At 36.2% G+C, this 72,089-nt stretch overlaps 1 non-coding gene across 1 annotated transcript; it reads right to left on the minus strand.

The window, feature by feature from the left end:
* Window positions 1-17,956: 17,956 nt before the first annotated feature.
* On the minus strand, window positions 17,957-18,064 carry LOC131515670 (U6 spliceosomal RNA). The gene has a single exon (XR_009263706.1). It is a non-coding gene; the product is annotated as a U6 spliceosomal RNA (small nuclear RNA).
* Window positions 18,065-72,089: the final 54,025 nt, after the last annotated feature.

Consider the following 72,089-nt stretch of genomic DNA (forward strand, 5'->3'; position numbering starts at 1 on the left):
TACTGAGCCTTCTGAGATATGATATTTTTAAATGCAGTAATGTGAAGGGGAAAAATTTATTGGAAGTTAGATCAGTTTAATTCTAGTATGTATGGATACTGTGGAGAATAGATAAGCCCTTATCACTGTCATCTCTTCACTTCAGTATCTGAGAATCCTGACATCTGTTAGAAGTATCAAAGTGCAGAAATATTTTTCTTTCTTTTTATACATTATATATATATATATATATATATATATTTGTATATTTATACACACATACATATATACACGTATACACATATATATGTGTACATACACTCAACTGTGTAAGAAATGTCATATTAGTTTTCTAAAAACTGAGCAAGTGTTACCCTGAGTACCCACCACACCCAGGTGGTGGAGAATTTAGTCACATTCATTACTGGGGCTCCCTTCCTGAGTAGGTTGATAAGAGAGCCTAGAATTCTGTATATAACAACATGTTTAAGGAGAGCCCCTTAATTTTCAGTCCATGTTGTTTAACCTGATATCCTCATGGTTCTCAACATGATGGTTCTGCTCGTTCTAGGCCAAGCTTGGTTCTGGGTATCTTTGCTGAGCCTGGGAACCCTGAACCAGCTTTCCTTGGGGTGCCATGAAACTATTGCTTTCAGGTTCTAAGAACTTCCTGGGCACCTGGAGGAGAAGGACACAGATTCTACTATTTTTAGTTTCTTGCTTGATCTTGGAAAATCTTTGAGAAGGTCCTCTCTGGGATGAAGCTTTGAAACCAAAAGCCAAGGAATGGTCAAGGGATGTTTTTAGCTAGCTTATGCTCTCAGCTCTATAACACAAGATGCACAAAGGCATTCTGTGTCCAGGAAAAGGAAAAATGTAGTGAAAATGAAACACAAGATCTCAAAGATTGCTGTACAATACACATGCTTTTTTTTCAACAAGTCAACTAACTGGGTAATATAAGTGCATGTATGTTGCAATATATGTGTATATAATAATAATTAAGATAATGATTAAAACATTAGCAAGAAGAGAGCTCAGCAATTGCATGTGAACTATATGCTAGCTGCTATGAAGCTGAGAAATTCACAAGTATTTGCACTTCATTTTCTTTCCATAGTCCCATGAGGTAGGCACTATTGTCTCTACTCTAGATACAAGGAAACTGTACCTTAGAAAGGTTAAGTAATGTGCGTGAGGTCCCGTAGGTCCTACTTGAAATTGCTCTGGCTCCAAAGCCCGGCTTTTAACCCTATGCTCGGCTTTTGCCTCTATTTCATAGGAATTACTCTTCATTCTTTGTGAGCTGTGAGACTTTTCACTAAGATACAGTGCCCTCTGTCAGCTCCAGAGCCATGGGAAGAAAAGCTGAGGAGCATGCTGGTTCCTTTCCTCACCACCAAAGCACTTTGGGTGCAAATTTCCAGTGCATTGCTCATCAGATGAGTAGACATTAAAGGTGGTTAGAAGCTGAAATTGAGTTTAGAATAAACTATCTGATTTAAAGGATGTGATTATATTGCTGATATTTAATTAAACATGGGTTCTAAGCTGGATGCATTTCCCAATATGAAACCAAGTGTATTACTCTTATTTTATCTTCATGTTTCTACTTTTTTCCCCAGTGGGCAGGTTTCAGCTTTGAGCAGATTTATGGAAGGCATTTAAAGTCAGTTTTAAAATGAGATGATTCAGTTGCCAATTTGTTTTCTAGAGAAAAATTCTATGCATAATTTTGTCTAATGTTTCTCTTTAGGCTAATGATTGAAAGAATAAACTGTAGCCTGAATCTACCTATGTCAATGAAAGCTCATTTACCATCTTAGTGCTTTGCCACCTCAAATACTTTTCAAAGCTTTCAAATTATGCTGAATTTAATATACATACATATGAAAGTACATATGTGTATATCCATACACATACACATATATCAGTATATACATGTGTGTGTTCTCCTCAGTCAAAACATTTGGCATGTTTCAATATATTCATGATGTTTTGATGTTTCAATAATAATTTATTGAGCAGTTATGTTTATTTGTAACCTACATTGTTTTAATTTAATGGGTGCTCAGAACATTTTGATGAAATATATTTAACATCCTGAACATGGTCCTTTGTCCCTGTTGCGGGAGGGGACTTCTATGACAGTCTGGAATCTGCTTGGGATTTGGGCAGGCATTTCTATCTATGGGCCAGCAGAAATCCTGACTACCTACCAGAAGGGGATTTCCTGCCTCATTCTGGTGTGAGGAAACCAGAATACCTGCTGTCCTCAATGGTATTGAGATGTGGGGGCAAAAGGAATTCCAGTCCTTAAGGATGGAGTTTTTCTGTAGAGCTGCCCTCTATTGGCTTAGGCTTTTGAGGCAATTCTCTTTGCCTCACTAAACTGACTATGCTTTAATATAGAAGTTATTTCATATAGACCAAATCTCAAGTCTATACAGAGGAAGTGGCCGCAGTTTGGGAATCAGCTCTGAAGGGGAGTGGGATAGTTCAGTACCTCCATGTGAATATAGTTGTTCAGAATCAGCCCCAACACTTGAATGAATGTTATCTTCGGGTTGTTTAGGCCTGTGTGCTCAATCTGAGGGAAGACTGCCTTATCCTTGTCAAATGGCCCCTTTTAATAAGGCATCCACTATACCCCACATTGTGTGATGTTCTTCTAGCCTCATTTTGCAAACAATCCCTTTCAGTGCTGTTGCATCACAGCCCTTAACTGTCCTTGACATTTAAATATATTCATGTTGCCCTTCAACAGAATTTGTGGTTTGAAAATTTAAAGTATTTCTGCTGCCTCTGATAATACTTTATGCAAGTCTTGTCAGCAAAATGTCCATCCAGTTTGGCGATCCACGGGAGGAATTTGCTTGAAAATTATGTTCTCCCCTGTTTCTTTTCCTAATAATTTGTAACACAAGTTCTAACATGAAATTAAAATTCTTTTATAATTTCATTATCTAGAAAGTGATTTTGCAGTCTGCTGAGGATCCAATGTTGAAGTACAGCACAGTGTACAAAATAATTCTTGTTTTAATACATCGCTATGGCTCTCAGAGGACCCTCTGCTCAGCTCAGTTTATCATTAGCTTCTATATTACTCAGGTTTCCAAGTCTTTAATTCAAAATGAAAATTAAACAATATTCATTTTGTCAGGGCAGTTTGTGGAGAAATTGGTTTTAAAAACCCTATATTTTTCAATTAGAAAGACTCTTACCGTAGCCATGTCCAGTTTTCCTAATTGTTTAGAACCCAAACACTAGAAGGCAGAAAACCTTTAGAGAATGGACTCAGAGCCCCCGAGCCCCCATTGCAATACACACCATTACTACTGATGGGCACTAGTTAAAACCTTATGAAACCACTAAGCATATAGCAGGAAACCAAAATCAAATAATATCTACCCCTAGTGAGTTTTTCAGGGGATCCAACAAGCATTTTTAGTTTGTATATAAATTTAAAAATGAATGTTTTAACTAGGAGTAATTGCTGTATTTTTGGCTTATTTAGGTCAGACCACTTTCATATTCAATTATCATAAAGCTGCATGGCATGGTAGAAAGGCGTGAACTTTGCAGCTTCAAAAATGTTGGACTGAATTCAATTCTGTGCCTTCTTGGAGCGGGTTGGTGTAGCTACTTGAAGCCTCAGTTTACTCATTTGTAAATGGGAAACAATTACACTACTCCATAGGGTTGTTATGAGTGTGAGATAAAAAACACAGATGAAAGCACCTAGCATACAATTTGGCATAGAGTAGTCTCCTATTAAATTTTCCTTTCTTATACCTATCAATTATTTAAAAATGGAACTGGGTAGAAAAGCATAAAAGTAGAGCCTCCTGAATTGTGCTGCTGAAAGTCAGGCTCAGCTTCATGGATCAGGCTTTAAAAAAATCTCACCAAGCCCTCAGGATTGATATTTCTATAGCATTAACAAAAAAGAAAAATGAGATTTTTTTCCTTCCTCGGGCCTATTATTTTTTTATTCTTTTTTTGTTCACTCACTTAGAGTGTATTTAAGTGGAAATCACTTGAAGCCCTTGAACCACCCTCCGAAAGCTTTGCTAAATCCCACATTTTTGGTGTCACTCCAGATACAGTACTGTGTCCCCTACCTTTGAAGTCTTTGAAGTGTCCACATTGTAGGCTGAACCTGTGGTGAAGCCCAAACTGGTGGTTTTGACTGCACAAACCCATTTAAAGCTGGGACAGGTGGGATTGAAGCGCGATATGAGAAGGGGTGGTGTTCGCTTCCCTTTCTTGACCCCCACCTCTCTCCACTCTTAGTCTCTTCAAACGCTTCCTGCTATAGTCGCAGACATATCAAAGACTGCTCTACTATGGCTGCGGTGACACTGAGGCTGGAAGTGACTGCTTTACCCGACCACAGCTGTTCACTGCCTTAGGGAGTGAACTGGAGCGGGAAGTACATCATGAGGTCTTCAGTTGCAGCCAATGACCTCATGTTTCCTTACACGGGAGAGATTTGAATCGAGGGTAAAGGATAGAATAAAACATTGGGGATGCAGGATTTGTGGTATAAAATATTATTATCATAAATTATACTATATAAAGACGAGTTATGTTTTTGTAATTCTATGACGTATCTGTGCATCTTTGAACATTATAGGATATTTTGCTGTTTTTCAAATAAGTGTAAATGGTGTCATACTACACAATAAAAAAAAATCAGAAGTAGTGGAGTACTGAAGTTCAGAGCTAGACTGGATTTGCATACTCCTTTGTGACTAATGAGCTGTGTGGCCTTGGACAAGTCACTTCACCTTTGTATGTCTCAGTTCCCTCATCCATTACATGGGATTATAATAGTACCAATCTCTTAGGCTTGTGGTCAATATTAAATATTAATGTAAAGAAAATTAAATGTATAAATTACATAATACATGTAAGGCACTTAGAGCAACACGAGGTACTTTGTAAATACTGTGTGCAAATACTTTTATCGTTAACACATTTTGAAGTGTATATATTTGACAGATTATATTGAGTGCTGTGTCCTTGCTCATTTTAACTCCTATAACCTATGCTATTGTCTACATGCACCATAATGCATTTATTCTATTCTCTTGTTGATAGATAACTGCTTCTTCCAATGAGAAGTACAAACATTAAGAAGATGAACACTTTACACTCATTGCCCTGAATACAATACACAAAAATATCTCAGGATGAAAGCTCAGAAGAATTCCTGGCTTATAGGGTATTCACTCCAACAGACTGACTTGATACTGCCAAATTACTCTCCAAGCAGTTGGGCCAATTCATGCTCCTAATGTCAGTGTGTGAGAATTTCCTTTCCTCCATATCCTTGCCAACTCTAACATTTTTACCAATCTGGTGGGTGTGAAATGGGAGTGAATGGCATCTCATTGTTTATATTTTATTACCGATTGGGCTGAAGGCCTTTTTCATATGTTTATTGGCCATTTGTGATTCCTTTTCTGTTCTTATCCTTTGCATGTTTTCCTACTGTTTTCTTTTCCTTATTGACTTGAAAGAGTTCTTTAAATATTGTTAGGTAATATCTATTGGTTATATAGATTGCAAATATCTGTTCCAAGTCTGTAATTTATCTTTTAACTTTGATTATGTTGTCTTTGTGAAAAAAGTTTTGAATTTTATAATCAGTTCAGTATATTAGTTGTTTCCTTTACAGATTAAGCATTTTGACACCTTGTCTAGGAAATTCGGCTGTTATGCAATTTGGTAAAGGCATATGCCTATATTTTCTTTGAAAATTATCAAAGTGTTGATATCTATTTTAGTTCAGCTGGGATTTGTTATTGTTTATGGTGTAAAGTGTGTTTCTCTCCTTTCCCATATAGATAACCAATTATCTCAGCAAAATTTTTTGAGCAGTGTGTTTTAGTTTTTTCATAAATGCATAATGCCAGTTCTGTCGTATGACAAATAGCCATATACACAGGGCTTCTTTCTATTTTATTAATCACCATGAATGTATTTGCACCAATGTCATATTGCAAAATAGCTTCAAAATTCATCTTAATACCTGTTAGAAATAGTTTTCCTACTTTTGTTTCTTTAAAAAACTATCTTAGCTATTCTTGACATATTTCCCTTTACTATTTCAAGTTCCATGAAGAATTCTGTAGGCATATTAAATTGACTACATTGACTGTATAGATTAGTTTGGGGAGAACTGATATCTTCATAATATTGTCTTCTAATTCATTACCACGTGGGAGTGCTGTATTCACATTGAGTTTTATGTGCATCATTCATATTTTCCTCATATTTTTATAATTTTTTCCATAAAGTTCTTAAACCTCAGTTCCTAGGTTTATTATAGAGTAGCTAAAAGTTTTGGTTACTATTATAAATGGAAGGACTCTTTTCTCCACTTAAAAATTTAAATTTGTTTATATTGACTATAGGAATGATCTATTCTTTAAAACCTCTAGTAGTTTATTTGTAAGCCTTGAATTTTCTATGTAGGCAACTATTTTTGTTTTTCTTCCCAGGTTTTATGCTTTTATTGCTTGTCCTTGTCTTATTACATCATCAGTATATTTACTACGATGTCAAATAGAAACTGAAATAGAAGGCTTTCTTGTTTTTTGTGTGACCTCAATATTAATTTGGACACAGACAGCTGAGTGCTGCACATTTTTGATTGATGCCATTGATCAGGTTAAGGAAATTTCCTCCTACTAAAATAGCACTATATTTTTATAATAATTCCATCTTAAATCATGAATTTTGTGGAAAAATTTTTGTATTTGTTAAGCCAATCGTTTAGTGTTTTCTACCTTAATTTCTCAACATAGTATATTTCATTTATAGATTATTTTTTATAAGAACTATCTTTGCATTCTTGAAATAAACATAAAATGTTTATGGATGAAGAGAGGGAGAAAAAATATGTAAATGTCTTAGAGAAGAGGATGCCAGCAATAGGGACCAGCAAGTGCAAAGGTCAGCAGGGTGTTTGGTCTATTTGGAAGATGACAGAATAGCATGGTCTGATGAAAACACTACTTCATCTAGTACATTTCTGGCAACAGATTATCCAGGTGTTGTGTTGGTCTCAGCTTCTCAATAGTGATGCTATTGGCTAGGAATGCCTGAGCACTCACCTGGGTTTGATTTACTTGTGGCAAGCCCCACAGACATTTCCCCCACCAAACTCAAGTTGTGGCTAGACCGGCCATTGTGGTTCTTATGATTTCAGGATTCACCTCAGCAACAACCATCTGATTACTCCAAGCCCTGGAGGGTACACTGCATGCCCAAGTCACACAGCAAGGTCCAGATATAGAAAGAGGGAGGGAGCAAGACCTGGGGCTCTGTCTTTATTCGTGTCCAGGGGTAGGATGTCTTTTTCATGGGTTTGCTCTATCGGTTAATTTAAAACATAAAAGCAGGAATTAGGGACTGGGAAGGGAGAAGAAGGGTCATTCAAGTAGGCAGTTATCTAGGCTACACAGGACTTTCTAAAAAGGGGTCTTTATGGGTGGGGGCCACCTTGTTTCTTATCTAGTTGGTTTGCTAGAAGCTGTATCATGCACCTGGAAGTATGTTTATTCAAGATGGGTATTTTTGAAATTCATGCCTTGGCAACCAAAAGCTTGATGTCAGGCGCTTATACTACACAAGGGTAGGAGCTCAGTGCTTCCCAAGGCAGTGCATCTTTACACACCTCTCTGTATCTCCTACCCTAATTCTATCCATCCAGACCACCATATGCGACCCTCTTTCACCTCTTTGGAAGCAGAGCTAAACTGAATCCTCTTTCTAGTTCATAAATATACATCTTTGTGGGTTAACCTTCTCCTATGGTAAAGATGAATAATTTGCTTCTGGGACCTCTTGGCCAGCATTCAACCCTGATTTTTATCTGGGTATGAGCAAACAGGGTGTGTGCTTAAGTCACACTCTAATATTGCATGGGTCTGAATTGGTGAATACTACCTTTTATAAGTGATTGTGAAGAACACTGAAGAAGACCCAAAGTGTGCTAAATTGATCCTGACTATTGTCAGAAGCAAGAGGAGAAGATATCATTCTTTCCAGTGAGTCGAATAAAAGGAGATATTATATATAATTTTTATTTAGTTCAAGAGTGGGATGTCCTGGCAGTCCAAGGGCAGTAAACATACTCCTTATACATGGAGGGTCTAAGGTTGCTCTTTTAGTGCCAAAACTAGAAGGCAAAGAAATGGAAATACTGAGTGGGACACATGTAATACACTTGAAGAAGTCTAGAGGGAGGGGAGACACTAGAGTTCTGTCTCACCTATGTGTGGGGCCAAAGGCAGAACAATCTCTATTTGCCTTTTGGGACAGATAAACCCATCCATCAGGCTGCATCTGGTGCACAGACTGAGGCCTTGACACCCACGTGCTGAAGGATTTATTGGCCTTGTTCAGGGACTCATAAACTTCCTTCTTGGCTTCTTTTCTCTGGCTCATTGTCCATGCTGTTCTTTGGCTCACTAAGCCTATTGGTTCTGCTGGTCAGTGTTTCAATCCTCTCCTTTGTGAAGGAGACAGTGTTACACTTCGTGTGCCTTTGAGTATCTCCCAGGCTCAGACAGCTCCTTAGCAAAGAAATCCTCATACTTGCCAGCAGACGACACAATGGCAGGGCACCAGGACAAAACCAGGGGATTGTGTTTCCTTTCCTTACTTCTCTTTCTCTCCATTTTTACGTTTTGCAGAAGCACGTGGCTTTGGCTTACTAGCTGAATTGCAAATTTTTCTTTTCTTTTAGGCTCTTGTGTGGAATAGGTAGCTGGCTGCTTGCTTAATGATCATGGTCATGAGACACAGTCACTTCCATCTTGGCTCTGTGGCCTCAGGTAGCCAATAGCTCAGGATGTGTCTACCTTTGTCTTTTGAGATCACTTTAGTTTTCCTCTGCCCTAAGATTACTAAGCATATATTTACATGGGCGGTTGAGGTAAATTATTCCATTTCAAAAGAACTATTTTCTGAGAAAGCATTTATCTTGGGATTTCTTTAAATGTTAAACTCTCCAAATGCACTTCAAATTAATTCTATTTGTGAAAATTCTATTTAGATACTCAGTTGTGTGTTGTATGGATTATTACATGTGCCTGCTGCAAGTTACAAGGGACAACTAGACTTAAAACATATTTGAAATGAATGATCATTTTGAAACTGTTCAAATTGATGTAGTATTTTAAAATGATAAGCTGCCCTGAGCTGCATTGAAAATGCCTTGAAAGGTGTGTGGGGAATGTGCTATTAGAGACAGAAAGATGTCTGTTTTTAAAACAGTAACAGTAGGTACATATTTGAACTCTTATTTTTCCACCTATTTTCCTTATAATGTCTTTGCTAATTCTCATAGCAACCCTTTGAGGTATGCACTATTTTTACCCTCTAAAGAAGCAGGATAGTGTAGTGAATAAAAGCTCCAGACTGGGTTTAAATCTGGGATCTATGACTTACTACATGTGTGAACTTGGGCAAATTATTTAACCTCTCTGTGTCTCATAATTCTTACCTGTGAAATGGGTACTTACATGCTATGATGACTAAATAAATCAAAATATCTAAAGCTGTCAGAACAGTTTCTGACACATAATAAATACTTAATAAATGTTGCTTTGTTGATCTGCTGCAGATAGGTCAGCATTCTTACAGATGCATTGACTGACGTCCTGAGGCGTAGGGTGGTTAAGTAACTTACTTTAAGCTACCTAATAAATAGCTAGATGATAAACTGGAAAACTGACTTAAGTCTTTACCCTCGCCTTCATGCAAAGAACCATAATATTTTTTGTTTTGAGAGATGCTGCACAACGTATTTTATTGAAATATATTAATTCTATATATATGTAGGTGGTGCCACCTGTTACTATTTTCTAAAGGTACTAGAAATTGCAAAACTAAATTATGGTTAAAATTTAGCCTTAGGCACATTTTGCTTTAATTGTAAAAGCTGAATAATTTCAAGTAAACTGCTTTCTTTTCTTTAAAAATTTTTTAACGTTTATTCATTTTTTGATAGAGAGACAGAGTGTGAGTGGGGGAGGGGAGAGAGAGAGGGAGACACAGAATCCAAAGCAGGCTCCAGGCTCTGAACTGACAGCACAGAGCCTGACATGGGGCTCGAACTCAGGGACCATGAGGTCATGACTTGGGCCGAAGTCAGACACTCAACTGACTGAGCCACCCAAGCGCCCCTTTTCTTTTCTCCTTTCCTTTCCTTTTCTTTTCTCTTTTCTTTTCCTCTTTTCTTTTCTTTTCCTCTGCTCCTCTCCTCTCCTCCCCTCCACTCCTCTCCCCTCTCCTCCCTTTCCCTTCCTCTTTCTTTCCTTCCTTCCTTCCTTCCTTCCTTCCTTCCTTCCTTCCTTCCTTCCTTCCTTCCTTCCTTCCTTTTCCTTCCTTCCTTCCTTCCTTCCTTCCTTCCTTCCTTCCTTCCTTCCTTCCTTCCTTCCTTCCTTCCTCCCTTTTCCTTCCTTCCTTCCTTCCTTCCTTCCTTCCTTCCTTCCTTCCTTCCTTCCTTCCTTTCTCCCTTTTCCTTCCTTCCTTCCTTCCTTCCTTCCTTCCTTCCTTCCTTCGGAAGGAGAAGTCATTGTTTTTATAAGATCCAACAAATAATACATATGGATTTAAGAGCCCATGACAAGTACTCCAAAGACCAAATGTGTAACTTGGAATCCCTCCTTTCTACCAGCATTTCAAAACCTCTGTATACCTTTCTTTCTCTTTTTCAATATCTTTTGCCACTGAGACCTGTCCCTGAATTTTTCCTGTCTCAATATTTAATATAACACACCACACCACACTGTACCATCCCATCCCATCCCATCCCATCCCATCCCATCCCATCCCATCCCATCCCATCCCATCCCATCCCATCCCATCCTATCCCATCCCATCCCATCCCATTTTATACGTACTAAGAGGAAAACAAAGAGTGCTTGCTTATGAAATTTAGGATTACGAATAGCTGAATAGTGAATGTGTTGGCCTATAGAATTAAGAATTAAAGTGATATTGATATCATAGGAGATAAATATCTTAAACCAGTTTCATGAAATACATGGCTAGGTTTGACTTGATAGTAGTTTATATAAATGCCTGATGATGTTAGGTAATTATAAATCCAAAACAAATCAACAGGGACACTCTTGCTCTAAGAATTCATATACTTTGGACTATATTGTAGGTCCAGGAAAGTCAGATGCCAACTATGTCCACGCATGCTCAGTACATCCTGTGTTTCACTTTAGAAAGGACTTTGCTAAACTAAGGATTTTGGGTGTTGATAGGAGATCATAAGAGCTGTGACTGAAGCAGCTGCCGGATGATCATTTTAGGGAAGAAATGGTGTAATGTGCACTTCTGCTGGGGTGTTTTCACAATACCCCAGTCCACAGGATTGGAAGGAGGCCCCAGACTGTCTCAGCAAGCAGTGAGCTTGTCTGTTAGCATAGCACTTAGCTTTCTGCTGTTGTGTGCTGTCTGTTCAGTGGCTGTGAGCCCAAAGAATCAATCAAAATCAGGAGAAAAAAATGAGAGAACTGCTGGAGAACTTTGACTTAAAACAGAGCAGAAGAAATTTGGGATTACCAAGAAATATTTCTGCTGAATCACCATTTCTTCAAAGACGTTCTGAATTTCCTAACACAATAATAATTTTAATTAATTTAATTATAAGCACATTTCTGTATCACATCATTTTGGATGTTTTTCAAATTGTCTTATAATTAAATAAATGGCCAATTTCCTTCAAAGATACAGAGTCACTTTGGGAACTACTGAGAATATGGTTATGGAGTAGACACAATATAGTTGGGCCAGAAATAATTCTAGAAGAAACTCAGGGTGAATGTGTATATATGTGTATGTGTATGTGTGTATGTATATGGTAGGATTAGTTAATGCCATTTTCTAAAAACAAATCCAAATTGATACCATCATTTTAATAGTTGCATTAATTTTTTTATATAGATGGATTTTAATTTTTAAAAAGAAATTTCTAAATTGAGAAATTCAGGTTCTTCTCCTCTTTTTCCTATTATAAATAATATTCTTTTTGAGCACATATCTTTAACCACATGTACAATTACTTCCTTTGGACAAGATCTGAAAAGTGGGACTGCTGGTTTGATGGAGTGTGTAATTTAAGAAGTGTTTCTAGATTACCTGCTCTAAGTTTACTTCAACTCATATTCTAGTACTACCAGCATTCAATAAGAATATCTCTTCTCCCATTTGATAAGAATATAACCAGTCTTAAAATTTTCCTGTTGGATCAGCATGTTATTTCCTTATTTTTTAAATTATACTTATTTGAATACTCCTGAGGATCAACATATTTTGTTAGGCTCATTGATTATTTCCATTTGTTTTTGTGAGTTGCTTTTTTTTCCTGAGAATCTTTTCATTTTCGTTTTGCTTAAAGAACACTTTAGCAGAGGGGTGCCGGGGTGGCTCAGTCGGCTAAGCCTCCGACTTCAGCTCAAGTTATGATCTCATGGTTCGTGGGTTTGAGCCCTGAGTCAGACTCTATGCTGACAGCTCAGATCCTGGAGCCTGCTTCAGATTCTGTATCTCCCTCTCTCTGTTCCCCTCCCCTGCTTGCATTCTCTCTCTCTCAAAAATAAATAGACATTAAAAAAATTAAAAAAAAAGAACTTTAGTAGAAAACATTGGTGCCCCACCAGCATACCCGCAGTGTCTTTCCTATTTTTGTAGACCCTGGCTTTGAGTATGCTTTTAATCCCGACAACCAAAGCATGTCTGTCTTTGCCGATGGACTGTATCTGGGCTTCCAGAAATGGTTTTGCTTGTGTGTTAAGAAGACTGGGGATGTGTGAGGGAATAGGCTGAATATTCCCTATAATAGTGGGACTCTAATAGGGGACTCTGGACACAGAGCAGATCACAATTCAGAGTTGGCTCCCACAGGGATCAAGGAAGCTGCAGTATTTATGTCCACACACTTGCATTCAGCCATTGGTTTGAGCCTCGCATTGGGCTCTGTGCTGACAGCTCAGAGCCTGGAGTCTGCTTCAGATTCTGTGTCTCCCTTTCCCTCTGCCCCTCCCCTGCTCATGCTCTGTCTCTCTCTCTCTCTCTCTCTCTCTAAAATAAATAAACATTAAAAAAATATTTAAAAAACACTAGTGAAGACATTTCATTAAGGATATTTTCTCTCACAATGAGTAGAACTATTCTCTGCAATTTATTAATCTCATTGTTTTAGGGGGGATATTTTACCATGTAAACATTGTTGTATTATTTTGTAATATACTGAGGCAAATCTTATTTTTTTCCTTACTTATATGTGACTTTGAATATTTCTTAGTCCCTGTGTTATATAAATGTTCACCTTTCTTTGGTTTTCCATTTAAATCATTAGACTGACTTTGCTTGTGGCTTAAGATTCTCAGATGAATAGATTTAGAAATTTCATAAATTTGAGAATTTTTCAGCTATTATTTCTTCAAATATTATCTGCCTCCTGTGACTTCCATTTCAGATGTTAGACTGCTTGATGTTTGTCCCATAGGTCCCTGATACTGTGTTCAGTTTTTAAGTATTTTTTTTTCCTTTTTATAGCTTCATTTTGGAAGAGTTGCCATCACTATGCTTTCAAGTTCATTGATCTTTTCTACTGCAGTATCTGATCTTTCAGCAACTCTATCCAGTGTATTTTTCATGTCTGATACTGCATTTTACATCTTTAGAAATTTCACTTGTGTCTTTTAAAAATATCTTTTATTTCTCTCCTCATCATATTTATGTTTTATTCTATCTTCTCTAACATTTGGAGTGTACTTATAGCAGTAATTTGACATCAATGTCTGCTGGTTTTATCATATCTTTGATTTCTGTGTCTTTTTTATTGGTTGATTTCTGGTAATGGATCAGATCTTTCCTGCTTCTTTGCATGTATGGGAATATTCAAAGAGTACTGCTATTCTTTGGATGCCAGACAATGAGAATTTTGATTGGATGACATACGTTGTGAATTCTACACTATTGGCTGGTGGATTTTATTAATTCCTCTAAATAGTGATGGTGTTTGTTCTGGTGTGCAGATAATTTGCATGGACTCAGTTGGATCATTTTGAGGCTTCCCTTTAAGGTATTATAGGGCAGATCCTGAGCAGCCTTGGGTCTGGTGCTAATTTAGCTCCATTACTAAGGTAATACTTTTGAAGTGTTCTACCCAATACCCCATGTCTTATCACTCCGGCAGGTGAGAACAAAAACTATTCCTAACCTTGTGTAAGTTCTACATATTGGTGTATCCTTCCTGGCTTCAATACGTTTTCTCATACACATACAAAACAGTGTTCAACCAAAGTCTTAGAGTAACCCTTCTGCAGATTTGCAAAGCTTTGTCTTTGTCCAGCTTCCTCCTCCCTCTTACTTTGCCCGGCAATGCCCGCTGCCTTGGCTGTAATCTGTCTCTACAATTCATGTGACAGCTGAACCCTGTATCCCTCCACTCTGCGCTGTGGCCTGGACACTTTCTAGGTGGTAAGCTGGGGACATGGCAGGGCTCGCCTTATTGGTTTCATTTCTCTCAGGGATCACGGTCTTCCACTCCCTGTAGACTGCTGTGTGAAACCATTGTTTCACACATTTTGTCCTGTTTTCCCGTTGTTGAACAGGGTAATTGTGGTCCCTGTTACTCTATCTTTGCTGGAATCAGAAATCTTTGGTTGATGCCACTTGACATCCCTCTCTTCTTCAGCTCTTCATCATCATCTTGACTGCTGGAAGGACAGGTGAAAGAGAGGTCAGTATTTAGTGAGAGGTCAGGATGTGCTAACAGAAAAGGTAGTTACAAGTGTGATGAAAAGACGGTTTTAAACGGGCAGGAGAGGAATGTCCCTAAGTATATCTGTTCTTGTAATTATCTCTGTGCCTCTTTACACTTCTATGTCCCATTGCTCACCAGCTGTGCTTATTAAAGATCTCCAGGTAATAGTCATCAACCTTGCGAGAAGTAGGGACTGCCACATCCCTCGAGACTTCTTTAAGAGATATTTGAATCTCAGAAATAGCCACTTGTGTCATTCTCTCAACATTCAGCTAACGAGAATTTTCTGTTCTACTCCAAACACTTCATTTTCTGCCTCTCTTCACAGGTAAGAGAAGTTACACATTGAAGAACTGGCTAATGATTCGGTTCCACATCACTGAATTACCTCAGAGGAAACTTAAAATGCTGCAAAATCATGATTACTTATCCAAAGAGTATATGAGGTTTTACAAATACATTTTAATGCCTGGATGAATCTGTTGATACAATCATTACTTTAATCTCTTTTCTTGTCTCTGTAAGAAATCCACTGGCATGTTATAGATTACATAGACACCATCCCATATGGAAATTTTAAAGATAATAGAATAGCTTTTACGATTGACATGCTGGGGGGAAAAAAACAAATAAGCACAGAACAGTGTGCTTATTTTCCATATAAGTTTTAAAAACATTTTCTTGTGAAGTAAATATACAGACTAATGTGTGAACCATAGATTAATGGTTTAATAAATAATAGAACGTGAACATGCATGTTTCCATGGCCAAGGTCAAGAAATATAACACTACCAAGACCAAAAATATCCCCTATTCTTCATTATTATTAAGAACTATTTTTTTCCTGGGGTCCCTGGTTGAGCATCCAACTTTCGCTTAGGTCATGGTCTGGTGGTTGGTGAGTAGAGCCCCATGTCAGGTTCTGTGCTGACAGCTCAGAGCCTGGAGCCTGCTTCAGATTCTCTCTCTCTCTCTCTCTCTGCCCCTCTCTGCTCATTCTACCTCTCTCTCTGTCTCTCAAAAATAAATATTAAAAAAAAGGACTTTTTTTCCCTGAAGGTAATGACTACTCACTCTGAGTTATATGATAATTATTTCTGTGTTTTTCTTCATATTTTTATCACATATGTATGTATAAATGAAGCTAAGTGAAAGTATGTTCATGCTTTACTTAAAGTAGATATAGTTTGCTTTTATGTATTTTTAACTTTATTAGATTAAATAAGTGAATCTGAATCCTACTGTGTCTTCCTCTTTACTCAATTTTATATTTATGAGATCTATCCATGTTGTGTGTAGCCTTAGTTTTATTTATTTTTACTGCTTTCAGGTAGTTCCTAATACTGCATTCCAGTGTGCCATAATTATTTATCCATTCTATTGCTAGTGCATATATAGGTATTTTAAATTTGGTGTTCCTGAGAATAATGTTTTTATGAACATTTTTGAACATGAGCCAGAGTTTCTCTAGAGTAAATACCTAAGAATCTGTGGGCATATAGTATTAGTTCACTGTTGTTTTAGCTTGTGTTTCCCAGGCTACCAGTGAGGTCAAGTTCTTTTTTATGTTTATTAGCCATTTAGATCTCCTTTTTTTTTTAGTCTTTTGCCCATTTCAAAATTGTGTGTGTGAGTACTTAGAATATGACTCTTGACGTGAGTGTTTTCTTCCACTCTTTATTACCTATTCTCTCGCTTTGTGATATCTTCAGATGAACAGAAGTTCTTAGTTTAATGTAGTAACTTTGTCAGTCTTGTCTTTCATAGTAGTGCGTTTTGTGACTTGCTTAGGTAATTTTTCCGTACTGTGAAGATAAGTAGATAGTCTCCTCTATTATCATATAAAATCTTAGTAGTCTTTTATTTAATGTTTAGAACCCTAATCCACCTGGAATTAATTTGTGTGTTTGGCCTGACTTCATGGTCTAATTTAATTTTTTTCCCATACAGACATCACATTGTTTCATTGCTATTTGTTTAAAAGTTTCCTCTTCCACACTCCTTACCACTAATATTCCTCTTATGAAGCAAGTGTCCATACATGTGTTTCTGGGCTTCTTATCTTGTTTCATTTACCTGTTTTTCTCTATTTGCGTCAATGTTACACTATGTTTATAATGAATCTTGATATTTAGTTGGGTAAGTTTTCCAAATTTGTTTTTCTTATTCAATTGTTGTCTTGACTCCTCTTGACTCTTTTTGGAATATAAATTTAATAGTCATTTCTTCTTTTTTGGCAAAGAAAACTTTAAAAATGGCTGAAATTTCAATGATATTGTAATAGTGTTGTATGGTGACAGAGGGTAGGTACACACTTGTGGTGAGCATAGCATAATGCATAGAGAAGTGGAATCACTATGTTTTATACCTGAAACTAACGTAACATTCTGTGCCAACTATATTGAAATTAATTTTTTTTAAAATAGCTGAAATTTTAATTGCCATCACACTGAATCTAAAGATCAATGTGGGGACAATGCACATTTTTATAATACTGATTTTTTCCAACCCCTAAAGATGATTTATTTCCTGATATATTTAGATCTTCTTTAATATCTCTTGATAAAGTTATATCTATTTTTTTTTCTCAAAGACTGATTCCTAGTCACCATTTTTAAATATTTAGTTGCAAATGTTAAAAAATTTTTATTTTTCAGTTGTTTACTGCATCTATTGAGATGCATCTGTTAATGTGGTAAATTACTTTGATTGGTTTTCAAATGTTAAATCAAACTTAAATTCTTTGAATAAATCTGGCCCACTCACAATGCATTAATCTATTTTATCTGTGTTATATAGGCTGGGTTTTATTTGCTACTATTGTATTTAGTGTGTTTGGATTTATGTTCATGAGGGAGTTTGGCTTGTAAATATTTTTCTCCTATTCTGTGCAGTCTTTGTTATCAAGATTATACTAACCTAATGAGGTTGGCAAAGTGTTTCATTCTCCACCTCCTATTTTCTAGATGAATTTGGGCCGCATTGGAATTATTGCTGTTTGAATGTCTGATAGAAATTGCCAGAGAAGTAATCATAGCTTAAAATTTTCTTTGTGGAAAGATTTTTGAGTACTGATTCAATGTCTTTAATAATTATATAACTATTGATATTTTCTATTTTTTAAGTCTATTTTGCAAAATTATTTTTTCTGTATAATTATCCATTTCACCTTGATTTTTTTTCTTTCTTTTTTTTTTTGCGTGTCATCCTTGCGCAGGGGCCATGCGGATCTTCTCTGTATCGTTCCAATTTTAGTATATGTGCTGCCAAAGCGAGCACTTGATTTTCAAATCTATTGACTTACAACTGTTTACAATAGCTTCTTTTAAAAATAAATTTGCAATAAGGTATATTTAATTAAAAAATAAAATAAATAAAATGTGTAAGTCAAGAAAAAAAATAAAAGTAAGCACTGATCTGTCACAAAAAAAGAAAAAAAAAGAAATTTGCAGGATATAAAGTGGTGTCTCCTTTTTCTTTCCTGGTAATGGTTATTTGTGCTTTCTTTAATGTTTTCAAAGAACTAACTTAGATTTCTTTATCTTATCTATTACATGTTTGTTTGCCTATTCTATTAATTTTTATCTTATCTTTATTTCTTTATCTCCTTCATTCTACTTTTGGATTTCTTTTAACTTTTTGTATGGATGTTTACTATATTAATTTTGAGACATTTTAAAAATTAATAAACACATGTAATCAACATTTTTTTCTTCTAAATCCTCAAGTTTAAGTTGTAATACATTATCATTCAGCTTAGAATACTTCCTAAATTCTGTCATGATTTCTTCTTTGACTTATGGGACAGTTAGAAGTTTATTTATTTCCGTATATTTTCACATTTAAGGTCGTTGTCTTTTATTCTAGAGTAATTCCACTTTGACCAGAGAACATACTATGTGTTACTATAATCCTTTGAAAGCTGTTGGGACTTAACCCTATGACCCAGTTTTTGCTCAAGTTTTGTAAATGTTCCATGTGTGCTTAAAAAAGATGTGCATAATGCAGTTGTTAGGTGCAATGTTCTAAATATACCCATTAAAGGTTTTTCCCCTATTTTATCAGTCATTGATAAAAATGTTAAAATCAACCATCATGAATGTGTATTTGCCTTTTTTTATTTGAGATTTTTTCTTTAGCTTTATACATTTTGGTAAATATGGTATTAGGTGCCCACAAAGTAAAAATTATTGTATCTTCAAGATGAATACAATTCTTTTTACCTATATACATTGGGCCTTTCTATTTCTAACAGTCTTTTGCCTTAATGTCCATTTTAAAATATTTATATAGCTATACAAGTTTTCTTTTTGAATGGCGTTTGTGTTCTATATTTTTCATCTTTTTATTTTCACATTTTATAGATTTTACGTCTTAGATTTGTCTTTTATAAAGGGCATATAATTAGATTGCAGTATTTTTCCCCAGTGTGAAAATCAGCCTCTTAACTAGAACAGTTAATGCATTTGTATTTCATATAATTGCCTATATATAAGGTTGAAATCCAACATTTTATTTTGTGCTCTCCATTTATCATACTTATTGAATGTTTTGTCTGCTTTCTGGCTTTCTTTTGAAGTGATTCTTTATATTTCTACTTCTACCCATAATATTTCAAAATGTATGCACTTTTCTTTTTTGAGTGATTACTCTGGAAATTATGATATCCCTTCTTAACTTTCTAATGTCTAAATGCAATTGTGGATAAAACACAACAACTTAGACTACTTTAATTTTGTTTATTCCCTCCCAACTTCTATATAACTGTTGTGTATTTTAATTCTCTTTTATCCACAGAAGACATTTATTTAGTTATTTTTAAAGGTTTTCTAAATACTACAGCTTTTTGTTTTCTTTTCAGTCCTTGTTTCTCAGAACCCACATCTAAGCCAGATTTCCTTGTACTTGAAGTATACCCATTAGAATTCCTATTTATTTATTTATTTGTTTATTTAGGAGAGAGAGAGTGCTAGCAGGGGAGGGGAAGAGGGAGAGAGAGAATCCCAAGCAGGCTCCATGTCCTGTGTGAGCCCTATGCAGGGCTTGATCTCAGGAACTGTGAGATCATGACCTGAGCAGATATCAAGGGTCGGTCACTTAACTGACTTGAGCCATCTAGGCACCCCTAGAATTTCCTTTAGTTTAAATGTGCTAGTAGTTTTCTCTCTCAGGATTTTGTTTGTCTGCAAATGTCTTTAATTTTGCTTGCATTCTTGAAAGATATTTTCAATTGGTATAGAATTCTCGGTGGACAGATTACAGATATCATTCCGTTCTCTTATGGTTTACATTGTTGCTTCAGAACAAGTCAGCAGTTAAGCGATCACATTTTAGAAGATGTTTTTTTATTCTCTGGATGCTTTTGAGACTTTTTATTTCACTTCAGCCTTCTGTAGTCTTGCTGTGATATGTATAGATATGAATACCATTTTTATTTAGCTTGCTGGAATATCTTGGGCTTCTTGGATCTATGGTGTGGTCTCTTTTGTTAGTTTGGAATATTCTGGGTCATTACCTTTTAAAATATTGCCTCTAATATACTCTCTCTTTGCTTTTAAGGACTTCTAAAATGGTATGTGGGGGCTAAGGGAGAGGGTGCAGGGGAAAAATTATCCTGATTAGGAGATAAGTAACATAGTATTATTGATTAGTAGAAAGTTAATGTTTATTGAGGTCTGACTATACTCCACAAAAACGTTTTACATGTGTGTACTAGTTATCTAGTCAGCTACCCCAAAACCTGGCAGTTAAAAACAGTAAGTGTGTATTATTTCACACAAGAGGTGTAGGTGTCCTAGAGTGGCTTAGCTGGGTAGTTCTAGCTCAGGATCTCTCTTAAGATTTAACTTGTTGGTGGGGGTCAGGGAGCAGTCATCTGATGTGCTGACCATGGCTGAAGGATCTGCTTATAAGCTCATACAGTGGTTGCTAGCAGGATGCTTTAGTTCCTTGCTGGCTGTTGAGATATGAGATTCAGTTCATGTCCATTCTATACTTGTCTCCTATTCAGGACTCTTCAGACCAAAATAGGGCACATACTTAGTATTAGTTACCCTGAAAATAAGGCCAAAATCAGATGACTTTAAAGTAATTAAAAATTATAAAAGAGGCAAAGGTCATTTTTCACTTTCTTTAGTTTAGTGTTTGGTTTTTAATATCCATCTTTATTAATTTTATCCTGAATGTGCATATGAAATTCTAGGGATCAGAGAAAGATTTCTTATGAATTACTTCACAGTGAGTAATACGTGTGTCAGCCTGTCTTGCATCAGGTCTTATCCCTGGGGCACAATGATGAAAACCAAGTCACATGTCCTATGTGAGTGCCGTACCCTCCTTAAATGAAGATTGAAGGGTAAAGAGGCAGCTGTGACTTCTCCTCCTAGAATGAAGTCCTTGGACATGAAATGGGCCTGAGTCCTCACTCTAATATTTTGTTATGCTTATAAAAGCTCTCCAGGAGCCAGATAGCCCCACATTTCTACCACCCAAAGTTGTCAAGTTCTACTTTCATCTCTTTTGACACCCAAATACCTAGGAAGATAGTGCTCCAGTCCCCTTGTCATCTTCAGCTATAACCTAGAGCCCATCCTGGGATGTAACAATTCAGCTTTTGGGGAGACAAAAGATGTTTTATTATTCTTTGAATCAGTTGGATTAGGTAAACACATGGCTACAGACCTAATCTTTATGTATGTGAAAATGTTTCTGTGAGAAATGAAAGCAAAAATTCTATATTGTTATAGCTTATGTACACATGGCTCAAGAGGCTAGGGATTTTGATAGGAACACTAAGTCTCGGAAGTTTTATTTCTTCATAGTTGTACCCCACTGGCTTGAGGAATGTCTGTAGTGGCACCTTGGCCTAAAAAGTGGGTACTGATATTGATGTATCTACCTCTTCTGTATGGATTCTTGGGCTTATTCCTGAAGAGGAACTACTCTCCCCTGATGATTAAAGATTAAATAAAGTACTTTTTCTGGAATTCTTAGGAAAAATGAAAGTCTTCTAGGCACATCAATGGAAAACACTTTTTTGGGGGGTCAAATCTTTGGTTTCTTTAAGATCCAAGCTTATCACTGCCCACAGAGTGCTTCCTAGAAGGCCAATCGTTAATTACTTATAGAATGATCAAATCTTATTGTGTTAGTCAACTATTTCCGGGGTAATGCTGCATAACAAACAAAGCTACAAACCTTCATGGTTTACAAAACAAATAGTCACTTTTATTTTTTAACATACATACATACATACATACATACATATTTATTTATTTTACAGATTTTGTAGGGTTTGGCTGAAATCAGCTGGGCTTGGTTTTAGATTGTAGGTTGGATTCAGGTTTGTTCCACATAACTCCTTGTTCTGGAAAGAGTGACAACTTGTGGCATGTTCTCACCTGGGGTGGCAGGGAAACAAGGAGATGAACAGACAAATAAATTTTCTTAAGGCCTTATCATAGAACTGGCACCTATCACTTTCATCTTCATTCATTGGCCAAAGCAAATCATTTCACCATGCTGAACATCAATGGGTGGGGATGTTTTCTTTGCCTATAATGGGAAATAGTTCATACAGACTCATGACAATGGGCATGGATGTATGATTCTTTTAAGGTAGGAAGCAAAGTGTCAGGAAAATAGTATAGTCCACTAAACTCAAGTTTTGAAGTTTAGGACAGTCTTCCAACTTCAACTCACCAGTGGATGTTTGAAACTGGAACTTACTGTTTAGGAGGCATGTGGCAAAGATGGTGAACTGTCCACCAAAAAATGTATGATCTCCCTTCCAGTGAGTGGTGTTTTTGCTTGGAAGCATATACCCAACAGGGAATACATTTCCCATACTTTTGCATCCAGGTGCAGCCATGTTACCAGTTTTTAACAACGGAATGTGAGAAAGAATAGATGTCACTTGTACTTGAATACACTAGAATGTCTTGTCCACCTCATTTCCCCTTCCACTGGCTAGAAGCAGAGGATGCTGAGATCTCAGAGGAAGGTGAAACCATGAGATCCAAAGAAGCCTTGTTTCCTCAGTCACCCTGTGGAGAAAAGCCACTTGCTATCCAGATATGCCCACCCTAGACTAACATTAATGATGAATATGTTGAGCCTCAGGAATTTTGGAATTTATTTGGTACATCTTTGTAACATCTATACTATTCTAAGTAATTGAGGAAGACAATTGTTTAAAGTCACATGGCAGCTATGTGAGGTTAACATGAAAAGAATCACCACCTAGACTTAAAATTAGGTTTATCACTTCTAATTCTGTTCTGCTGATAAGGAATTGCTTGATGTTAAGGACATTTTTAAAAGCTTTGACTTTGGGTCTAGTTAATATTTAAGGTTTCTTTCAACTTTAAGATTTTATGATTCTGAAGGAGGACTTTCCATAGTCTTCAGAGTTTATGGAGCAGAAGCAACATTCTCCTTTAAAGTGTCTTATGGGACTCTCTGACAGACAAAAAATGGACAGGCACCCTTTTGTGAGAAAAAGAAGCAAAACTTGGTTTTCATCCTCCAACAATGAACGACAGTGATGCCAGCCCCAGCACCAGAAATGAATTAGAAATCTCTCGTGCAACTACTTTAAGTGGCCTTGAGTAAGTCATTTAAACTCTACGAGCCTTGGTTCCTATCCATAAAATAGAGGTAGAAGAGTGAGTTTACAGCATGATTTTGAAGATTAAATGAACAATTACATATAAATTTCATGGTGCAGAAATTAACACATAAGAATTATGCAATAAATGCCCAATATTATTATTGCTGTTATTCTTGTCTAGGTTAGGTTAGAGGTACAGCCTTCCCCTGGATATAGGCTATATATGTCATTGTGGAGACCTAGATTCATGATAATGAAACCCAAATAACATAGATCTATCACTGCAAATCCACTGGTCTTGGAAATGAAAGGAGAGGGTACTTACACTGTTAACATCTTAATAAATCACAGGACTTGAAATGAATTCTCTGACTTGTCCTAAGTGTACAAGGTAATGCTGAGATACCACATAGGCATATCACATATTTGAGCAATCACTGGGGACTTGTCTGCATTATTTTGCTTTTGATTGCTATCAGAGAAAGCAAAAAAGCCAATGGGACATTATAATTAAAAAAATTAATGGGATAAATATTAGAAAAAGTTTGAGGGGCACTTGGGTGGCTCAGTTGGTTAAGTGTCTAACTCTTGGTTTTCGCTCAGGTCATGATCCCATGGTTTTGTGAGTTCAAGCCTTGCATCAGGCTCTGTGCTGACAGTATGGAACTTGCTTGAGATCCTCTCTCTCTCTCTCTGCCCCTCTGCCACTCACACTGTCTCTGTCTCTCTCAAAATAAATAAATAAAGTTTGAGAGTAATAATTCTGATTCACTCTTTCTAATGACCATTAGATTCTGGCTAGCAGAAAGCATACTCTGCCTGCTTCTTCAGAAGAGCCTCATTGTGCAAAGACTCTGGGCCACATAGTGTGAGTTGCTTATTGAGGGCAGATGGGAGCCACAGGCCTCTTTGTGCCAGGGATGCTCTTAAACATGAGAAGGACTGAATTCTGCTTGGAGATCAATTAGGCAAAGTTAAAAATTCTCTTGAGAGAACATATGGGATCCCTGAACCATATCCAAATAGCCAAATCCTTTCCGGCATTTCCCATGTTAAGGATAATCAGTGCCATTTTCCCATCTTCTTTGTCTCAATTTAATCTTTTCTTATTAGTGTCAATTGTCACCTTAGGTTATAATTTCTGATATAATTTTTAATTTGTTTTGCATGCATAAGTTGCTTCCCTATATAGACTGCAAAGTCTTCTAGAAAAGATCTATTTCACGTAATTTTAGGGATTTCCAAATGTGACTAGCAAAGAGCTAAATATCAGGAGTTCATTAATAAAGACAAATTTGAAATGAGTTTCCAACCACCTGTGTAGAGGACATACTGCATTTTTCATTTGGTAAAATTGGGTCATTTTTGAGCTTTTAAGGCAATATTGAAGGTCTCTTAAGGATGCAAATTCTGAATTAGCATTTCTATTTTGTCCTAACTCAGCTGCACAAGATCCCTGAGTTGCCCACCAGGTATAATGAGAACTTTTGTGGAACTGTGGGAGTTGAGAAAAAGAAAAGTTAACTTGGAAAGTTCTTGACTCTCTGAGTTCAACTCTGAATGACAAATATCAGAGTCAATGTTTTCCAAACTGCCAGCAATAAGCATTTTCAAAAGCCTAATTAAAAAAAAAACTGTGCCAGTTTAAAAGATGTAATTTGAACATAAGGCACATGCGGTAGTGAAGTCTAGTAGATAACATTTTGTGTGTGAAATATTTTTGTAAAAGCAGGAGAGATGGTAGGAAGAGGAAAATGAGCTTTCCAATCAGGCGTGTTCAAAAGACTCTAATTCTACTGTCTTGGTGATTTATTTTCTCTAATGTACACATCCTTTGAAGAGGATACTTGGTTTAGAAGGAGAAGGAAAATTCATTTTATAGTGTGAGATTTCTCTGAAAACCTGTTTCCCTATTGACCCAGAATCCTTATTTCACTCCCCCCTTCAGTAGGCATAGTGTATTAAGAGTCACCTTGATTAAAGAAGAATGATTGGGTCAAATTTTGCCTCTAGGTTCCTGGGCATATTTTTAGGAACCGATTTGCTCCCAGATTTGTATCTTCTATTGACTCCTTGGGTGATACAATTTATTATGTCCATAAATGGAAGACTGGGGGCACTTCCAACTAGTTAACCAGTCCACAGTCATTTCATTGCATGACAGTCCTTGATCGAACAGTGAGGAAAGCAATTATGATCTACAAAGAAAACAGATAATTACCATGCTGATGACTAACAAGTCACAGTCTCCTTATAGGGTCAGGGGGTGCGTAGATGGCATGCTGGGATCTGCTTTCTCAGGTTAAGATGCACTCTTGTTTAGGTAAAACCTATCAACTCTGTGTGTTTTATGATTCTGTCTGAAGTTTGAAGAAAGAGATACTAACAGTGGAAAGGAAATTGAATTTGATGTTGAAAAGAGTCATTTGAAGGAAGTATCAGAGACAATAAGAAACAACTTGTATTGGTAAAATGAACATGTGGATAGAAAGCTAACTTTGTGCTTCCAAAAATCTCTAGCTATTGATTGGTGCAATAGCTGTAAATTTCTTGGCTGATTACAATCAGCAAGTTTTTTTTTTTCCCATAGGACAATAATAGTCTCAATTGAAAAGTCTATAAGCAAGTTAGTTTGGACATTTAAACATGGCTCTTAGCTATGCAAATAATGAATTTATGTCTTGCAAAAAACTAACTGAGTGAGGCATTGTCTTTTCTTTTGCTACCTTTCTCTCTCTCTCTCTCTCTCTCTCTCTGATGCCTAACCCCTACCAAACATTTAGCTTGAAGTTTGGTTATCTAATTCTTTTTGCTATCCATTTTACAAAACAAATTAATTTTATAGTTTCTTTCATTGCACTTTAGTCAAGCTTGTCTTAAAGTAAGGACAGTGTTATTTAAGATTTCCTTCTGTCATGTGGGACTAATTGGTATAATTCATTATGTAAAAAACTATATGGGCTATGAGACAAATGAGGTAATGTATTTTGAACACTAGTGTAATTGCTAATGAGATCTAATGTGAGTAAACTGCCTGTAACTTAAGTGTTTCAGCATGATGGATATGTTACACTTTACTAAGGAAAGAGCTGAAATAAGTTATGGCACCAGTTAGCAATGTGCTTATAGATAAAAACACAGAGCAAAGGATAATATAATTAAATTAAAATATTTTGCTTTAAGGTTAATTTTTTTGATGTGTGGTGTTTTTCTAACATGTTGGATTTGAATAAAATACTAGCTCATGACCAAATGCTACTTTTAGTGGCCTTTAGACCAATGTAGCAGCACGTTAATTTTGAGTATGGTGTTTCCAGAATGATTGCTATTATAACAGAGCTACGCTCCAGAGAAACTTATGGTGTTTACATCAGTCACAACTGGAAAGATTTCCATTCCATTGTGTGGTAATAAACCTGGGATGACAATTTACAAATAGTGCATAATCTATATCCTTGAAGGGATTGGGAGACAGGTGCAGGGGTTTCTGTCGCTATAGTTGTGTCCACAATTTTCTTCTTGATAACACAGACATGTATGAATTAACAACATAAACTAGGGTAGGGACAGGGTTGTTTGTCCCAATATGGGAAACAAAGGAAGATGTTCAACCAAATAGGCAAGGCATAGAATCCATGAGGACTTAACAGTCTCTAGGAATGGTCAGGAAAATAGTCAGCATTCACAACTCCTATATTGGTGGGTCCCAACTGGTGATTTATGTATAAAAATAGGGACCTGGTAATGTGACGTTCAAAGACTAGATGGGCCAAATATTGGTGGACACCCAGTCCCAAACTTTGGACCATTTGGAGTTAATAAAATGTCTCTGGGTTTTAACTCAGGAAACTGGCATGAGTTAGGTGGGATTCAAGTTGTAGGAAAGAATTGGAAAATAGATTTATTAGAGTACAACCTTAGAGTAGATATGAAAGCTAGGGGATTATCCTATGAAGTATGGGTCTTGGTTGGGAGCTCAAACATATAGGTCCTGTTATCAAAATGAGTTCCTGTGCTCAAGTGGAAAAATTTCAGCTGACATTTGGGAATCAATGTGGGAAGGCAAGGGTTAGCACTTCAGGTTTAGGCTACAGTAAAGATAATTCAGAAAGCAAAACCATAAAATGGAAATTCTATCAGTGAAGACACCTTCCCTGTCTTCTCATTGCTGCCTTTCTTGTGCCTAGAATAGAGCTTGGTGTATAGCAGGTGCTCATTGTATCTTTTTAAAGGAATAAATAGGGGGTACAGAGTTTTAAGTACATATAAAATTATTTAAGTAGTGCAACTTAGGTACGGCTTACCTTAGTCAAGACTGAATCAGGATGTGAGAAAGTCCTTCTTTATCTGACAGGGAAACCAATGGGTTCACAGGGAACTTGCAGAAGGCAAGTATAGGATGGGGAAGAGAGAGAGTGGCTGGCCCAGCCAGTGGTAGAGCTTCCTCCTTCAGCATCTCCTTATCTCAATCACCAGGGTCATTGTCATTCCTTGATAACTAACATAGGGAGCCATTTAAATTTTCTTAGTATTTTAATATTAAATTAGATTAAATTCCTACCTAAGCACTATGTGAGACCACTCTCATATCCCAGGAATAATTATGTATAACTCAAACAAAATTGGTTGTAAACTGGCTCTATTCCTTCATCTCACCTGTGTTGCCTCTTGCTGGAGCCAGTCCTTAGGGTGCTGAGGTGGGAGGGACACTTGTTGGCTATATACCATTTTGAACCTCTTCAACTAAATCAAATGACTTAGGGGGAGATCTATTTTTCAAGGAATATGCCACAGGTTCACAAAATGTGTACAAATATATAATATAAACCGGCTGCTTTATAAATGCTTGATAACAATTATAAAGAAAAAAATATTGTATAGATCATCCTGAGGCAATCTGTAAGTCATGTGTCTAAACACAAGAATTTTCAGGGAAATCCTTTCTTGACAGTTTAGAGCAATGGATTAACAGGAAATAGGTAATTTTACTTGGATCAATGGAAACTGACTAGAAAAAAAGTTACTAGAAATATACTAAAATGGAAAATATAATAAAAATCATCCCAGAAAAGAAACTCATATGGTGAAAACTCTCAAATATGAAAGCAGAAGAACTTATAATATGGTATCTGATAATGCAATTATTTAAATCCTTTGCTGTCTGATCTCTCCCTATGTAAAGCTTAGTAACCAATAGATTTAGCTTTTTTAACATCCCTCTCTATCTGAAACCAATACCTAAGCACTAGTAATGTATACTCAGGAACTGACTATTTTCACACAGACAGGGGGTATTTGTATATATGTACAGTTATGACAATTTTAGTTGATATCAGTGATATTCCCCAGAACATTCTCTTCAGTCTGGAGGGCACAGAAATTAACAAAAATAATAACCACAGTTAGTCTCTGGCTTAACATCCATGTCTTGAGTGCTTAGAAACACAGCTCTGCTGAGTTCTACTCTTGGGTTTGGGGATTCCTTCCAATATATGATTAGGCCTTTGCTCCCAGTTCACTGTGGGTTACAGATCATCCCAGCAATAGCTCAGTGATCCACTTAACCTGCACGTGGTGGTCATTACTTACTAGTGTTCTCTGTAGTCATACCTCTTTCACAGATTTTCTTTCCTAATTTGTGTCAGAAACTGATAATGCCCTCCAATATCTATTTGATCCTAGCAAAAATCCACCTAGCAAGAAATTACATTTCTTAGCCTCTTGCACCTTGATGTTTATCATGTGACTACTTTTTGGATGAGATGGGATTGAGAGAGATTTGCTCTATTTCTGTTTTTCTGGTTGCTTTCCATTCCTTTTTTTCCCCCTCACTTCTTTTTGCCTGGGAAGTAGTGATAACCAGAACTGTCACCTCACACTCAAAGATGGAAGGCATATGTTCAGGACGGTAGAATTCCTCCATTTTTTTTTTTTTTTTTTTTATGAAATGTTCACCTCTGGGCTGTTGTTGAGAAAGATTCTAATTTAATCCATTGTAATAGGGGATTCTTTCTTATAGAAGCTTGGCCTGAACCACAGAAGCAGTTTCTCCCAGGGAGTTATGTGTCTTTTAACCAAGTATCAGACTATAGCAACACTTGCTAGACTTGAAGTTTTGAGTCATTTTAATGTTTTAGTAGTTTTGATTTCTTCTATCCCCGGTGAGCCTGTGGACCAGTGCATCTCTTTCTTTCTCTTGGGAGTTCATGATGCCAACCCAGCTTCTCCATGAAACCAGTTTTATTTTCACTTCTGAATAGACTGATTTCTCTGAACTTGGTGACAAGCTTGCCTGCATGCCTTCAGCCTTCTCTGTGGGGGATTTGCTATGCAGAGCTCATCAGCTGTCTCCCCCTTTAGGACCTTGCACTTGTGCTCGGTGTCTGTAATGCTTTTTCTCCAGGTATTTGCACACTACAGTTTCTCTTCCATTACCCTGTCATATTTCCTTATAGCATTTTCCATTATCTAGATTTATTTAGTTGTTTACATGTTTATTCTACTTAGAATAAACAGTTTGAGCACAGACGATTCATTTATCTTGGTCACTGGTATATATCCCTACTTCCTAGAACTGTGTCTCATAGAAAGTAAGTGTTTAACAAATATTAGTTGAATAACTGCATCTCTTAAAGGACATTAAGGTTATAAAATTATGGCATCCTCAAGCAGGTGGAAAGAAGTCTCAAGCTAGTACACAAAATAATAGTCTAGAGTCAAATTCTAACTGGATCTGCGAAGTTTCCAAAGTTTTCTTTTATGAATAGCAGCTTATACTTATCAATTTGTGGAACCTGAAGATACCACACAGAGAGATTTAGGAATGCAAAGTTTTAGAAACGAAACAAATAATAATATCTGGGAAAACAGTGGGTGTATGTCTATGTAATAATGAAACAAATTATAATTTTAATATCAATTTTCTTATTTGCATAAAGGAATAGACGAAGCTATGCCAGAGAAATTTGAGAAAAAAATCCTCTTTTTCCTAATATGTGCACTTGTTCAGTTTGAACTGGTTATGGTATCTTTCCCTTCAGTCTTTTGTCTCTGCATCATTTCATCAGGATTTAAGTCATCCTGGTTCCAGTGGTCTATTTAATGTACTGCACCTACCTCTATTCCTAGCCCTAGCTCTAGCTCTAACTCTAGCTCTACTTAGATTTCTACTCCTACTTCTACTTACAGAAGGGGTTTGATATGGAAGTCCTGGTGTTTACCTATTTTGGTGATGCTAATTTGCTGACTTGAAATTGTTAATAGTGTCTCTATTGGTACTTTTAGCTTCTTTGATTGGCCTTGTCTTTACTTTCTGGTAAGCAGCAGTTGTGGGTTGAATAGTGTCCCCCTAAAATGTGCGTTCATCCAGAATCTCAGAAGTAGATCTTTGCAGATATAATTAAGGTAAAGATTGAGATGAGATCATAGTGGATTAGAGTAGACCCGAAATTCAATGGCAGTGTCCTTGTAAGAGGCAGAAAAAGAACACGGAGAAGATTATGTGGAAGGGGAGCAGAGATTGGAGTGATGTGTCTAGCAGCCACAGAACACCAGAGATTGCTGCCAGCCACCAGAAGCTGGAGGTGAGGCATGGAATGGTGAGGCATAGAAGCTAGAGGTGAGGCTCATGGAGCCTCCAGAGGGAAGCAACCCTGCTGACGTCTCGATTTCAGACTTCTGGCCTCCAGAACTGAAATGAAATACCTTTTTATTGTGTTCGGCCATCCAGCTTGTGGCAATTTGTTATATAACAGCTTTAGGACACTACCACAGTATCTTCCTGGCTCATCAGGCAACAGCCTGAGCTGTGCCTTTGGTAGAGCAAGCCATTGCTGTTACTTAGACTCTGTTGATTCTAATTTCCCTTCCCCAAGGCTGTTCAAAATACAAACTACATACTAGCTACTTTTGGAAACAGCCACATTCTTTTAAGCTGTGATAGACAGTAGAATCAATTATAGTATAAATTCAGACTTCTCTTATCTAATTCCTTGATTCATGATTTTGTGAAAATATATCAGATATACTTAACCCTTCATTATTTCTGGTAATGGGTAGGTATGAGAGAATTAAAACATAAATTCAAAACTCGATTTTTAACCTATGACTTTCTTAAAGTGATTTTTGAAATTACAAGGCCAGCTGTGTCCAGTGTAGCACCAGAAATCCTAACGCAGCACTTAAAAGAACATGGGCTCCATAACTTGTCATTTTCTCTATTTAATTTCTGCTGAAGAATTTTACTGTATCCTTTGGGTATCTCTATTTCATTCATTAATGAGTCCTGGGGATATGAAATGAATGATGGGACTAAACTGTCAGGCAGGAGAGAAATACTGTGGATTTTTTTCCCTGTGTGATATTGCTGTTTTCATCTTAACTCTCTTGCTTCAGGTCCCTGTCATGTTAGCCCTATATTTTCAAAAAAGGACTAAATAGAAGCTTACTGTTAATTTATTTTGGTTTCCTACTTAGTGTTAACTCATTCCCACTTTCATTGTTAGATTTTAGGCTCTTATTCTAAATTTGTTGGCAGGTTATAATGAACTGCTTTAAATTATAATGATTTGGGTTTTTAGGCCTTTTGGGTGAATTATTAATATGAACGATAGAGGAAAAGAAAGCCTATTATTTAGTTTTATTTTTGATAACTCTCTATGAAGCATTTCTTAAGTAAATGTTAGGATGCAATAGAAAAGGCAAAGTAATTTGCATTTAATAGTCCATGTTCTAGCTTTTGGAAATGTCTGCATATATTTTGTTGCTTTTTTTATAGACATAGATTGCTGTTTCACTTTAGAGTAGCCCCATAATTCACTTAAATGAAAGGTTTGCATTCTGTTTTACTTGGAGCAGAGAGAGAAGCCAACTTTCACATTGGTATGTTGACTATGTGTTTCAGATCTCTGCGATACACTTGTTCATTCATGCAACATATGTTTTTATTGGTTAATTTTAAGTGCCAGAGCTTCAACTATAACCACACTTAACTTAAACCTACCTTACTTCTTTTTCCCCAATCCATCCATCAGTTTTGTGTACCTTATTAATAAGACTGGTGGTATTGTTACACACAAGATTGTTGAAAATAGAAACCTTCAGCTAATCCTCAGTTTGCCTTTTGCCTTGCATTTTTACATCTGTTTGGTCACCAATTCCTGTTGATTCCACCTTCTAAGTATCAGATTTTGCCTTTCTCCTTAGCTCTGCTGTGCATGTCTTAGTTTGGGCCCATCATCTCTGTTGCTTTATTAACAAATCCCATCTAAGGCTACCATTCCCTTCCCAGCTAGATACTTCCTAGTATCTTCCTGTAATTAGGAGAGTATTTATGAGCTCTTAAATCACTGGACTTTTTCATTTGAAAAAGAGACTTCTTTTGTTTGAAACTTGGCTTTGTTGAGAGATGAGAGGGTTTTCTAGATTCAGAAATCTCTCTTTAAGAAATTTTTTTTAAATGTTTATTTTATTTTTGAGACAGAGAAAGGCAGAATGTGAGTGGGGGAGGGGCAGAGAGAGAGGGAGACACAGAATCTGAAGCAGCCTCCAGGCTCCAAGCCATCAGCACAGAGCCTAATGCAGGGCTTGAACTCACAAACTGTGAGGTCATGACCTGAGCTGAAGTTGGACGCTCAACCAACTGAGCCACCTAGGTGCCCTGATTCAGAAATATCTCTTAATGATTTGGCCTTTACACACTTTTTTAAAAAAAAGTTTATGTATTTATTTAGAGATAGAGAGGTGGGGAGGGGCAGACAGAGAGGGAAGGAGAGAGAGAGAGAGAGAGAGAGAGAGAGAGAGAGAGAGAGAATGAATCTCAATCAGGATCTGTGCTGTCAGCATAGAGCCTGATGTGGGTCTCGAATCCATGAACCATGAAATCATGACCTAAACTGAAATCAAGAGTCAGATGCTTAACGGACTGAGCCACTCAGGTGCCCTAGCCTTTACACACTTTTTGTCCAGCCAGACCAAATAGCATCATAAAATTTTACCTTCTTATAGGCATCAATTGCTGTTTTACTTACTGTTAGTTGAACCTCATAATTCACTTAAATGAATGACTATCCAGTCTGTTTTACTGAGAAAAAGAAGATAAGTCAACTTCTGACACTGGCATATTGACTCTACATTTCATACCACACTGCTGGGAAAACCACCTGGAGAGAAGAGAGGGGCAGGAACTGAGATATGAATGTCCAAGTTCCTACCTTATGGTTGCAACTAATGTGATGTGAAAATTCTAGGACAACTCACATAGATTTTGAGGAATGATGGAAAGCTGGAACTAGTGCCCTTCCTTCCTGAGTATGCTTGGAGAGACTGCAAGTCTCATGAAGAATCCCCCTGTCAAACATTGGGCTGGGATGCTGGAGGAAAGTATTGAGACCAATAGACTGGTAGAGTCTTCCCAGTTACCCATGGTCAGAATGTGGTTGCAAGAGACCAAGAAGTTCCCATCTGTCCCAGTGGGGGTATGTGAAAGTTTAGAGGGCACAGGTAAAAATAGGTGTAGTGCAGGTTGGGATGAGATAGTCAGTGGCATGGTACCCCAAAAGACCAGAAGCTTCCACACTTCAGTTCACATCAGTACAATAATCTCATGGAGGTTGGCAAGGACTCAGAAGAAAGCATGCTAACGAGAGACCTGTCTTCCTGCCTTCTTGAAAAGCTCCAGGGTCTTGCTCCCAGGGGCAAACCCAGAACTGAGGAGGCAGAGAAGAGACTTCTAAAGATGAGAATCAGCTCTTATAGGGAGTTTAAACTTTGAATTGGTTCAAAAGTGTGGCATTTTTAAGCCAGAAGAAACCAAATTATTCTTAACTGGCACGTTTTTATTCTTTTGTCATCAGCTAGAATGAAGATTCATAGGGAATGAAAAAGCTGTTTTCTTGTCCTTCCCTCCACCACAGATCTGAGCAAATCTGAATAAATTTAGACCCAACTACAATTTACCATATGCACACCTCCACAGGATCCCTCTTACCCGTAAGTATAAAAGTCATACTCCTTTGTGGGCCCTACACAAGTCCTCTATTCTCATCTCCCAACACTGCCATTCTTAATCCCTGCATTCCAGATGCTCTGAAATTCCCCCTAAATCTGGAACCCAAAGTTTCTTCACTCTTTTGTGGCCCCGTATATGCCCTTTGTAGACCTTGGGTGTCCATTCCTGCACTGCACATGGTAAATGCCAACTCATTTGTCAAGACTTAAAGAAAACAACATTGTCTTCTTTGCACTTCCATTACTGCATTTATATTTTCTTCCAGCTCTGGTTTTACATACTTACCTGCTACCACATGAGGCCAGCCCACTTTTGAGTGTTAGGTGTCGCGGCCGGCGCGACAAACACCGAGGTCAGGGTCCTGAGGGTAGGGGAATGCAAGAAAAAAAGAGAGAAGAGAAAGTTTGGGAACAGGAGGGTCCCCTGGGCTTATGGCCCAAGTGATGGCTTTATTGTTGCTGTACACAATCTTTTATAATATAAGACTCTTATGGATCAGGTCATTCTAAGAATAAACAGGTTTCACATGATCACTGCCAGCCAAAACATTTAGTTCTGTATACCTTGTGAACTTTCTGAACAGACCACAAGACCTTGTTGGTAGATTGCTAGCAAAACACAGTTCCCATGTTTGTGTCTATCTGACTCGGGGTAGAAAAAGGGAGGTAGCATTACTGCCAACACCTGCAGACCACAGGCTTCAGGAATTAACTTTCTCAGCCTTGACAAGGCTTTCGTATGCCCTTGAAAGTGGAGGAATGGGAGGGGGAACCACCGGGTTGGCCTGAGTCAACGGGGAACATTGCTCGACACAGTCTCAGCCTGGCACCAGGGCCTGGCCCCCCACAGTTAGGTAGGCAGACAAAACACCACCAACAATGGTTTTTGAATGAATTAACAAATGGCACTCATAAAAGTTTGTAACAGAATTGTCTTGTGTTTACATTGCTTTTCCTCTTAAATGCCCCATTGAACTTCTCTTTATGCTTGTCAAATAATTAGTTTTAGCTCCAATCTCTTAGTCACAAAACCAGTAAAGCTATGGTTAGCAAAATTTTAACTCAGATAAAAGCATTTAAATGTGTGACACTAATGGCCATTAATATTCTCTCTGTAAAACACTTCTTGATTTAAAATAAGTATTTTCAAATTAATCATCATTTAATAAAATTCATATTACTTAAAGCTTTGTGCTTTGACCCTGACTAAAGATGAAAGGTTTAAATCTTATTTTGGGGTAGATGTATGCATGACCTCTCAGAATAAACTTCTATCCTTAAATGAAATAAACCAGATATAATTATAGAAGGAAGAAAGCAGAGTGAATAGTTTAACAAAATGCGATCCTTCAATATGTTCCACAGTATAGCCTCAGAGTAAAAAAGAAAAATCAGTCCCAGGAAACTTGGCATTAGGACTTATTTTTAAAATTCCTGGCTCTAAGAATAGTGAAAAAACAAACAAACAAACAAACAAAAGAAAAAACAACACTGGCTTACATAAACCAGATCATAACTGTGTTTCTGAAAAAGTATCTACAGAGACCACTTTCAATCACTGAGTTAATGTTATACATTTTGTATATATGTATATGTGCATTCTAAAAGAACTCAAATGATATGAGTAAACTTAATCCTATAGTATTCTTAAAAAATTTTTTTTAATGATTATTTATTTTTGAAAGAGAGAGACAGTGTGAGCAGGGAAGGGGCAGAGACAAGGAGACAGAATCCAAAGCAGGCTCCAGGCTCTGAGCTGTTAGCACAGAGCCCGAGGCGGGGCTCGAACCCAAGAACCACGAAATCATGACCTGAGCTGAAGATGGAGGCTTAACCAACTGAGCCACTCAGGAGCCCCAGTCCGGTAGTATTCTAAAGGACACAGTGTTTACAGCCAGAAAACCTGAGTCTTAATCCCATATTTACTATTAGTTACCTATATAACCTTAAGCAACTTAACTTCTCTAGGGAACGGAGTGTGACAGAGTTCACTTCATGAGTTGTAATTTGTTGGCATCTAAATCAAAACCTCAAACTAACAGACTAAAGAAGGCAACTAAGAGCAGAGACTGGAGAAATATAAAATGGAAAGAATAATGGGGCGCCTGGGTGGCTCAGTCGGTTAAGCGCCCGTCTTCGGCTCACGTCATGATCTCGTGGTCCGTGAGTTCGGGCCCCGCGTCAGGCTCTGTGCTGACTGCTCAGAGCCTGGAGCCTGTTTCCGATTCTGTGTCTCCCTCTCTCTCTGACCCTCCCCCGTTCATGCTCTGTCTCTCTCTGTCTCAAAAATAAATAAAGGTTAAAAAAAAATTTAAAAAAAATGGAAAGAATAAAATTAAAAGGGTAAATGGCATCGATTTCAAAACCCAGGCAGTAGGCAAGTAATCTGAATTTGTGAAAAAACAAACAAATAAACAAACAAAACCATACCTCATATTTTCAATAACGCTATACGCCATCTCAGTTTCTTCTCTTGAAACGTAAAAACATGTTTTCAGACAGGGCAATATTTTCAAATTTTTATTTGAAATAAAAATTTCAACCTGGCCTCATGTGTTAGCAGGTAAGTATGTAAATTTATTTTCAAATTAAAAATCTAGGTCAGTTCTAAAGTGTATATATATAATATTTTTATGTATGTTATATATGTATATATGTACTTCATGTATATATATGCTATATTCCAGTTATTATGAATTTTGTGTTGAATATTCTAAGGTCACAGTAACATATCCATTCTTTTATAATCTTACTTTCTCATTTTTTTTTTTTTTTTTATTTTTTTACTTTATAGTCTAAGCAGGGGAATGCAAAGTGGAGTATGTGTCCCCCTGTAGTGGGCCAGATAATGGATCCATTTGGGTGAAGGAAGAAAGCATTTTAACTTCTACTAATATTCATTTTTGTGTCATTTTTCTAATTTATGTTTAAAGTAAGTTTTACAATATTAATAATAATATTGGGTAGTCCACATATAACAACTTCAGTAAAGAATACACATAATTTGTGAGTACGTGATTGAAAGATTTGTACTGATAGTGCTATGTACAGGAGCTAAAATCTCTTCTGGGAGAGATGCCAGCCAGTAAAGATTTCTTTCCTTCTGAGATCGATCTATCAATGTATCTATCTAGATATACATCTAGTTTATATATTCATGTTTTATTGTAAACTTTAAATATAGTCAATAAAGGAAATTTGAAGACTACAAAAATACATAAGAAGACAGGTAAATGGCATAATATTCACGTTTCCCCATCCTTTTACTCATACACAGTGTTCTTTCAAATCATAATATCATAAAAAAACTAATATAATTGTACATGTCCAGGGTAAGTCACATAAAGTTGAAAAACTTCCCAAACTATCTATGATTATTTCTTTGGAGAATTGAATGAGTTGTTGTAACACTCTTTTAGTTTCTGTTAGAATGTACTTTTAGAAAGTGAAGGCTCCTGTTATTTGACTAGGTTAGCATCCTAGATTACAATACATCTCAGAAATATTACTTATGGGATGGTACATAAGCTTGCAATAGAAAGAAGCGATTTTCTTAGTCAATCCTAGAAAAATAATCAGAACCAGGCTGACCAGTAATTGAAGCAATTAACACTTATGTGCTCAATGTACCTAATTCCAACAGCAAGAACTAGAACTCTTGATCGTTATTTCTACATGCGGTATATAAGCCTGGTTCCCAGATGAGCAGGTCTTTCGCTCGTTTTTGCTCGTTGTGGTTTTGGTTGCTGTTGACATTAGGGCATCCTGCTTTTCAGACATAATAAAGATATTTTGGTGAGGAAGAGTAGTTTCTTTTGACTTTTACTTGTACTTTCCTCTCCTAGAAAAGGGAACTTGGCTCTCATTCTCCTTTATTCATGCATGTAGTTAATGCAATAAATATTTAAGTGATTCAAATGTACAAAGCACTATGCCAGATATAATCTGGATATCCTGGACAACCTTTTCTCTCTGCATTTTACTTTCAAAATGTCTTGACTTGCTATTTTCCATGGACTTTGCTATGTATCTTATTAGCATCCTATGAGCATGAAATTTACCTATCTGAGCTCTCTTGAGAATAAATGTATTTTAAAATTTGACTTGCTATAATATTTTGAAACTTTTTAGTTTGACACATATTCTAGAGTCTATTTATTTCTTCTGAGATACTTTGGCTACACTGAGGACAAAGTGAGCCATGAGGACTGGAGTGAAGTCCTCAGCTTGAATGACAAGGCCTAAGATTGAATGTGAGATAAAAAGCAATGGCTTTTGTAGTAAAGTGTCTTTTTAAATATAAAAGTTAAAGCTCTCTTTTCAAACAAAGTGCAAAACTTTCAAAATAAAAAAAATCATTAAATGTGATAACTACCTACCTGATGGCTTTCTTTGTAAACATGACCAATTATTGTTTAAATCAAAAATTCTTAACTTATGCACTATTATTCCACAGACTGGGCTATAGATGTTCTATTGGTTAGCTAAATGACAGTCATCTTTCTTATTTTTCTGAAAACATTAATCAATATAATTTTCTGAATTTATATTTCTCTTCTTTGTTTCCTCATCTATAAAATGAGGATAATACTAAGATCTATTTCCTAGACTTACTGAGAGGATTAAATAAGTTAATAGGTACAAGGTGCTAAGTGTATAAGTGCCGGGTATGTGTGCTCAAAACATGTACATCTTTTCTTAAACTTTGGATAACTACTTTCACTTATCTGATCATTTTAGGAAACGACAAAATTTACAAGCTAATCTCAAACGAACACAATGGTAATTATGAAATAGCCATGCATTTTAGTTCAACATTTTGTTTATTTCTATTGACAATTGTGCCTGTAATATTTATTCTATATTACTCACATATTAAAAATTTGGCAATAAAAGTGCCTTAATTGTTCATAATTAGATTAAATGGACGAATGATTTTTCTGCCATGAACAAGTACTCTAAAACCTGAACACATTCCACAAACATTGCTTATATCACTCCTTGAATTTCTTTCTATTTGAGGAATATTTATTTATTTTTAAATGTTTATTTGTTTTTGAGAGAGAGAGAGAGGGAGAACAGGGGAGGGGCAGAGAGAGAGAGAGACAGAGGGATCCAAATGGGCTCTGTGCTGGCAGCAATGAGCCCAGTGCAGGGCTCAAACTCATGAACCGTGAGATCATGACCTGAGCCAAGTCAGATGCTTAACTGGCTGAGCCACCTAGGTGCCCCAGGAGTCTTTATTTTTGAGCGCACACATCCCAGGGTCACTAGAAGCTTGTTCTAAACCTTAAATTTGTATGCCTTTTCTTATTCTTACTCCCTTAGCAGAGTATAGAGGGTCACCTTCCTTCCTCCTCTGCCTCAGTTTTCCTGTCTTTCTACCCATTGAAAAGGAAGAAAAGAGAGCTCTTGAAAGTAGAACTATCCTTCCCTAGCAGTGAGGCCAATGTTTTCCCTGTCCTTAATTAGAAAAGTTATTTTCCAAATTCCTCTTTTCATTTAATTTGGAGAATGTTTCACTTCAAATTCTTCATATTACATGTTGCTTCTTGGTCAACCAGCCCCAACACCTGGATTTGGCCCTTACAACCTCCTAAGCTATATGCTGTTAAAGGCAACAAATCTCTATCCATGAGACTAATATTTAGGAGATTTAAAATAAACAAGTTAAAATAATTCGACTGGTTTTAAAACTAAAATGTTCAGTGGTTTTTATTAGTTTATTTTTTGTTTTTGTTTAATTCTACTGGGGATAATTATATTGGGATCACATACCTCCTCTATATAGGCCATTCTGTTTTCTGGATCCCCACATTCAGAAATATTTTGATTATTATTGAATAGTCAGATTTTCTAGGCTCTAAGCTTAGATTTCAATGAAAATTACAGGATTTTTTTTTTTTTAAGAAACGACAAAGAATAACTAAGAGACTCTAAATAGTTTAAAATTAGGCTCTGAGCATATTGGTCAGTTTATTTTCATGGTTATGAGATCCTTGTCTTATTCAATGCAGTGAAAATTCAATACCTTAGGCAGTTGGCCCAAGTTTGATTTTTAGGCATTTTGATTTATAAATTGAATTCTATGTAACCTTTACAGGATTCCCAACTCCATTATCATGTTATTACTTTTGTAATGTGTTTTGAGCACTGCCAATGTGTTCAGAATTGAAAAGCATATTAAAGTGAGGCTATTCCCACAATGGTCTAAACATTTTAGCTGAACTTTTTATTTTTCCACCTCTGCACATTTTGAAAATGCTGCTGTATATTATTTTGCCCCAAATAGGCAGAAGTTCCTTTCAAAGTAAGTGTTATTTGAGAGTTCTCATTTGCTAGTGTTGCTAGACTCCAGAGGACATTCTTTGGGGGTCCTTAATGGTAGCCTAAGGTGACAGCCATCATCCCATCATCCCTCACATCTTTCAGGATGTTTGGGCCCTGTTATAAGAAATGAGCTTTGAAGTGTCCTTATTTTCTCCAGTATCTATGTATGGAAAATGGCCATTTTTACTTTCAAATCTCTAAATTTTCTTGTTGATCTAGGTCCATATTTTACTAATGAATGTGTCTACCTGAATATATCACAAATTTCTTAAGAGGCCAGGAACTCGGATAAATGTCTTTGTCTTTCAAGTGTTACTGTCTTTTAACTTTTCTAATCATTGTAGATGATGCTCCAGTTGTTCATTTCCCAGAGAAGCATCCAAAAGTCACTTTAAGGTGATTATCTTTTTATCTTCAGGCTCACTGAATCACTGAATCCTTGCTCTATTTCCAGGCCCACAAGACTATTATGCCTGAGATTTTGACTATATAATAATAGATTCAGGATATCCAGGGTTTAGTTATAATTTGCATGCCATTCACTTAACTAAAAGGCATGGAATTTTATACTGACTTTCAGTTTTCATTTTGTCATATTAGGCTTGTCAAATTTGGGAAAACTATTACTTAGGTTTCACCCGGAACCATTTAGGCTGATTTGAAAAATTGGTGTATTCAAACCGATTATGGCACATATTCATTCCTTATTTTTCACTCCGATGGCTCAGCCCTACATCCAGGTGCCAATAAATTTGGAAGCTGTTTATTAGTTTATTAAATCGCATAAGTGAGGATAAGATAAAAAAAAAATTTTTTTTGAGAGAAAGAGCACGAGCAGGGCAGAGGGTCAGAGGGAGAGAAAGAGAGAGAATCTTAAGCAGACTCCACACTCGGTGCAGAGCTGGACACGGGGTTCCATCCCACGACCCTGGGATCATGACTTGAAACAAAATCAAGAGTTAGATGCTCAATCAACTGAGCCACCCAGGTGCCCCAATAAAAACATAATGTTTCTAATCACTATTTGGTAACGTAAAAACTTGGTTGGTAGTGATGTTTAGTTTACTTATTCAAAGATCAAACAGCAAGAATCGCTCTATCATTGTTTTTACATTGAAATAATCAACCACTGAGCCATGCTTGACCTTTGTAAAGCCATTAGTTGAACTAAGCGGAAAGCACATTCCAATTCTGAATTGGATGTTTAGAATGAGTGTTAGAGTAATGCCTGTGATTAATGAGGATGATCTTGACAATTATGGCTCACTATTTGTTCACATTCCAATTTTAAAATAAAACTTAAAAGCTTAATACTGCCTTCACCGGTACTCTTTAACCATTTCTTCATCCTTGTGGTATATTTTTAAACTGAAGAAAGCTTTATGGTAGCTGCTGAAATTTAAAGGAGATGTATTTAGCCTGGCTAAATAGTTGAAGCTAAATAGTTGATTTGCTGAAAAATAAATCATAGTACATAACATTACTAAAAACTGATAAATTTGGGGAGGAGGGAAATTAGCTTAGTATTCAAAAATACTATTTATTTAGTTATTAGAAGTATTCATTTGTGACCAATTAGTTTCTGAATGTTTCATTTAATAACAAAAGCAAGTTATTTAAATTCTTTTTTAAAATAATTTTTTTAACGTTTATTTATTTTTGAGAGCAAGAGAGAGTGACCGAGCAGGGGAGGGGCAGAGAGAGAGGGAGCCACAGAATCTGAAGCAGTCTCCAGTCTCTGAGCTATCAGTACAGAGCCCCATGTGGGGCTCAAACCCACGAACTGCAAGATCATGACCTGAGCCAAAGTCAGACACTTAGCCACTGAGCCACCCAGAAACAAAAATTTAATATTATTAAAATGTTGCCAAATAATTTGAAATGGCATAAATGACAAAAAATTAGTCTAAAAATTGAAAGCCCAAATATAAATAACAAAAATTTAAAAAATCCATAAAGGCTATAAAACTATTCCCAGATTTTGCTGAAATTATCCAGTCTCCTCAGCCCATTTATACTATTAGTATGTTTTGATAAATGGACAAAAATGCTCAAAGGCATATAAAATTTTTCCCTTCATCATCCCCATCATGCACCAACATTATCCTCTCTTTCACTCCTCCTGAAACACACCCAAAGATCATAGGTAACTATAAACACTGAACTTAGGCTTCAAAGCATAAATGTCTAGGAATTTCTAAGAATTCTGAAATACCAGACTTTGGAGTTGGGTGGAAGTAGGTAAGGATGACAGGATCTTGTTCATAAGAGATATAAACAAACTGGCTTTCCCATATACTGAATAATAAAGGGGATGGGAGTCACCTAGTAGGTATAGACCCTACTACAGAGTAGGGAAGAGCTATCCTGTAGGGTGGTGAAAGTATAGCATGGCTGGGGTGGAATTTTAGTCTCCTTATGTATTCCTCTGCTAGGGCCACTGTGATAAAGTACTACAAACCGGGTAGTTCAGACAACAGATTTATTTTCTCACAGTTCTGGAGGCTAGAAGATGAAGATCAGGCTGTCGGTAAGGATGGTTCCTTCTGAAGGCTTCCAGGAAGCCTCTGTTCTATGCCTCAATCCTCTGGTGGTTTGCTAGCAATCGTGGGCATTCCCCGGCTTCTAGAAGCATTACCCTGGCGATGTGCATGGGTAGCACAGCTCGCAGCTGTGGACATGATATTCTACCGTATGGGTCTCTGTCAGTATTGCTTCTGAAATTTGGATGTGTCTCCATGACGCTCTACTATCCTTACAAGGACTGATTCTAGAATGCCCTTTTCTTCATTTCTCTCTCCTCTGAATCGTAGTCTTATGCATGTGCAGCTCATTATACCAGGGCCTAGGTCATACAGTTGAATCCAGCTAAAAAGGATGCTGAGAAAAATTTCTAACTTCTTACTTGGAAAGATGAGACTCAGATGGTGACAAATTCCTTCAAACATAAGAAGAATAAATTAAATGAGCTAAGATATTAGAAACCTTGTGAAAATGTTCATGTCATATTCCATCATAGGCAACTACCATAACTTTCTGATTTATTTCCTTTAATAATGATCTTCTTGGTTGACTCCAACTCCCTTTTACAGTAAATAACTTGGACAACCCAGTTCTTTAAGATATATTTGGGTTATAAGGTACTTATCATACATATCCCATTTTATGTGATACTGCTAAGCTTCTGAGAAGGTCGGCACCAGCAGTCAGTCAGGATACCAGTTTCTTCAAATGTTTGCCAAATATTTTTCATTATCTTATATAAAGTATTTTATGATTGCTTTGTTAATTGTATATCTAATTGTTAGTGAGGTTGAGCATCTCGTTATATACATTTTAGATACTCCCGTTTCTCCTACATGTTTTATCTTCCGTCTTTTCTATCTTTCTTTTGTTAATTTACAGGAGTTCCTTGTAAATTTTAGATATCAATCTTTTGTTTTTCTAGGAATTTAAAAACATTTTCAGTCAGTAATCACAGTTTGTAACTTTGTGTTCTTTTGCTAAAGAAAAATCTTTAATTTTGATGTTGTAAAATCATTTGATTTTTTTTACCTTATGCTTTGTAATTTGGGGGTCTTGGAAAAGAAGGTCACTGAACAAGTGTTCTACCTCTTTGCCTTTAGAAGTTTTACCTTTATTCCCTCTTCGAGTTTTACCTTTCACCTTTATTTATTTATTTATTTAATCCATCAAGTGTTCCATTAGATATGGAGAGAGGAGTCCAGCCTAATTTTTCTCCATATTGAGTCAGTTTTTTTCACTGCTATCTACTAAATCACCTCCCCCTGATTTGTAGTGCTACCTTTTAGTTTCTGTACTTGCGTGGATCTGTTTTCAAACTTTCTAGTATGAAAGTTTATGAGAACTTGCTTTTTGTGTGAACATTGTTATTATTTTTAAAAGTATCCTAGGATTCTGTATAATTTCTTGATCCTTTGTTAGATGAGCTTTTAATCTTGTATTTATCAGAACTAACTAGCTATTCCTGGATCTTTATTTTTCCATATAAATTTTAATAATTTGTTGATTTTCTTAGACATTCCCTATGCAATTTAATTAGTATTATACTATAGGTTAATGGAATTTTCATTTCATTCATGAATGTAATATCTCTATTTTTCTTTGCATCTTTTAAGTTTTATAAGTTTCATTCTAAAAGTCATGGGCATTTTCATTAGGATAATGCCTAGATATTTAATAATTTTGTTTATATTGTGAATAATGTCTTATTTTTCTATTTGGTTATTGTTGAGGAATAATAGTGGAATTTTACTGAATTTTATCTGGCAACTACTACTTCTATAGCATTCTTCTAAGTAGATGAGCAGATTACCTGAAAATAATAATTTTGTCTCTTTAACCACACTTGATAATTGAAAAAATTGCTATTTAAAATATTTATCTTGCTTTAATGTAAAGGGAAAAATTAAAATTTCTCTATTTTATATGCTGTTTGCTGTAAATTTTGGTAGGTAGTTTTCTTTCAAGTTAAATAAGTTCTTTTCTAGTATACTATATTATAAATTCCTAGGATAACTATGTTTTGATATAGTTTGATACTTATTCTTAATTCTGTGACATCATCATGTAATTTTTTTCATCTTTTAGTTAATTAATGTGAGAAATTGTATTTTTATATTTGTTGATGTCAAACCATCCTTGAATTCTTAGAATAAGCCATACCTGATCATGAGGTATAATTTTAATACATATTTTTAAGTTAGTATTCAATTCAGAGTTTTTCTAAGTTCGTAAGATAAATAAGACTATTACTTTATTTTATTATTTACACAATCTTGAAATTAAGCTTATATTAATCTTTTTAAAGTTTTCTAACTGTTTTCTATCTGGAACAAATGGTATAACACAGAGATTATTAATAGTATGGAAGAGCTGTCTTCTAAGGCCATCTGAGCTGGGAGATTTTGAAGGTTTTTGATTAGCATTTTAATTATTTTGGAGGGGGAGACATTATTCTTATTGAAATAATAAGAAAATGTGCTATATTATATACTCATCCTTACCTCCTACGTCTCTTGCATTTATTTTATTTTTGGACCAAGTATTTCTATCAAAATTTTCAAAGACATGTTAAGGGCAAATGTTCAGAGACCTTATATGGCAGAAAATATCTTTAATTTTCAATTTTAAATAAAAGCTTAGCAAAACATTACATTTTAGGTTTAAAGTTCATTTCCTTTATTTATTTGTTTTCAAATGTTTATTTATTTACTTTGTGGGGGGAGGAGGGAGAGCACAGTGGGGTAGGAGCAGAGAGAGAGAGAGAGAGAGAGAGAGAGAGAATCTGAAGGAGGCTCCAGCCTCTGAGCTGTCAGCACTGGGCCCAACACAGGGCTGGAACCCATGAACTGTGAGATCATGACCTGAGCTTAAGTTGGATGCTTAAAGGACTGAGCCACCCAGGTGCCCCCAAACTGCTCTTCCTTTAATTTTGAAAACATTACTTGAATGTTTTTTGTGTTCAGTATTTCTGAAAGAAGCAAAAACATTTTTTTGATTCTTTTTCTTTCAAGGTCTTCTGCTCTTTCAGGAAGCTTTTTGTAATTTTTTCCTGTCTTTGAAATTATTAAATTTTACTGTACTGTGGTCAGAATATTTATTTACTTTTTCTATCTAGTTTTATTGCCACCCTGAGTCATTTCACTTGAGATCTTTCATTTTTCTTTAATTATGGAGATTTGCTAGTTATTTCTTCAAACACTTCCTTTCCATCACATATTTCTTTTCTTTAAAGCACTGCTGTTTTATGTGTGTTGATACTTTCTCCTCTGCCTTTTATACTTCTCAAAAGGTTTTTTTTTTAATTTATTTTTCATTTTGGCTTCATTTCTGATGGCTTCTGAGAATGTTCTTTCACCTGTCTTATAGCTAACAAACATTTCATTCTTTGCATGTGACTTATCTGCTTTTCAACCTACTTAGTAAGTTCTATCAGTTCTTGTGTTCAGTTCTAGTGTTTCATATTGGTGTTTCTTTATAATTGCTTTTCATTCTTCATGTAACTACTATTATCCCTTATAGTTTTGAAAACATCTCATTAATTTGACATTCCTTTTTACTTTAGATTATTAATTCAGCTTCATCTAATGCAGTTTGTCAGTTAAGTGTGTGTGTGTGTGTGTGTGTGTGTGTGTGTGTGTGTGATAGTGATTGGGCTTTCTCAGTGATTTTTATTGTCTGCAAAAGTTCGTTGTCTCTAGAGGTGAGTAGTGACTTTGTCTGACTATATGTATTTTCTTTTGAGGATAGGGGTGAGGAATGCTAAAGACCAAACCTTTGCATGCTCTTCTACTTGTGAGTTTAGGAACAGAGGGGTAGGTGGGATCTGCCTTAAACAAAGAGCCTCTGCCTTCACAGTAGGGCTAGATCACTCTCCGTTTACCACACACCAGTAGACCTCTCTGGGCCTCAGGGAATTTCCTTGAACCTTCCTATTGACACTGTTATTTACTTGAACGACCTAGAAGTCAGAATATGAAGTGGGTGGGGCGCCTGGGTGGCTCAGTCGGTTAAGCGTCTGACTTCAGCTCAGGTCATGATTTCACAGTCCGTGAGTTCGAGCCCAGCCTTGGGCTCTGTGCTGACAGCTCAGAGCCTGGAACCTGCTTCAGTCTGTGTTTCCCCCTCTCTCTGCCCCTCCCCTGCTTATGCTCTGTCTCTGTCTCAAAAATAAATAAATACATTAAAAAATTAAAAAAAAAAAAGAATATGAAGTGGGTGGAGAATGAGTGTCTGCTTGTAAATGTTACCTATCTCCTACCTTAGCCAGCTAGAGTCCCCACTGATATTGCCCTACCAGCTAGCCTAGGCGAGCCTGCTGACATTGCTGTGCACTTACTTTGCATGGGGGAATGGGTAGACACTGATCCACCCTACTAATCTGAAAAGAAAAAGAATTCAACTAAAAAGCTGCCCCTCATACCCATTTCCAAAGCCCTCTTATGCTCTTGTACTTCAAAATCTTGTCTTCCTAGAGTTTTCCTGCCATTTAAAAATGTTATATTCTCAGAACTACCAATATCCCCCTTGATTTGGTTTGGGTACAAGGGAGGATGCCAGCCGCTTACCTTTGTTCATTATCTTGTCAAGGACCCTTGATTTCATTTTCTTCATTTAATTTTGGAGGGATGGTGATGATTCTCATTGGATATTGACTATTTCTTTCAACCTGCTTGTCTATCCCTCAGTTTTTCTTTTGGCAATACCATTACTATTTATAACCATTTTCCTTACTACATATTTGTATTCTTGTGTTGTTTGTTACATATTCCCCCAAACTCCCCAAAGAAAATCCTTTCTCAGATTTTAGATTGATTTTGTATTTCATGACAATGATTTCAGGGTTCATAGACTGAATCATAATTTCAGCTATTTCAAACTCATAAATCAGTATTACTAAGGTGTATCTGAAGAACTAAAATACTTTTATTGCAAATCTGAGTGATAATATGGGCCTCAGGATTGCCCTGGAATATGGATGAGAACCGACCATTTAGGAACAAATATTCTGGCTGATAACAGACAGCCAGCCAAACGCAGCCCCTGATAAAGATAAATAACCTGTACTCAGGGAAATTTTTTGCATCATTAAACATGGTGAGCATATTAGCTAGCAGGGGGTGGAGCCGAGTCCCCAAAGAGATAAATCTAAATTATGTGCGCTGCAGTGATCATAACAGTAATGCACCATCTTGGCTAACTAGCTGACATCAATGGGGAAGGGAATTTCAGATTTAAATGAACCAAACTAAAAGCATTTCAGTGCACATACAGATTAATTGGAGCATATTCATGAACTTTTCAGCCCTATTATGCCTCTTTTCAGTTTTCTTTTTCTTTTTTTCTTTCTTTTTTTTTTTTGACTGGTGCCAAATACAAAGAGCTTAGAATTTTCCTGTCAAACCTTGCATCTTTGTTTCTTCTTTTCACTTTCTTATGCTGCTTGATTAATTACTCTCCAATTTGCTCTGCATTAATCTCCCTCCTACACAGTTGTATCAGTATTTGCCAAAATCTCTTTGTGTGTGTGTGTGTGTGTGTGTGTGTGTGTGTGTGCAACTAAGATGGATAATATAAGTTCAGTGACATTTCTCTTAGATGAGTCAATAAAGTAGTCATTTGTTAATACTGTACTTTTGAAACACAGAATATCCCAAATTCAAGGTGAAAAAGCACTGCTAATTGCTTCAGAAGACACATCTTGTTGATAATGCAACCAATTTGAAAAATCTGAGAAAGCTTTCTCATAACAAAATTTGATTTTGTTATTCATTGTTATTTGTGTTAGACAATCTCTTACTGGTAAGGTACCTACCTATACTGAAAAATCACAATATCCGATTTTCTTTCACTCATCTCCCTTTGTACCTCCAGGAATTTATAGTACTATACTGGTAAATGGAGAAGAAAAACATTACTGGGTTGTGGGAATAAGTTAGCCAATACTTAAAGATATGTTTTTTTTCCATACTTCAGATAAAAATAATTAAGTGAGCTCCTGCTAGACTGTAAGATATACATGGCCATGCCTGTCTTAATTCACAGTTGTCATGCCAATGCACAGCACACTTATGTAATAGGTGCCAGGTAAAGATTTGTGGAATGAATGATTAATTTTCAAAACTGTTTCTATGATAGGAAACAATTGATGTAAAGTTGGGGCTGGTGAGAGGAGTAGCAGTGAAAGTTGACTTACAGTTTTAACCAGAGAGGAAAGTACTTGGAATAGATACCACTAGGCCATTTTTTTATTTATTGATTTTTCACATGTTTGTGGATATGCCAGTCATTTTCCTTATGAAAGTTTATCTGTTAAAAGTGAACTCCCAAAATCATCTATCCTGGAAAGATACCTGGAGATACTGTAGGTTTCAATTACACTTCAACCACTTCCTGTAGAATAATCTGAGTCAATCCCTCAACCTCTTTCTTTCAACTTCTTCAGATGAGTGACAGGATACTTCTCACCAGGGGTTGTTGTGATGGTTAAATGAATAAAGCATGGCATGTGATGGTACCTAGCACAATATGCAGAAGGTGAGTGTGACACGTTGTCTACTTTCTTGCTGCTTCCCTGCTCTTCCGAGTGCAAGAACAACACTTTCTAAATCACAGTCCTTTTATTTACAACAGTCAGAGTTCTCATAGATAATAAATATGCTTTTATACTTAATTGTTCTTAATTTGAAAAGATGCCAGAAACATGACTTATATAGATACTAAAGCATAATCCAGAAGCCTATCATATTGAAAATAAATAAGATTTAAAACCTAACTTTTCTATCTAATCTTTTTTTCTGGAAATGACAACCTAATCTTATTTTCCCCTCATTACTGAGTAGACTGCTTCTTTCCAGTTCTCCTGGATTCTGTTACAAATCAATTCCTGATCCCAGAGGCTTGGCCTCTGGCAGTTTCTCTTTTGCGTTTCTAGTCCTAGTAATTTTTGTATCTTCCAACAACTGTGAGTGCATTTACTTTGCTGGCCTGTATTGTAAGGTGGAGTTTTGCTCTCCTGCCCCCTTGTGTATGTCTACAAAATGCGGAATACTGACAAAGCTGATGCCTTTTTTTCTTGACTTTCTTTTAATAAAGAAAATCCTATTGACTGCCCCCCTGCCCTTGACTCTGCTTTTTTTCAATGCAAACACACACTTATAATGAAGGAAATGTACCAAGTTGCCTGCTTTCATAGCAAGACTTCTACTCTTTCTAACCTGCCATTCCTCTACTAGATTTCCCTCTAGGGTAATCAAATGGAATATTTTTCAATGCATTTATGTCTGTTTAGGGTGTTGAATAGAAAGTTAAAAGATATGCAAATAGAAGGTTTTAGTTTGAGGAAAAAGGAATGAAAAGTTAACAAATGGAATTATTGTGACTCAAATATTGTGCTTAGTTACTTTGCTTTATTCAGATATAATCTGGATAAAACATCTAGTCTGGCTATTTATTTATCCAAAAAAAGTTTGTAAAGTAGTTAGATTTATTAGAATAATTTTTTTTGTTCCTTTAACTTTGGTATCAAGAGACTTAGCACGAGTGTAATAAGGCTTTAGGGATTCAGCGCAGGAAATGATTACTAGGGAGGCAAACTTCACAGGGGATGGGAATGGCATTTAGGTCATTCCCCTTAGTCTATCTTGGGGCAACCTACCTAATATCTAGCACAAAAGTCACATGAGCGAGATACCATCTTTCTCAGTTCAGAACCAAGTTCTTAGATTTGTTCATTGCATCTAATTATTACCACGTTGGAACATCTTTATTCCACACAGCTGTTCTTATCCTAGTCCCACCTTGAATGAAAGACTCCCCTTCAATGTCAATTGATGGCGATCTAGGTTCTTCTCCACTCCCTTGCCCACCCCTTAAGATCCCTGGGCATAAATATCTTCCTAGGGCTCAATTTGGGATTTATTTTAATTCTCTTGATTCAAGAATGAAAAGAATGTAGTGCCTGGATGACTCAGTTGGTTAAGTATCCTACTCTTAATTTTGGCTCAGGTTCACAGTTTGTAAGTTAGAGCCCCACATCAGGCTCTGTGCTGACAGCACAGAACCTGCTTGTGATTCTCTGTCTCCCTCTCTCTTTGCCCCTCCACGCACACGCACTCTCTCTCTCTCAAAAAATAAAAATAAAAGTAAAATAAAATAAAATAAACATTAAAAAAAGTGAATGAAAAGTAGACAGGTGATTCAGAAAGAGATTTGCTGTATCTCTATAGCAAGACTATGAGAAAGGCATGTAAAAATATCTTCTTTAGACAGAATGTCATTTATAGATTAGGAATTAGTGTGGTGTACTGGTGAGGTAGGGAGACATTTGGTCTCCTTATGCATATTGTTTAATATTCTAGTTTTAAGTGATAACTTACAGAATACATTTTTTGTAACTTTGTATGAAATCCTCTAATAGAACCAAAGAGTGCATTACATTCTATGAGGTAACATCTTACATATTAGAAATGATCTACTATTTTTGCTGTCATTACTTTGAATGTTCTTTGACAATTTTTTTGGTAATAATAGCAAGATTTATCAAGCTACTTTCATGTAGACAGAAATCTCTTTAATATAAAAATAATAATTATGAACGCAGCATTAGCAATTACTTTTTTATTTTTTAAAAAAAATTATATACAAATTAGTTAGCATACAGTGCAACAAGGATTTCAGGAGTAGATTCCTTAATGCCCTTTACCCACTTAGCCCATTCCCCATCCCACAACCCCTCCAGTAACCCTCTGTTTGTTCCCCATCTTTAAGAGTCTCTTATATTTTGTCCCCCTCCCTGTTTTTATATTATTTTTGCTTCCCTTCTCTTATATTCATCTGTTTTGTATCTTAAAGTCCTCATGAGTGAAGTCATATGGTATTTGTCTTCCTCTGACTAATTTCATGTAACATAATACCCTCTAGTTCCATCCATGTAGTTGCAAATAGCAAGATTCCACTCTTTTTGATTGCCAAGTAATGTGCCATTGTATGTATGTATATATACATACACACACACACACACACACACACACACACACACACCCCACATCTTCTTTATCCATTCGTCCATCAATGGACATCTGGTCTCTTTCCATACTTTGGCTATTGCTGATAGTATGGCTATAAACATTGGGGTGCATGTGTCCCTTTAGAACAGCATACCTGCATCCCTTGGATAAATACCTAGTAGTGCAATTGCTGGGTCGTAGGGTAGTTCTATTTTTAGGTTTTTTTTTTTTAGGAAACTCCATACTATTTTCCAGAGTGGCTGCACCAATTTGCATTCCCACCAGCAGTACAAAAGAGATCCTCTTTCTCCACATCCTCAGCAACATTTGTTGTTTCCTGAGTTGTTAATGTTAGCCATTCTGACAGGTGTGAGGTGATATCTCATTGTGGTTTTGAGTTGTATTTCCCTGATGATGAGTGATGTTGAGCATTTTTTCATGTGTCAGTTGGCCATCTAGATGTCTTCTTTGGAGAAGTATCTACTCATGTCTTTTGCCCATTTCTTCACCGGATTATTGTTTTTTGGGTGTTGAGTTTGATAAATTCTTCATAGATTTTGGATACTAACCCTTTATCTGATATGTCGTTTGCAAATATCTTCTCCCATTCCATCAGTTGCCTTTTAGTTTTGCTGATTGTTTCCTTTGATGTGCAGCAGATTTTTATTTTGATGAGGTCCCAATAGTTCATTTTTGCTTTAGTTTCCCTTGCCTCTGGAGACTTGTTGAGTAAGTAGTTGTGGAGGCCAAGGTCAAAGCGATTTTTTGTCCTCAAGAATTTTTTTGGCTTTCTGTCTTACATTTAGGTCTTTCATCCATTTTGAGTTTATTTTTGTGTATGGTGTAAGAAAATGGTCCATGTTCATTTTTCTGCGTGTTGCTATCCAGTTTTCCCAGGACCACTTGCTGAAGAGACTGTCTTTATTCCATTGGATATTCTTTCCTGATTTGTCAAAGATTAGTTGGCCATACGTTTGTGGGTCCATTTCTGGGTTTTCTATTCTGTTCCATTGATCTGAGTGTCTGTTTTTGTGCCAGTACCACCACACTTGTCTTGATGATTACAGCTTTGTAATACAACTTGAAGTCTGGGATTGTGATGCCTCCTGCTTTAGTTTTCTTTTTCAAGATTGCTTTGGCTATTTGGGGTCTTTTCTAGTTCCCTACAAATTTTAGGATTGTTTGTTCTAGCTCTGTGAAGAATGCTGGTGTTATTTTGATAGGGATTGCATTGAATATGTAGATTGCTTTGGGTAGTATTGGCATTTTAACAATATTTGTTCTTCTTATCCAGGAGCATGGAATCTTTTTCCATTTTTTTGTGTCTTCTTCAATTTCTTTCATAAGCTTTCTATAGTTTTCAGTGTATAGATGTTTCACCTCTTTGGTTAGATTTATTCCTGGGTATTTTATGGTTATTGGTGAAATTTTAAATGGCGTCAATTCTTTGATTTCTCATTCTGTTGCTTCATTATTGATGTATAGAGATGCAACCAATTTCTGTGCATTGATTTTATATCCTGCAATTTTGCTGAATTCATGGATGAATTCTAGAAGTTTTTTTGTGAAATCTTTAGGGTTTTTCATATAGAGTATCATGTCATCTGTGAAGAGTGAAAGTTTGACCTCCTCCTGGCCAATTTGGATGTGTTGTCTGATTGCTGAGGCTAAGATTTCCAATACTGTGTTGAATAACAGTGATGAGAGTGGACATCCCTGTCTTATTTCTGACCTTAGGGGGAAAGCTCTCAGTTTTTCCCCATTGAGGATCATATTAGCGTTGGGTTGTTCATATATGGCTTTTATGATCTTGACATATGATCCTTCTATCCCTGCTTTCTTGAGGGTTTTTAAGCAAGAAATGATGCTGTATTTTGTTGAATGCTTTCTCTGCATCTATTGAGAAGATCATGTGGTTCTTGTCCTTTCTTTTCTTGATGTAATGAATCACACTGATTGTTTTGCAGATATTGAACCAGCCCTGCATCCCAGGTATAAATCGCACTTGGTCGTGGTGAACAATTTTTTTTAATGTATTGTTGGATCCGGTTGGCTAGTATCTTGTTGAGGATTTTTGCATCCATGTTTGTCAGGGAAATTGGTCTATAGTTCTCCTTTTTAGTGGGTCTCTGTCTGGTTTTGGAATCAAGGTAATGCTGACTTCATAGAAAGGGTTTGGAAGTTTTCCTTCCGTTTCTATTTTTTGGAACAGCTTCAGGAGAATAGGTGATAATTCTTCCTTAAATGTTTGGTAGAATTCCCCTGGAAAACCATCTGGCCCTGGACTCTTGTTTTTTGGGAGATATTTGATTACTAATTCGATTTCCTTACTGGTTATGGGTCTGTTCAAATTTTCTATTTCTTCCTGTTTCAGTTTTGGTAGTGTATATGTGTCTAGGAATTTGTCCATTTCCTCCAGATTACCGATTTTATTGGCATATAATTTCTCATAATATTCTCTTATTATTGTTTTTATTTCTGTTGTGTTGGTTGTGATCTCTCCTCTTTCATTCTTGATTTTATTTATTTGGGTCCTTTCCTTTTTCTTTTTGATCAAACTGGCTAGAGGTTTATCAATTTTGTTAATTCTTTCAAAGAACTAGCTCTGGTTTCATTGATTTGTTCTACTGTTTGTTGTTGGTGGTTGTGGTGGTGGTGGTAGTTTTGATAGCATTAATATCTGCTCTAATCTTTATTATTTCCTGTCTTCTGCTGGTTTTGGGTTTTATTTGCTGTTCTTTTTCCAGCTCCTTAAGGCATATGGTTAGGTTGTGTATCTGAGATCTTTCTTCCTTCTTTAGGAAGGCCTGGATTGCTATGTACTTTCCTCTTATGACTGCCTTTGCTGCATCCCAGAAGTTTGGGGTTGTGGTGTTATCATTTTCATTGACTTCCATATACTTTTCAATTTCCTCTTTAACTTCTTGGTTAGCCCATTCATTCTTTAGTAGGATATTCTTCAGGCTCCAAGCATTTGTTACCTTTCCAATTTTTTTCTTGTGGTTGATTTCGAGTTTTATAACGTTGTGGTCTGAAAATATGCACGGTATGATCTTGATCTTTTTGTACTTACTTAGGGCTGATTTGTGTCCCAGTATGTGGTCTATTCTGGAGAACATTCCATGTGCACTGGAGAAGAATGCATATCTGTTAAGTCCATGTGGTCCAGTGTGTCATTCAAAGCCATTGTTTCCTTGTTGGTTTTTTGATTAGATGATCTGTCCATTGTTGTAAGTGGGGTGTTGAAGTTCCCTATTATTATGGTATTATTATCAATGAGTTTCTTTATGTTTGTGATTAATTGTTTTATATATTTGGGTGCTTTCACATTTGGAAAATAAATGTTTATAATTGTTAGGTCCTCTTGGTGGATAGACCCCCTTAATTATGATTTAGTGCCCTTCTTCATCTCTTGTTACAGTCTTTATTTTAAACTCTAGATTGTCTGTTATAAGTATGGCTACTCTGGCTTTCTTTTGTTGACCATTAGCATGATAGATGGCTCTCCATCCCCTTACTTTCAATCTGAAGGAGTATATGTCCCAAGTGTGTCTCTTGCAAACAGCATATAGATGGCTCTTGTTTTCTCATCCATTCTGTTACCCTATGTCTTTTGATTGAGCGTTTGGTCCATTGACATTTAGAATAAGTATGGAATGATATAAGTTTATTGCCATTATGTTGCTTGCAGAGTTGGAGTTTCTACTAGTGTTCTCTGGGCCTTTCAAGTCTTTGTTGCTTTTGGTCCTTTTTTTTCCCCCCTGTCTTTTCTCCCCTCAGAGAGTCCCCCTTAAAATTTTTTGCAGGGCTGGTTTAGTGGTCCCCAACTCCTTTAATTTTTGTTTGTCTGGGAAACCTTTTATCTGTCCTTCTATTTTGAATGACAGCTTTGATAGATAAAGAATTCTTAGGTGCATGTTTTTCCGATTCAGCACATTGAATATATCCTGCCACTCCTTTCTGGCCTGCCAAGTTTCTGTGGATAAGTCTGCTGCAAACATGATCTGTCTTCCCTTGTAGGTTAAGGACATTTTTTTCCTTGCTGCTTTCATGATTCTTTCCTTTCCTCAGTATTTTGTGGATTCGACTATGATATGCCTTGTTGAAGGTTGGTTTTTGTTGAATCTAATGATAGTCTTCTGTGCTTTATGGATATTGATGCCTGTATCTTTCCCCAGGTTAGGAATGTTTCTCACTATGATTTGCTCACATAACCGTTCTATGCCTTTTTCTCTCTCTTCCTCTTCTAGGACCCCTATAATTCTGATGTTATTTTTTAATGAGTCACTGATCTCTAATTCTTAAATTGTGCTCTTTTGCCTTAGTTTTCCTCTTTTTTTCTGCTTCATTATTCTCCATAAGTTTGTCCTCTGTATCACTGATTGGTTGCACTGCCTCATCTATCTTTGACACTGTGGCAGCCATTTGAGATTACAGCTCAGTTATAGCATTTTTTATTTCATCCTGACTAGCTTTTACTTCTTTTATATCCACAGAAGGGGTTCTAATCTATTTTTGACCCCAGCTAGTATTCTTACTATCGTGATTCTAAATTCTGGTTCAGACATCTTGCTTGCACCTGTGTTAAGTCCCTGGCTGTCATTTCTTCTTGCTCTTTCTTTTGGGGTGAAATCTTTGTTTTGTCATTTTGACGGAAGAAAAGGAATTAATTAAGTAAAAAAAGTTAAAATTAAAAACAACACACACACACACAAAATCAAATAAATGATGCTAGAGCCTAGGATCTCCCTTTTTTGTTCTGGTTGTTGAAAGGAGCTCGATAGATTAGAAGAAAGTTGGGGGAGGAAAACATTTGAAAATTTGAAAAAATGAATACAATCAAATAGAATAAAATGAAATGATGGAAAATAGAATTTGAAAAACTTACAAAAAAAGTAAAAAATATAGTAGAAAAAAATTAAAGAAAAATATTTTTAGTGAAAATTGAAAATAAAAACAAATTTTTTGTCTGTATTCAAGGAAAAGAAAAGAAATGAAAAAGAAAGAAAAAAGAAAATTGAATAGCTGGACCAGTGAACAGACTGAAATACAATTGAAATTACATCTTTTTCCTGTAGAAATAAAACTATGGAGCACTTTATAGTCCGTAAACTAAGCAGGCAGAGAGACTGTGGTGTTCCTGAAGAGTGAGGTTGGCCCAGTTGAGTGGGGCTTATTGTTCGGCTCCATTCTTCACTAGATGGCGCTGCTTATCTTACTGAGGTGGATTGTTGTGGTACTTATAGGTGTGTATGTGCATGTGCCAGAGGGGTGAAAATGGCGTCACCCAGCTTCCTAGTCTCTAGTATTGGAACTCTGCTCTCCCTGATCAGCAATCGTGCACCTGTCCTTTTTCTGCAGCTTCTGTCCACTTCCCCCTTATACACTGTGATCAAGCCATCAGGCTGCCAAGTTTCACCTCCCTCCTGAGTTATATCTCTGATATGGCTGTGTTTCCTGACCCCTCACTTCTGAGGGACTGTGGCTTTGACCCTCTCTGACCCTCTGCAGGAGGGTCTCACAGAGCAATGGCTGGGTTCTGGCCGCACCCAGGAACGTTTGAGGAATCGTGCTGCTGCCAATGCCCAGAGACTTCAGGTGAGTGCAAGCCTGCCCCAGAAAAAGTTCATGCGATCTTGTAGCAGCAGAGTTTCAGGGATTATGGAAAATCACAACACACATCTGGTGCCAGGATTCCCCTTTAACGTCCTTGTAACGGCACCAGTGAATGTGGTTTTTCTCTGGAGTCCACTGGGACTTTTGCCTGTGGGGAGGCCGCACAGCCTCTACCAAATGTCCTGTCAGCAGGGCAACTGCCTCTCCCTGTGTGGCCCAAGGTCCTCCCCAGACCCTAGTCTGCTCCTGGGGATTCACCCCTCCCACCAGATCACTACCAGGTACCGAGCTGTGGAGTTGCAGACTCTGCACTCTCCCTGTTTATAGAGTCTTAATGGAATTTAAACCCTCTCCTTTCTCCCTTTTTTGTTCAGTCCCTGTGGCTGCTTCCACTTTTCCACTTTCTGTCCAGCTGCTTTTGGGGAGGGTATGCTTTTCCCATACTCTTCCCCCCGTTTCTGTCATCTCTCTGCAAGCAAAAACAGCTCCCTGTCCTCCATGGCTTCTCTCTCCCCCAGTTCACCTCTCTGCACTGTGTACCTGCTGATTTCTGTGGTTTAGGTTGTGCAGATTGTTGTGTTAATCTTCAAATCAGTTTTCTAGGTGTGCAGGATGGTTTAGTGTTGGTCTGGCTTTATTTCATGGACGTGAGACACAAAAAACACTTCCGTATCCTTCTGCCATCTTGTCTCCTTTGACAATTTTTTATCATACTTTTTTTTAAATTTGTTTTGTTTTGTTTACATCATCCTTAATTGGGCTCTTTGTTATCATTATACTTTTTCCTCTTCTTTTCCAGTAAGAGCTACAAAAGAACTTTTATTTTTTATGTAATGGTTGAACACAATGTTATATTAGTTTCAGGTGTACAACATAGTGATTTGACAGCTCTATACCTTATGCTATGCTCACCATCATTGTAGCTACTATCTGTCACCATACAACACCATATATTTCCTATGCTTTCTCCCCCTGACTTACTCATTCTGTAACTGGAAGCCCGTATCTCTCAGTTCCCTTCACCCATTTTACCCATCCTCCCACCTTCTTCCTTCTGGTAACCATCACTTTGTTGTCTGTACTTATGGGTCTGTTTCTGCTTTTTTGTTTGTTCATTTGTTTTTTAGACTTCACATGTAGGTAAAATCATATGGTATTTGTCTTTCTGTCTTATTTCATTTATTATAATACACTCTAGGTCCATCCAGGTTGTCACAAATGGCAAAATCTCATTCTTTTTATGGCTGAGTAATATTCCATTGCTTGTGTGTGTGTGTGTGTGTGTGTGTGTGTATCTAGATGGACACTTTGTTTGTTTCCATACCTTTGTTATTGTAAATAATGCTGCAGTAAACATAGGGGTACATATATCTTTTTGAATTAATGTTTGTGAAGAACTTTTTTAAATGTTTATTTGTTTTTGAAAGAGAGAGAGTGTGAGCAGGAGAGGGGCAGATAGAGAGGGAGATACAGAATCTGAAGCAGGTTCCAGGCTCTGAGCTGTTAGCCCAGAGCCCGACACAGGGCTCAAACCCAAAAACCATGAGATCATGGCCTGAGTCAAAGTTGGACACTCAACTCACTGAGCCACCCAGGTGCTCTGTGAAGAACGTTTTAAAAATCAGATTACTTTAGGGGTGCCTGGGTGGCTCAGTCAGTTTAGCATATGACTCTTGGTCTCAGTTCAGGTCATAATCTCATGGTTTTTGAGATCGAACCCTGTGTTGGGCTCTGTGCTGACATCACAGAACCTGCTTGGGATTCGCTCTCGCCCTCTCTCTCTGCCACTCCCCAGCTTTCTCCCTCTCTCAAAATAAATAAAGAAAATTCAAAAATCAAATTACATAAAGAAAGTACAGAAAAATAGCAAACTTTTAGATGTTTACATGGTTTAAATATTGCATACCTCTGGTGCAAAATATGTATAGTTTGGTTTCAGTTTAAATCTTGCCACATAAAGAGATTAAATAATATGATAATGATAGTTGATTTGCTTGAATTAGGTACCAAACATTATCCACGCATTGCATTTGATTTTAGTTTTCTCCTAAAATTTTTTCAATTTATAATCTTTATAATCTGTAAGGGAATATAATCTATAAGGCAGTTCTGCCTTCCTCTTTTTAAAAAGTTATTTATAAAGGTTAAGTATGATTAGTATAATATCTATTACAGAGTTAAGCATTCAATATGGTGCCTATTATTATGATCGTTACTGTTATTATGACATCTCATAATATCAACTCTCCTTGTAATTTGTTATTGTTCATAAATCTGTGTCTTTTTGCTCATTATGGAAAAATTCCAGCCATTATCTCTTCAAATATTACTTTGCCTTCATTCTTGCTATTGTTTTCTTCTAAAATTTTGATGGATGTATGTTATACATTCTCATTTTATCTTTGATGAGTTTTAAACCCTGGTTCATGTTTGCCAACTCAATCTCTTTGTGCTGCATCGAGTATACTTTCATCTGGTCTAGCTTCCAATGCACTGGTTATTTCTGTGTAATCTTCTATCATCCTATCTAGTAAGTGTATAATTTCAATAAAATTTCTAATTTTTAGAAGTTTTGTTCTTCAATTATTCTTTCTGGTAATTTTTGATAATATTTTATAATTATATTTTCAATTCTCTCTTAGTTTTTAAAATGCATTGATATACTTATTATATGGTTTATATTTGTTACTGCTATATTTATATATCTTTTGTACTTGGTTTAATGGATTGTTGTTTCTACTACTGTCTTGTGTAATCATATATTTGGTTGTTTATTTTCTGAGAGCTTCTGTTTACTGGAACTTTATTTGTGGAAATTATTTGAAAGCTATTTTTTGTTACTTTTTGAGTGTGTTTTTACTTGTCAGTTGCTACTACCAAATTATGTCTGCTTTTAAGTAAAACATTAACTTGAATTTTATTTCTTTGGGAACTTATAAACAGAATAAATATGGATAAAGGTTGTTAATTTTCCTTGCTGTCTTTCTCTGCTGGTTAGAGTTTATGTTTCTTCCTCTTCTCCATGGCTTCCATGTTGATTGTGGGGAGATTTTCTTACCTTGCTCTTGCATGGCCCCTCAGTACTGATACTCTAGATCAGTAGTCCTCAGCCAGGGGTGATTTTTCACCCACAGGGGACATTTGGCAGTCTTGAGATGTTTTTGGTTATTAGAACTGGGGGAAGGTACCACTGGCATCTAGTGGGTAGAGGCCAGGGATGCTTCTAAAAATCCTACAGTGCACAGGACACTTCCAACAAAGAATTATCTTGCTCAAAATGTCACTAGTTCCTAATTGGAAGCTGAGAAACTATGTTCTAGGTCATACAAGACTGGTAGGTGCCACAGGGCAGCCAGACTCTTCTGTCTTGTTCCAACCTTGGAGATTACTCTCTGGAAAGTTCATCCATGTACTTAAAATGACTTCAAAACTATTTTAATAACTTTAAAAATATTTAGCATTTAGTTTTTCTTGTCTTTTACTTTGCTTGATCTGGTTCTCTCCTTCAATGGCTGCAGAATGTTTTGTTGTCTGCCTTGATGATGCTTTGATTAGTCTTTAGTTATAGACCTTAAGGCAGTTTTTAATCATTTGCTATTACAAACAATGCTCCAATTGGTATTTGTATATATGAGACTATATCTATAAAATACACACCTAAGAGTGTAAATGCTGTGTATGTGCATTTTAAACTGTAATAAGTTTAAACCTAGGATTTTTCAGTTTACCTTCTGTCTATATTTTATTGGAATAATTTTTTCTTACATAGGTTGAAATTCAAACTGGTAGATTAAAAAATGGATCTCATGATACACAGATATAGAAGGAATTCGGGTGACTGGGTGACTCAGTTAAGTGTCCGACTCTTGGTTTTGGCTCAGGTCATGATCTGACAGTACATGAGTTCGAGCCCTGCATCAGGTTCTGTGCTGACAGTGCAGAGCCTCCTTGTGATTCTCTGTCTCCCCCTCTCTCTGCCCCTCCAGTTTGTTCTCTCTCTCTCTCTCAAGATAAATAAAATAAAATTAAAAAAAAAGAAAGAATGAATATTCATGTGACAATCAAATTCTATAATTATCAGGATTTTGTCACATTTGTTTCAGTGATATTCCTGCTATTTTTTTGCTTTTTCTTTTTTATTTCAGATCTGTCTTTAAAAAAGATCCAGACATCATTTTCTTCCATCCTTATAATTCAACAGGCATCTCTAAAACATGTGGACATTTTATTACATAACTACAATGCCATAATCATAATGACAATGTATTGCTTCATATCATCTATAAAAAGTAATAAGGAAATTTCTCCAAATGTGAGAAAAGATTGTCCTTTTATTATTGGTCTGCTTTGATCAAGATCTACATAAGGTCCACTCATTTGTTTTTTATACCTGCTAACCTTCCTTCAAATGTGAACAGTATCCTTTCCTTCTGACCCACTGACATTGGTGTATTGATACCAGATCAGTTATGCTTTGCAGAGTCCTACATTTGCATTTGTGTGCTTGTTTCCTTGTCATGTGATTTAGCTTTCTCATCTATTCCCTGTAGAGAAAAATGGACATCTGACACTTGATTAGATTTGGACTCAACATGTTGGAAATACTACATATGTATTACAGTTTCATATTGCATCAAAACAGGTGGCATTCAGGGGCGCCTCAGTGACTCAGTCGGTTAAGTGTCAGACTTCAGCTCAGGTCATAATCTCATGGTTCATGAGTTCGAGCCCCGTGACAGGTTCTGTGCTGACAGCTCAGAGCCTGGAACCTGCCTCAGATTCTGTGTCTCCCTCTCTTTTTGCCCCTCCTCTGCTCTCTCTCTCTCAAAAATAAATAAACATTAAAAAAAAACCAGGAGATGCGGTGCCTGGGTGGCTCAGTTGGTTAAGTGGCTGACTTCAGCTGAGGTGGTGATCTCGCAGTTCGTGAGTTTGAGCCCTGCATTGGGCTCTGTGCTAATAGCTCAGAGGCTTTCTGGAGCCTGCTTCAGATTCTGTGTCTCCCTCTCTCTCTGCCCCTTTCCTGCTCACGCTCTGTCTCTTTCTCAAAAATAAATAAATATTAAAATTTTTTTTAAAAATACAAAAAAAAAAAACCCACAAAAAACCAGGAGGCATTCAATACCAGATTTTGCTACTGCTTTGCCATCAGATTGATGATCAGTAGATTCAGGTGGTCACAACCTGACCCCTCCATTTCAAAGTCCCACATTTACATTTTATCAAATGTCTTCATTAATGTGGTCATTACTTGCATCATTAATTTTATGAGGGATTGCAGAAAGATGATTTAAAAAAATTCTACCTCTTCTCTCACAAGTTTTAGTTGGAATTCTTCAATAAAGAAGAACTTTTCCCCACCAATTAGGGCTAATTAATTTCCCTCAAGTATACTTCATAGAAGAAAGGCAGAATGAATTATTTCCTTTTTAACTGCCTATTTTCGGAGTAAGAATTTAGGACTCTAGTTGTTTCCAGTGGTGTTCTATTAGTTTTGTTTAAATTTTAGGTTCTCTTTCTCTCCTTCTTTAATTGAAGGGGCTGTCAATAAGCTCTTGAATTTATATATTTTATGTGCTTCATTTATTTGCATTCATTGCACTCTTTCAAGTTCAAATTGTTACATGATAGTCAAAGGTAGTCCCTTCATATTTGCTTCTATGTCCCACTGACATGGCCCATTTAATCCTTGATGGTTATATTTCTTTTTGTCACAACCGGATATCCCAAGTACATCTTGTATATTTTCTGCCTTAGACTTAAAATCAGCTATTATTCATTGCAGTTTTTTTTTTTTTTTTTAATTTTTTTTTTCAACATTTTTTATTTTTGGGACAGAGAGACAGAGCATGAACGGGGGAGGGGCAGAGAGAGAGGGAGACACAGAATCGGAAACAGGCTCCAGGCTCCGAGCCATCAGCCCAGAGCCTGACGCGGGGCTCGAACTCACGGACCGCGAGATCGTGACCTGGCTGAAGTCGGACGCTTAACCGACTGCGCCACCCAGGCGCCCCGCATTGCAGTTTTTATTTCATTTTTCTTCATGAGAAGGATAGCACATTTTCAAAGATTTAAGAGTCATTTGTATTTTTTTTTTTCCTAAAGTGAATATTTGTCTATGTTTTCCCTTAAAGGGTTATTGGTCTTTTTAAAATTGATTAATAGGAGGAGATCCTGGGTGGCTCAGTCAGTTAAGCAGCTGACTAGGGCTCAGGTCATGGTCTCACAATTCATGGGTTCCAGCCCCCTGTCAGGCTCTGTCCTGACAGTCCCAGCCTGGAGCCTGCTTCAGATTCTGTTTCTCCCTCTCTCTGCCCCTCCCCCACTTGCACTCTGTTGCTCTTTCTCTCTCAAAATTAAACATTAAAAAATTTTTTAAAAGTTATTTATAGGAATTAATTTTTTAGTAGAAAATTAGTCTTTGTCTATGATATGGATTACAAGTATCAGCCATATTTGATGTTTGTCATTTGGAAAATTATGGTGTTTTTATACCTTGTATTTTTTAAATACGGTGAATTTTACCAATTTTTTGTTTTATGACGTCTGTTTTTCAGTCTTACTTAAAAAATCCTTTCTCAGGGCATCTGGGTGGTTCAGATGGTTGAGTGACCCACTCTTGATTTCAGCTCAGGTCATGATCTCGAGGTTTGTGAGATGGTGCCTCATGTCGGGCTGACAGCACAGAGCCTGCTTGAGATTCTCTCTCCCTCTCCCTCTGCCCCTCTTCTACATGCTTGCTGTCTCTCTCTGCCCCTCTTCTGCTCGCTCTCTTTCTCCCTGAAAATAAATAAATAAAAAATAAACATAAAAAATACTTTCCCGATTCTGGGTTATTAAAAAAAAGTTTTCTGTAAATATTTTTGAGGCTATTAATCTTTTAATAATCTTTGATCATCTGAACTTTATCTTTGTTTAAAACTAAAATATAGATAAAATCTAATTAATTTTTTTTCATATGGCTAAAAGTTACACCTACACCATTTATATTCAATTTATTTTTGCCTCAATGATTTGAAATATCAAATTTATTAATGAAATTTGTTGTGGAATTTCTATTCTGACCCACTTACTTGTCCTATTCATGTAGCAGTAGTAGATTACTTTATGTTTTATTATCTAATAGGTCTACATTCCTCTCTATATCATTTTGTAGAATTTTCATGGATGATTTTATGTATTAAGTTTTAAATTGCATTATTCATATTTCTAAAGGAAATGTGTTGACAATTTTTGAGATTGTGTTAAATCTATAGATTAATTAGAGAAGAATTGATGTTTTTATGGTATTATGTTCTTATCTAAAACATCCTGTGACTTTCCACTCCCTGGTTATTGAAGATTTCTCTGTCATTTAATAGTACAGTAGAGCCTTGAATAAGGAATGCTTCAACCCCCATGCAGTCAAAAATACCTGTATAGCCTTTGACTCCCCAAAACTTAATAGCCTGTTAACTAGAAGCCTTACTGATAGCAAAAACAGCCAATGCATATTTTGTATGTTATGTGTTTTATATAATATATATAAATATATGTCTTCTTAAAATAAACTAAGCCAAAAAATAAAATTTTATTAAGAAAAACATAAGAGAAAATATATTTACAGTACTATATTGTATTGAAGAAAAAATCCATGTATGGTTTGACCCACACAGTCCAAGCTCATGTTGTTCAAGGATATTTTAAAAGTTTCTCCATATGGAGCATGTAGAACTTTCACCTTTTTTGGGGGGTGTTAGTTTTGCTATGGACTCAGCTACTCAAATGAATAAACAAACAAACAAAACAACTAGTGGCCATAATAAGATAGATTTATTTTTATGTAACATTTCAAAGGTCAGTTGTTCTGGGCTCAATCAATCATTCAGAGATCCAGATTGCTTCTCTCTTTCTTGCTCCACTATCCTATAGGGTGTTACTTTTATTCTAGTGGCAAATGTCACTTTACTGGCATTACATTCACGTTCCAGACCGTTGGAAGAGGAAAGAAAGAGTATTTTTAAGGGGATGATCAGGAAGTTGCCCATATTATTTTGTTTACTTTTATTGGCCCCCCAAATAAGCATGTGGCACACCTAGCTGCAAAAAAGGTTTGAGTGTAGACTGCCCAAGTGGGCAAGCATATCTATACAACTAAAATTTAGGAAGTTCTATTATCAAAGTAGAGGGGAGAATAAATACTGGAGACTGCAAATAGTAGCCTTTGTAAATTTCAGCTTTTTAGTTGCTATTGAAAACAGGTTCTTTTCTTTTATTACATCTTCTAAATAATTATTGTTTTATTTTATTTAAAATTTTTTTTAACATTTATTTATTTTTGAGAGAGTGTGCGAGTGGGGAGGGGCAGAGAGAGAGGGAGACATAGAATCTAAAACAGGCTCCAGGCTCTGAGCTGTCACCACAGAACCCAACACTGGGCTTGGACTCACAGACTGTGAGATCATGACCTGAGCTGAAGTTGGTCACTTAAACAACTGAGCCACCCAGGCACCCCAATAATTGTTGTTTCAAATATTAAGGTAATATTCTGTCAATTATTTCTGTAATCATGCCACCCCATCATTGAATAATTTTATATTTTACAAAGAGTTGGTTTTATTGAATTATTCAAATTAAAAATATCTTTAATTATAATAAATAAATTTTAATAATTATTAATATAATTGTACTTTTTATAATTATAATTTAATATATCCTTTTATAATTCTTATCCTTCTTCTATGTTTATATTATCTTTATATGATTACATTATATTGCTTTGGCTAGTAACTGCATACCAATATTAAATAATAGTGGAAAATAGAAAGATATTGTGTTTCTGACTTCAGTGGAAAAGCTTTCAATATTTCCCTGTAAAACATGATATTTGTTTTTAGGACACATCTGATATATATATATATATATATATATATATATATATATATATATATACACACACACACACACACACACACAATCATAGTAAGATATAGTAAGATATGTATTATGGTATTAGGAAAAATATAAAAATAAAATATATTAAGACTTTTGGTCTTATCAAGATGAAATGTTGAATTTTACTGGATGACACTGAGGCTTCTATAAAGATGAAATTTAACACTGAACTTTGTATTTCTAAAATAAACTGTATCTTGTCATAGAAAAGTATTATTTTTTTAATCTCGTGTTGTTTTACTTGTTCACATTTTCTTTAGCATTTTTGCAACTACACTTAGAAGTGAGATTGATTTGAAATATTCTTTAAATATTTTCTTCTAAAAAGGTTTTAGAAGTTTCCATTGTTTTTCTATGCCCTGAATCATTTAAATCACATTAGAATTATATGTTTTCCTGATCTTTTTTGTGAATCTGTCTGAACCCAGTACATTGAGGATGTTTTGAGCTTTAGTAATGTTTTCTATCTCTAGCAGATACTTTCTGCTTTGTGGTGTTTTCCTAATTTATATTTTCCAGTGAATGATCCACTTTACCCCGGTCTTTAAATTTATTTACAACAACTAAGCACCTAGATATCATTAGATTCTTTTAATTTCTTAGTTCTGAGGTTATTTTTGTATATTTTCCCCCTATTTTTTATGTTTGTGTTTTCTCACTTATTTTCTTGACCAGATACGTAGTGATGTATTAATCTGTGTGTGTGTGTGTGTGTGTGTGTGTGTGTGTGTGTGTGTGTTTATAGTTCTAGAATTTATTTATTAGTTTTATCATTTTTTTTGAGTCACTTTCTTTGGGGCATTTCTCTCAAAAACAGCATGTAATTGGTATTTGCTTTCTAGTCTGATTTGAGAGTCTATTTTAATAAGTAAATTTATCTCATTTGTATTTTTTAAATATTTATTTTTTGAGAGAGAAAGAGTGTGTGTGCATGCACAAGTGGGGGAGGGGCAGAGAGAGCAAGAGCAAGAGTGAGAGAGAGAGAGAGAGAGAGAGAGAGAGAGAATCCTAAAAGGGCTCTGCGCTGCCAGCACAAGCCCTGACACAGGGCTCAATTCCATGAACTGTGAGATCATGACCTGAGCTGAAATCAAGAGTCAGACACTTACCAACTGAGCTACCCAGACACCCCTTATTTGCATTATTATATGAAGTATATACATTCTGCCTTAGGTTTGTTGCCATATTTTATGCCACGCTTTCTGTATAACGACAGGCTCATTTCTGTTCATTTCTTTCTTCTTCAACATTTACCTTCCTAACTTCAAATAAACTTAAAGCTGTATTATTTGTCAGCTAAAACATCTTGACTTCCCCCTGTGCTAAAAGTCCTGCTTTCAACTTTGCCTTCCCATTCTGCTCTGCCAGCATATTTTATTTTCATTCTCTTCTTTCACCATAATCCTCACATTTGTTTGATCTAGTCTTACTCTTAAGTGACTCAATGCTCTCTTTCAGACAATTTTGACTAAGTTGTTGCATTCATCACTTGGCTGAAATTTATTTTCTATTAATTCTGCTTTCAAAAGCATGTTTGTGAATGTGTCTTTTCATTTTATTTGAAAAAAAACTATTTGCCTAGAAATATAATTATAACCTAAACTTTCTTTGAATATTCTGCAGGAATTACCCACCATCATTATTAGTACACAGAAATTTATTACAACTCAGGTATTTTGTTTTTGTTTTTGTGTGTTTTTGTTGTTGTTTGTTTTGTTTATTTTTTGTTTTATTTTTGTTTTGCTTTTTATACATGACTTTTCTGGCAAAGAATTTTTGCATCTTTGAAATCTAGTAGCCCTATTAAGATGTACCTTTCATTTGATCTATATCAGTTTCTTTTCCTAGGATACCATTTGCCTTTATAGTTTACAGATTCTGATACTTTTTATTTCTAAAAAGTTTCTTGAATTATATCTTTAAATAGTTATTCTGCTATTTTGGTTCTCTTATTTACAACATCTGTTTCTTGTATCTTAGTGGTCTTTGCTCATCTTCTAGATCTATAATTTTCTTTCCAGATCCCTTTGGATTCTTTGTTTTCGCTTCACTTTGTTTGCAATCTCAGTCATGTTATTTTCCTTACAATGTTTCCACCAATTCTTTGTTTCCCTTGTGTTACCACTGGTCTGACACCTATTGTTACAATTGTTCACACTGACTGCCTCTACCTTCCACTGGGCTTCATCTTCTACAGTATTGAAATTTTTTCTCTGATTATTTTCTTCTTTGTGCTCTTTTATGAAGCAACCTGTTTAATTAAGCTTTGAAAATTAAGGGAGATATGTTTTTCATTTGCTGGTTACTATATTTTTGTTTTATTTTTGTTTTTGTGGGCAGTTTTCATTTGCCATTTGTATTATCAGTTCTCCTCTATATTTTTTTCTTTGTGGCATTATTGCATAGGTCTTTTGCTTGTTCATTTTTAATTACTTCTTATTTAAATTTTTCTTTGACCATCTCTTGTGGAAAGTTCATGTTTGGGAGGGGCCAGGGCTAGCAGGAATTCTACCTATGATTCTGTATATGTGTGTGAAGGAGAAAGAGAGTGTAATAGAGAGAGAGAGTGAGGAGAGAAGAGAGGAGAGATTTGATATTCACTCCAGGTCTTTTCTCATTGCCAAATCTTTCCTCTTCTACCATTTTCATACTGCCTCCAACTCCGTCCCAGATATACCTCCACAGGCTGAGCTAACCCCACTCTTCACTTTCTCAAGACTTTATGCTATGTGGAATCATTTGAACCACTGCCTCTAGACCCCTAAATCTGGTCCATTGCTGCAAATAATTTATTGTTTTTTGTTTGCTTTGAATTATTTTAAACTTTAGGGTATGTGAGTCACTCCTTGAGAAGATCTGTATTTGGTTGTTTTTTTTTTTTTTCTGGTATCTGTAGCCACAAACATCCTTTTCCTGATTTTCTCACACTTGTTTTTGAACTTCACTGCTTTTGTTAGAGCCTCCCATTTTGTGATCCAGGGTTGTAAACATCTCAGTTTCATTGGAGACAGTGTTTCTATTTTCCTCTGTTCTTCCCCTTGCTGCTTTAAAATGAGTGCCCAAAGAAGAATAGAAGAAAACAAATTTGATGCATTTATTTTAAAATTATAATCCTATTTAAATTGTTTGCTTATTTTCTTATTGATATTTCCTTTTGTTTCCCTTAAGTGGGCATGAGAAATCCTTGACATTGTTGTTCTCTTAGCTTTTGCTTCTTTCTGCCACATAATTATAGTTCTTTTGGCCTCCTGTCGTGGTGACAAATTGAGAATTGCATAGGTTTTGATTTTACTGTGGAAGCACTTATGAGAATATGGCACATAGTTTACTAATCTAAATCTCATTATAGTATCTGGTTCTTATTCCTAAAAAATAAAATAAACTAGAAGGTAAATTAAAGTTTAAAATTACTTTGTAATTACAAGCTATGTATTCTGAGATTTTGCACTGAAATCTACTGATACAAACATGATGGATTATTTCTTTGTATTTGAAATATTATGCATTGACTGAAAGAGAATGTGAACTACTGAAATATACCTAAAGTGAAAAATACATCTATAGTTCCATACAGTAAATCATAAAAAATATTATTTTTGGAGTCTTTCATTTATTTAAAAAAGTATGTAGGGGCACCTGAGTGGCTCAGTCGATTAAGCAGCTGACTTTGGCTCAGGTCATTACCTCATGCTTCGTGGGTTCGAGCCTCATGTCAGGCACAGAGCCTGGAGCCTACTTTGGATTCTGTGTCTTCCTCTCTATCTGCCCCTCCCCTGCTGGTGCTATCTCTGTCTCTCAAAAATAAATAAAACATAAAAAATATATATATGTATTGGGCCCCTACTAGTGCTGCTAAGTGTTGAAACAGAATCATGTGGCCCTATTATTTTCCCTAACCACCCAAAACAGTTTAAATTGTGTAACTTTTATTTTGACTCATGCTTTAGTATGAAGCTGTAGGAAATAAAACATGCTATAGTAAAATAATGAGACTGCATTGTATGGAATAGATCAGATATATTTGATCATAACTTTATAGTCATATTTCATAGTAGTGCTATAATTGAGTTAATTAAAAAAATCTTTTCTGCTAATTGCTACTTTTGTGTTTTCTCTACATGTCTTTCTTTTTATAAGTTTGCTCTTGAATAACTTTTTTTCTGTTTTAACCTGGGTTTGTCTTTGAGTGACATCTTAGATGTTAGATTCCCAGTAGACCAGAACCGTATTTATGTTGTACTTTGTCTGACATTGTGTTTAATATTTTGTGATGGTGATAATCTGTGCCTTCTTTTCCATTTTTTTTTCTCTTTTTAAAACTATGTGTAGTCTTTGGTAGACTTCATGCTGCCTGCTTTTGCTGTTCTATCTAGGTCTGCTGGTGGCAATGGGATTTCTCTAAAGCAATAGTTCTATTTTCAGGGGGAAAAAAGGTTAGCAATTTCAGTTGATGCATTTTCAAACGGTATCTCTTTGGCTGCCTGGAGTAATCTTGAGAACTGTGAAAGTTTCAGCATCATTCAAATCTCTTAATTTGGAAAGTTACCATGATCATGTTATTCTGAGGGCAAATCAACTGCTTTCCTCCTAGTGTCCTTTGTGGAGGCAGGAGCCTTGGAGCTATCTGGGGCAGAGAGCTACCTCATTTATAATTTAGGTTCTGGAAAATACTATCCACATCCATGGTACTATACAAATAAAAAATAAAGAATGCCACTAGACAGCACAAATAACCAACTGTTATCAACTGTGAAACTCTGCAGGAGTGAGGAGGAGGACGGGAAGTGAAATCTAATAAAAAATTATGTGTAAACTGTTCCATGAAAGTCATTTTTTATTACAAAAGCAGTAACAGCCTTCCATCAACTTTGTACAGCAATTTTAATAACCTTTAGTGAATGTTAGTAAATCATATTGACCCTTAAGGTCCCTGGATGGCTAGAAATAAACATGCACAGATTAACCATGTTGCTGTTCTTCAGCTCTGTTATGCAAACAGTTTTATACAAGGTCAGCCCAGGGCACCATTGATATTGTTTGCCAACCAATTTATTCCTAAGACCCTTGACCCCATTTTAATGTGTGCATCCAGAAGCACACCCCATGTGGTGTTACTGGTTGCGGCCACCAAAAATTGGGAAGTTGGCATTTTTTTCCAACAGCAGGGACCTGGAAATTCTCTTAGAAACTCATTTAATGCAACTTAAAGTTCATGTATCATTTAAAAAATTCTGATTCAAACAGAATGCTTTTATTTGTCATGTAAATGTAGTAT

This window comes from Neofelis nebulosa, chromosome 6 (assembly GCF_028018385.1).
Source record: "Neofelis nebulosa isolate mNeoNeb1 chromosome 6, mNeoNeb1.pri, whole genome shotgun sequence".
Classification (NCBI taxonomy): domain Eukaryota; kingdom Metazoa; phylum Chordata; class Mammalia; order Carnivora; family Felidae; genus Neofelis; species Neofelis nebulosa.